Source organism: Argentina silus (genome assembly GCF_951799395.1).
Source record: "Argentina silus genome assembly, chromosome: 11".
NCBI classification, from domain to species: domain Eukaryota; kingdom Metazoa; phylum Chordata; class Actinopteri; order Argentiniformes; family Argentinidae; genus Argentina; species Argentina silus.
The window spans coordinates 11639589-11702088 of record NC_139665.1 but is presented as its reverse complement, the minus strand read 5'-3'; the positions used below and the strand labels follow the sequence as shown (position 1 = coordinate 11702088).

General features: G+C 41.8%; 6 protein-coding genes and 2 long non-coding RNA genes across 12 annotated transcripts; 7 read left to right on the top strand and 1 right to left on the bottom strand.

Moving 5' to 3' along the window:
* Positions 1-1661: 1661 nt before the first annotated feature.
* Positions 1662-10549, bottom strand: LOC310812417. Its single transcript, XR_014554521.1, has 3 exons — positions 9590-10549; positions 2080-2234; positions 1662-1962 (listed from the first exon to the last, which is right to left on the bottom strand). It is a non-coding gene; the product is annotated as an uncharacterized lncRNA (long non-coding RNA).
* LOC310812082 (motile sperm domain-containing protein 2-like) lies at positions 3652-6176 on the top strand. Its single transcript, XM_083680501.1, has 5 exons — positions 3652-4143; positions 4357-4450; positions 4728-4750; positions 4995-5097; positions 5550-6176. The coding sequence occupies exons 1-5, from the start codon at positions 3932-3934 to the stop codon at positions 5700-5702; spliced, it is 585 nt and encodes a 194-aa protein (XP_083536627.1). The 5' UTR covers positions 3652-3931; the 3' UTR covers positions 5703-6176.
* LOC310811873 lies at positions 7264-9559 on the top strand. Its single transcript, XR_014554488.1, has 4 exons — positions 7264-7396; positions 7696-8010; positions 8367-8484; positions 8948-9559. It is a non-coding gene; the product is annotated as an uncharacterized lncRNA (long non-coding RNA).
* A 1558-nt stretch (positions 10550-12107) lies between the features above and the next one.
* LOC310812174 (OX-2 membrane glycoprotein-like) lies at positions 12108-14487 on the top strand (the record flags this gene model as incomplete). Its single annotated transcript, XM_083680592.1, has 5 exons — positions 12108-12147; positions 12349-12705; positions 12972-13292; positions 13845-13937; positions 14155-14487. The coding sequence occupies 5 exons, from the start codon at positions 12108-12110 to the stop codon at positions 14217-14219; spliced, it is 876 nt and encodes a 291-aa protein (XP_083536718.1). The 3' UTR covers positions 14220-14487.
* A 3354-nt stretch (positions 14488-17841) lies between these two features.
* On the top strand, positions 17842-23953 carry LOC310812542 (nectin 1b-like). Of its 2 annotated transcripts, XM_083681161.1 has the most exons (9): positions 17842-17966; positions 20076-20414; positions 20570-20881; positions 21192-21294; positions 21421-21519; positions 21629-21661; positions 21784-21828; positions 21972-22010; positions 22315-23953. In XM_083681161.1, the coding sequence occupies exons 1-9, from the start codon at positions 17891-17893 to the stop codon at positions 22337-22339; spliced, it is 1071 nt and encodes a 356-aa protein (XP_083537287.1). In that variant the 5' UTR covers positions 17842-17890; the 3' UTR covers positions 22340-23953. The 2 variants fall into 2 exon arrangements, with proteins under 2 accessions (XP_083537287.1, XP_083537288.1); XM_083681162.1 differs by lacking the exon at positions 21972-22010.
* Positions 23954-27276: 3323 nt separating this feature from the next.
* Positions 27277-37074, top strand: LOC310812439 (poliovirus receptor-like). Of its 2 annotated transcripts, none has more exons than XM_083680993.1 (6): positions 27277-27390; positions 27591-27914; positions 28602-28931; positions 30418-30702; positions 31340-31441; positions 36761-37074. In XM_083680993.1, exons 1-6 carry the CDS (start codon positions 27321-27323, stop codon positions 36841-36843), a joined length of 1194 nt encoding a protein of 397 aa, XP_083537119.1. In that variant the 5' UTR covers positions 27277-27320; the 3' UTR covers positions 36844-37074. The 2 variants fall into 2 exon arrangements, with proteins under 2 accessions (XP_083537119.1, XP_083537120.1); XM_083680994.1 differs by lacking the exon at positions 36761-37074 and adding an exon at positions 35090-36344.
* A 5790-nt stretch (positions 37075-42864) lies between these two features.
* On the top strand, positions 42865-47694 carry LOC310811896 (splicing factor U2AF 35 kDa subunit-like). 3 transcript variants are annotated; one of them, XM_083680236.1, is made up of 8 exons: positions 42865-42922; positions 43273-43360; positions 45376-45442; positions 45697-45746; positions 46269-46367; positions 46511-46644; positions 47108-47200; positions 47348-47694. In XM_083680236.1, exons 1-8 carry the CDS (start codon positions 42879-42881, stop codon positions 47529-47531), a joined length of 759 nt encoding a protein of 252 aa, XP_083536362.1. In that variant the 5' UTR covers positions 42865-42878; the 3' UTR covers positions 47532-47694. The 3 variants fall into 3 exon arrangements, with proteins under 3 accessions (XP_083536362.1, XP_083536363.1, XP_083536364.1); XM_083680237.1 differs by lacking the exons at positions 42865-42922; positions 43273-43360 and adding an exon at positions 43392-44231; XM_083680238.1 differs by lacking the exons at positions 42865-42922; positions 43273-43360 and adding an exon at positions 44268-44752.
* Positions 47695-48439: 745 nt separating this feature from the next.
* cbsa (cystathionine beta-synthase a) lies at positions 48440-57469 on the top strand. The gene is made up of 15 exons (XM_083680991.1): positions 48440-48504; positions 50657-50926; positions 51001-51107; positions 51928-52062; positions 52196-52275; positions 52528-52732; positions 53054-53145; positions 53246-53371; positions 53534-53618; positions 53861-53966; positions 54361-54438; positions 54574-54708; positions 55082-55190; positions 55386-55470; positions 56067-57469. Exons 2-15 carry the CDS (start codon positions 50664-50666, stop codon positions 56195-56197), a joined length of 1737 nt encoding a protein of 578 aa, XP_083537117.1. The 5' UTR covers positions 48440-48504; positions 50657-50663; the 3' UTR covers positions 56198-57469.
* The last annotated feature ends 5031 nt before the right edge of the window (positions 57470-62500 follow it).

Here is a 62500-nt window from a genome sequence, read left to right as displayed (position 1 = left end):
CTCTCTCACAGCCTGAATGTTCAGGTCTGAGAAATGCTGACACGTCTGTATTCTCCTTACATTCCTCAGTACACAGGCTGCACAACAAGCCTGCTTCTGAATACCCTACGCTGTTACCCCACCATGCTTCTGAATACCCTAAGCCCGGTCTGGCCAACGTCGTAAGATGTTCACTTTTTTATTTATCTTTTGAAATGTATAACATGATGCCCATACATTTTATTCCTGTATACACAAGGTGTGATATGAATTCCTTTTTCAGTCCCTGAAACACCTGGACATGCAAATACAAATCATAATGTTGTGCAGAGGTATTCTGTCTCTTGACAGGCACCCACTGAGTTTATCTAGATACTTTGTTGTCCTTTTCAGATCAGCATTCCAAATCCAAGGCCCTCACTGAGAAAGTCCTTAACTTTTGTTCTATCATCCAAAGCATTAGTATCAATTTGCTAAGATAATATCCTGTGACTCAGTGTGGTTTTAGTTCATTAATGCTTGTCTTTCATTTCCTCTTGAACTGTTTTGAGAAGGCACACTAAGGTAAACTTTTACTTTCTTTGTGCATGTGTACGACTCAATTACTGTAAAGTACAACTACTGTTTTTGTGTATTCTTACAAGGCTAAAGAAAATCCCCCAAGACGCTCCATTTTGTTTTTAGCCAATGTCTTTCTCTATCCTACAAACATTGCTAGAAGCCTTAACCCTTTGGGGACCAGGGGTATTTTCTCGATTTTTACATACATTTTTTCTTTTTCAATTTGAAGGCACTTCCATACAAAATAATACCCAAGTGTTTCATATCAATATTTTCAGTACAAACTCAGCTTTCTTGGTTGTGATGGATGTTTACCCCAAGAGCACTGTGTGAAGAGGTAAGTAGGCCTAAACCTGAAAATTTCGAATCCGTTTTTCAAAAATGTTTCAAATCCCATGTGAAAACATACCTTTAGCCATGTGGATGAATTGTTTTGGTGCTTGAAATTCATTTATGAAGTCCTGAGCTACACAGAAATGGTATACAATATGAATAAAGTACTAGACAGAATATAAAAAAGGACTTCTAATGGATCCACGTAAACACATCTTCTCTGCTATCTGTCTCTGTCACAGAAATGTTTGTCAATACCGACAATGCCAACACGTGTAGCGAATAAGATGTACGTGCGAATCGACCAATCACCGACCCTAAAAGGCAGTGTCTGAGCGACTCAAGCTAGTCTGCTACCAAATTCACCAATTACGCAGGGAGGGCGTGTACCAAGCTGTTCCGAGGCTCATAGCTCCGTCTGTGAGTGAAAGGGCATGTCACAGGAGGGCGGAATCGAAAACTGAGTCTACCGATTCAGGGGATATTTAAACCATGTTTCTACGCCGTATTATCACGGAGATATTGATCAAAACATTTTGGAAACCCCTGAAAACGCGGCCGCGCGTTTGAGGTCCCGAAAGGGTTAAACCGCATTAAGACTGTTCTTAAATCAGCTGATGGCTGTGGGGAACCACATGACATGTTTCAGCACTCAGGCAGTACATGTAGGTCAAGGGTCAAGTTAGATCATCATAGATTCCTTGGAATTAGTGAACATAGTTTTTGGAGAGAGACTATATGTGTTACACAGAAAGTCTGAGGAACCAAACGACGTTACACAGAGCGGGTAGATGAAGCCCGAAGGCGTATTTAATGATGGTAGTAATGAACGGGGACAAGTGGAGAATCCGAAGAGAGTAGTCGAGGTTCGGTCGAGGGGTCGGCAGGAGAGCGGGCAGTCAAACAGGCAGGGGGGTCGGGCAGGTAGACTGCAGGCAGGCAGACGGGTAGTCGGACAGGCAGATGGTCGGGCAGGCAGACGGGTAGTCGGACAGGCAGATGGTCGGGAGGCAGGGAGGTCCGATAATAGGTAAGGGGGCTAGGTCCGTAGAAGGGTCGACGAGGGGAAAACCAGGGAGGACGAGGTATCTGGATGGGGGCACAAGAGAAACAAGTTGGGTTACGCGGAGTAAGACAAAACCCAAGGAATTTGCAGAATACACCGGAGGGCTGAAGCGTCTGTAGGTCTTGATTCACAAATGTTACCGTAGAATCACAGTACGTTCTGGCACTGGAGTGGAGTTCAGGCAGGGTCCTTATAGGGCGGTGATTGCAGATGGTTCGCAGGTGTGCTGAGGGGAGACAGGGAACAGGTGCGCTGTCGACTGGGAGCTGGACACTCCAGCGATGATCGCCGGGGCCTCAAGGTGGCGCCAGAGGGATGGTTAGGAGGGGGAACCGTAACAATATGAACATAATGATATAATGATATAATGATATGCAGGATGTATTGTGTATAAGTCAGACACATAGTTACAGTGCACTTTGAATAAAAAAGCATAAATGTGTAGTAAATTCCATCAATTCAGGAAGTGTTTTGAAACTCCAATTCAATTCTAAATTCCAAAGCTTTTTATTTTCAATTTACAGAAAAATGTAAAGAACACACACAGTTGAGTTGCTGCCTATTGGAACATGCACTATACACAGATACTCAGATTTGTTCAATGCATTAAAGAGTCATTGGAAAATAATTTGATTACCGAATTGGAATTCAATTCACTCCCGAAATGTATGGAATTGGCCCCAACCCTGGTAGTGTATGTGTACATTAATTCTATACTGTATACTTTAGTGTTCAATATGACAAGGGTAGTATGCTTGACCAGCTCTGATGTACTAGATACTGCATTTCATATGTATTCTGTTATTTTGCTCTATAATGTTTCTTAGAAGTATTCCAAGTCATACTGTAAGATTGAACAAAAAGAAGCAGTGTGTTTAGTACATTGAGACAAAGTATCCTCCATGACCCTATCTGGGTCATATCTTAGCTTGGGGCTCTAACTCTGGTCAGGGAAGATGTACAGCTGCAATATTACAAAACAAGTTCCCTCTCATTTGATGATGAACAATGAAAATCTCCCATCTCTAATACAGGACATGGATTTTGTATATGATTAATTGCTTCCAAGTGTATTGCCCAAAACTGATCTGTAAGTATCTACAGTAACTGTACTGTAATGTGTGTTCAGTTATTAACTGTTTATGCATTTCATGTGCTCCCTCAGAAAACAAGGTGGACATAATGAAACTGTAATGTAACTGTAATGTAATTACTAATCATCTACAGAGTACAGTATGATAAGTAATGATCAGTTTTGTCTCATTCAATTTAATTGCAGCTAAAATGATCATGTATGAGATGCCATGGATCATGAATGGTGAGTTCCCCAAAGTAGGTCATGCTGTGGTTGCACCTGCTGTGGTGACTGCGTCAGCACATCTCTGTAACTGCTTGTACTAGCACAAGCCTGTATCACAGCTATTATAACTATTGCACACCCCTTTAGTGGCATGGAAGATAGTTAAGACCTGGCTGGGTCCAGACGCCATCAGCAAGGTCAAGTGTGTCTCCAAGAGTGACGTCCAGACATACATCGACCAAGAGCATCTCCCACCTCACATGGGAGGAACTGTACGTACCACTCTGCCACCGTACCACCCACAAATGCACAGTATGGTAGAGTCGAACAGGTATAAGGTATTACCAAGTAAATCAGGTATTTTAGCTATATTGTTTTTTTGCAATAAGTTTGAGTCATGTTGAAAGTCCACTAAAAGGTATTACCGTATACTGGAGTATTTTGGAGGGAAGGTATACCGGTTTGAGAATTCTAATACCCAAAGCTACAGTATGGACCTGCAATCTTCCACTCCACAGTCACAAATCTGCAAATTCTAGAACATCTATTTATGCCCTTGGGCTGGCAACGTGCATGCACATGACAAACAGTATCGTAGGCCTTGATAAACATGATTATTTTATTTTTTTAACAGGACCCCTTCAAGTACAGCTTATTCCCATATCACAACCCTTAGATTTTGATACTGAAAAATGATTGTGCCCTCACATCTCATGAATGTAGTAATAATGATATCAACGACAGCTATAGAATTGTTATTCTCCAACTATCTGTATCCGTCCAACCAGTCTGTATGTATGTGGCAGGTCTACTTTGCAGAGAATGTGGCCACGGATGCAGCCGGCAGAGCCAAAGCAGCACAGAGGCCCACAACCACATTCAAAGGCACTTTACTCCATATCAGGTTAACTTTGGCCCAAGCTTTGTTTGGGGTGTTTTTCACGATAGATTAGGTGTATGTTCATGCTATCTGTGCCAAGTAAATGCTCATGGTGTCCATACTGTACCACAGTCACATGATTACCAACCACCAGCCCACCCACACTCTATTGGGGTTGGTTATGAGCCGGTGGTTATATCTGCAGTAGCTCTTCTTTTCTCACTTTCACTTTTACAGTCCTGCGGAGGAGTTTTGCTTTGGCTGCAGAGAGAGTGAAAAAAGATGGCTAATCATCCTCAACAATGTTACCAAAAACCAAGTGGCCTACAAGGTTGGTCCTGTACTTTGCATTTATATCATACATCCCTGCGTCTATGCATGTATGCTACTGAAACTATGTACAAGACTAGTTTGACAAAGATGGAAGGTAGCTGCACAGAATTGCCCCCCAGAAAAAAAAAACCTGCTGCATGATCAGATTGAATGAATCATTATGATTAGGAGTTAAAAAGCATTGCTGCCACTGGACCAGCATCTAGTAGCACATCGACCTACACTGGATTGCTGGATGTTCTTGTCTGAGAGCAACCTCATATCTGTGACCTCAGGTGCGGACCACAGCCCCAGATAGGTACAGGGTGAACAGATCTATCTCTGTTCTGGAAGGACATCCCAAAGGCTAAAGTAGTGGAGCACAGGTAAACAAATATCATCCACTGCATTATGATGGATGAAGAGTCATCAGGCATCCGTACACATGAACTGTAAACACAGAATGTAGATTAAAAAAAAACGTTTTCAGTTGCTCATTGTCAGTTTGGTTGAATGTCAATGATACCTTGAATTCATTTCGTGAATGTTTTATTTTCCTTCAGGTTGCGATGTCACATCTTGGAGGGCCTCAAGCCTGCCCTCAGTCCCATGATTAACAGCTCTTTCAGACTGGGGACCAACGGCCACCAAGACACGCACACCACAGTGAGTTCTAACCTCAGGCCGTTGCTGAATTGGGCTAAAGAGAGCAGCTCGCTATAAGTAGGCTTGAACTCATGTTTGCCCATCCTGTTTGGTTTGAGATGCTAGTGAAGGAAAAATAGAAAGGTTCAGATGGTTTAAATATTGTGGTTTCGAGCTCACAAGTTGAAGTGTGCACCATTTTCAGGAAGTGACACTATTGGTCTGCAATAGTTTGATGTTTTCATGGTGTCTTTCATGACAAACAGCATCACTAATATGTTAACTACGCTCGCTACAGTCAAAGATATGTTTTGAAAAGAACCTTTGAGAAAATGATTCAAAACTCAGAGGAAGATGTGTTCTTGATACAGCTCAACTACCAAGAGGACATTTCTTTTGCATATACAGTCTGAAGGCTGTGTTCAGTGTGAAAAGGGTCATTGGCTTCACCAGACATACTCTGTCTCCCTTAGCTTATGCAGGTGATGGCCAGCAGCTTCAGACTGGAACAGAAGTTGGACTGCTGCCTGTGGATCCAGAAGGTTCTGACTGCCCTGGTGACAGCACTCACAGCCTTGGGGTTCTCTGCCTTCTACATGGAGTACACTGAGGAGAGGCCACTGTGACTGAACACTCTACAATACTGAGGAGCCCAAGACAAACGAACCAACCATGGTGAAGTCAGGAATGATGCAGAAATATAAGAAACGAGTCAAAATCCACCCCATCCCTTTGGACACTGAAACTCTTCTCATTATATGTGTATACTTTGCAACTTGCACTGTTCTGTTCATCTGTGAATATAATGTTCTGAATTATGTTAAATGTTATCTATTAATTTGTGATTGAAAGACAATAAATGTCACTTCATAAATAGACACTAAATCATCCATGTCTGTCTGTCACAGCCATCATGCCATCTAAGTTTTTTTGTTGCTTGTGACCCTCAGCGCACACATGCAATGCCTATGTACCTATATATTCCTATATGCCTATGTATACAACACCTCGTTGTGACTATTTCTCTAGTTTCCACTTCTGACAGCTTTGTAACCGGCATTTGACTAAGTTACAAGCTACAGAGGAACACATAGTGAGGAGGTGCCATTTCCTCTAATGCAACTGGGGGAGCTGAGCTAACCACTTGATAACATGATGCTAGAAATACAGCACCCCTCAGTCTTGAGGTGGTGATTGAATTTAGCTAGTGCCTTCGGAAAGTGTCTTCGGAAAGTATTCAGACCCCTTCACTTTTTCCACATTTTGTTGTGTTATAGACTCGATTTAGGGGTCTGAATACTTTCCGAAGGCACTGTACCTATTGACGTGTGCTGGATGCTCTGCAAAGCCATCACAGAGTTCAAGTCAAAATTCAAGAGCCAGAGTTGAGATGTCATTGTGAAACAAAGCACAAGTAGGCGCTACATATTTATACTGGGCCATTTCCTCCTCTCAGCTCACATCAGTCCTAGATCTGTCAGAAAGTGTGTCAAACCTATAAAAACATCACTTGAGTATTTGATTCCTATACAAATTAGAGACCCTATAAAAACAAAGACATTAATTCCAAAATTACATGAACGATTATCCTTGCATTACGATGGACTCAATTCAACTTATTGAGTGATTTGTTGATGACATTTTTGCATTTTAGCTCATTTTAAGAGTGTCATAGCAAAGGGTCTGAATACTTATGTACATTAGGTATTTCTGTATTTCAATTTTAATAAATTTACAGAAATTTCAAAAAACTTGTTTTCACTTTGTCATTCTGGGGTATTGTGTGTGGATTGATGGCAAATTATTTTAATTTACTCCATTTTAAATTGAGTCTATAACACAACAAAAAGTGGAAAGGGTGAAGGGGTCTGAATACTTTCCGAAGGCACTGTACCTATTGACGTGTGCTGGATGCTCTGCAAAGCCATCACAGAGTTCAAGTCAAAATTCAAGAGTCAGAGTTGAGATGTCATTGTAAAACAAAGCACAAGTAGGCGCTACATATTTATACTGGGCCATTTCCTCCTCTCAGCTCACATCAGTCCTAGATCTGTCAGAAAGTGTGTCAAACCTATAAAAACATCACTTGAGCTTGTTTTGGTTTGGTAGGCAGGTCTGTAATCTCAGATATACAGTGGGTGTAACCAGGTCTGAGCCTCTACACTGAGCATAGAGCGTTGGATTAACGTCACATTCTGCTGTCGGCCTGTGCAGACAGTATTTGGTTAACTCTTGGTTCTGCAGTTGGTCAGTATGTGTGGAGATGCATTCAGTCTTGCTCTGCTTCTCCTTCTGTGGGGTATCTGCACAGCCACTGAAGGTAAGAGGGACAACTGTTGTCGTCTTAAACACAGAGAACAATGTAAAACTAAATGTTAACATTGGTAGCATAAGAATAAGCTTTATTCTTAAAACCTCTTGCTTTATAGTCGTATAGTCTGTATAGTTCTTGTGATTCATTTCCATTTCCTATGCATCAGTTGTCTAATGCATATTGCACTTCAGTTTAATGCACTTAGTCAATGGGAAAGAAAATGTCTTTTCACTTCACTCTACTCAATAACACCTCTCCCATGACACAAACACACTCACAACCTTTTTTTCCTTCTGTGTTTGTAGAATCTCAAGTGAAAACGTTGAGAACAGACCCAGATATCACACATGTCTGCCAAAATCACACACTTCACTCCATTCTGTCTGTAACTTGTCAGATTAATAGAGAGATGAGTGGTGGTGGTAAGTGTGAAGTAGGATATCGGTATGGCCAAAATGATACAGACAGCACTTGTGACTCCAGGGTCACACTACAGACAACGAATGCCAGCGTGTTTCTACACATCAGCCACATAAAACCGTCTGACGAGGGGAACTACACCTGTGAGTGTGCATTTAAGGAAGGATCATATACCTTGCATCTCCAAATGTTTGTCTACGGTAAGGGACCAGATGGGGCTGTACTTCATACAGTACAAATTACCACAATGAGTGGATATTGCATGACAATTCAAACGACACATTATTTTACACCCATTTGTCAGGCATACCTTAATGTAGTGTGAATGTCGCTGTCTTATTTTGTGATTTTTGCTCTTAACCCAAGTTAAGTGACCATTGATAAGTGTTCACAGCTGTCATAATTCAGTTAGGGGTCTATTTGGGATCTACATCTTAAAATTCTGCAGCTGTCAACAATGCAATGCTTTAATAATAGGATGATGTGGGGACGAGAGTAGAGTCATGTACAGGATCAGAGTGACCAAGACATTCATGATATTTTTTCTCTGTTCCAGAATCTCAGAATCTGCCACAGGACACAGAGAGCAGTGGTGTTGCGGTGATGATAGGCTTGGCAGCAACTGTGGCTGTCCTGGTCTCTGTTGGCATAATTCTGAGGAACTTTCATCACAGGTCAGAGATTTTCATCACCTTGGTAGTGAAAAAAAAAAAGATTATTTAATGAGTATTAGTCAGCTTTGCTATTCAAATAATTGCAAATACTTCTGGAAACATTGGAATTCTATAACTGCATTCAAAAGCAGCACTACAATTGATGTACTGAACCACTGTATGTAATTGAAATGTAATGCTCTATGTAGAGATGCAATTGGAAAGTCAACTATTAGTCAAGGTGAGTCGATCAGGTTGTTACAACTAGTGCCTAAAACTTTGTCCACTGAAAAAGAACACACACTCTCATGCATTGTCAGGCATACACACACACACACACACACACACACACACACACACACACACACACACACACACACACACACACACACACAGATATTCACAAACAATTTGCTCCACATAGTATGTACGTATGTAGTCTTTAAAACCATGTTTTATTTCTGTGAATCATTGTTTTGCACAGAACAACGCTAGAAGTGTGTGGCCCCTCCAAAGAGTCCATTGAGGTTGATCTTTTTTTATTCTTTTTTTTATTGCTTGTTTGCTTGTTGCATGTTTGTAAGAAAAAGTTGATTCTTCAGATATTGTAGTGGATTGATGGCAAATTATTCTAATTTTATTTAATTTCAATTTGAGTCTTTAAGACAATAAAATGTGGAAAAAGTGAAGGGGTCTGAATACTTTCCAAAAGCACTGTATGTTGAGTCTGTGTCACTTTACATTAAGTTGTCCTTTCACCTGTGTAGTGTTCCTACAGGTATTGGGACAACTAAATGTAAAGTCAGTTTGATGAGTCAGTTTGTTTATTTCTGTAGGAGCAACAAGATATTGAGCCCTACGGCATATTCTTAGAAAGAACCAATGGACTCTACTCAACTGTTCGACTGGACCGTCTTGACCCCTTGCCATGACCCCCTGGCACTGCTATGGCAGATGGTGATATGGAGTTACAGCGGCAGAGTGTACAGTTGTACAGCATACAGAAACTAGTGGTAGTTGGTTAAAATCCTTGAAAGCCTATTTTTGCTGCATTAAAAACCAGCTGAAACACAGGACAATGCCTTAATGTGGTTTCATTGACACAAACACAAATTCTTGAGGATACCTTGGTACAGAAATGCCTTGATATCATGTCTGCATCTCCACTAGATGTCACTGTACTGCATTCCAGAAGCAGTCTTCAGCAGTTTGTGTTCAATTGCTGGTGGATCCAACTCCCACCCATAAAAAAACAAACATTATTTGTAGAGATACGTATGTTGAATTGTGCTTGGTCCATTTTAGAAGCATTAATAACATTTTATTAATTTGGCGCATGTAAAGTGTAAACTTCCTATTTGGCATGCACCAAGCAGCTAGTGAGTGTTTGTGTGTGTGTGTGTGTGTGTGTGTGTGTGTGTGTGTGTGTGTAAGTGTACAGAAACATCTTGTCTGCTCAAGGATAAGCAAATGCCTCCGAATTCATTGGATGGCACTTCATCATACAGTAAATCATAATAATTGTTTGATTTCAAATCCAAACTTTTGGAGTATAGAGCCAAAATACTGAACCCCTTGATGGAACCCTTGTGGTATCATCTGGAACTGTCATGCCTGAGGTTGCTGTCTGGTGACTCTGGCGCCCTCCCCTGGCGGTATGGGGCCAGTGGCCTCTCAATCTACCTGTATTAATTTCACCTGTGTATTCTGTCCCCTGTTTGTTATATGTAGCCTGTGTTTCCCCATGTCTTTGTCGGAGATTCTGTCTGTCTGTCTGTCTGTCTGTCTGTCTGTCTGTCTGTCTGTCTGTCTGTCTGTCTGTCTGTCTGTCTGTCTGTGAGTACCCTGTCTGCCTGTCTGTTCCGCTATTCTAGTTGTTTACCCTGTTGTCGTAGTTCGAGCTTAGTGTTTCTTTAGTTCTAGTTATTCCACTTGTTAAGTGTGTACTTTTGTTAATGGAGCTGGTTTTCTCCACCTTTGTTTTACCCTTTTTCCCCAGTGTTTGTTTGTATGCCGTTCCCCAGTCGTATGATTAAAACATCCCTTGATTTGTACTTGATTGTCCCTTGATTTGTAGACGCTGTCGTCTAAGTATCTCTCCGCACTTGGGTCCACCGCACTATCACCTGCTAACAGGAACTAAATGGAATATAAACACAGTTCCATCAGCCCTGGGATTACAATTGTGCATTATACACTGGTACTAAAGATGTAAAGAAAAAAACTAATTTGTAACAACAATATGAACAGTACCTAGATATAATTACACTATAATTAAATGTAATGTTCCCCTGCCTTCTTACAAACAGTATATACTACTATTATCCATCTTCAATTTGTTTTAATTTATTTTTTTAAATCCTTCTTCATTGATTACTTCATCTTATGATGACTGATGGATAGATGATTCACTTACTACTTACTTACTAGTCGCCTTGGATAAAGGCGTCTACTAAATGCCATAAATGTAAATGTAATTATACTTCTACTATACTAGAGTAACATTCTGCTAATAATACAACTCTCTATTAAAATATCACCCACATTTTTCTCATGAAATCTATTTTTGCATGCAAATGTCTATTTCTATTTTGATATGAATTCTCATATCTTCATGGCAAACAATATTTTCATGTGAAATTCTGGAAAGTCCTTTGTTTTTTTTCCTTGTTTTCTTCTTAGTTGAACAGATGGGTGATTTCTAATGATCACGAGCACTGAGCCACTCCCATCATTCCTGTGTAAACTGCCTACTTACAGAACAAGGAAGTTGACTAATGTTGTTGACTAATGTTGACTAATACAAACTTCAAGTGAATGGTATTAAAATATTCTACACTCATTGTCACCACAGTAACCCAAGATTACAGTAACCGTCACCACAGTAACCTCAGAATGTAAGACAGGTACTTCCCAAGATACACGCGCGCGCGCACACACACACACGCACACACACACACACACACACAGTACTTAATATGCCAGTTGGAGCTATCGATGAAACATAAACAGAAATTATTTTATGATAAGTATCATTACGACAGCTCATCCAGTAAATAGACTCAGCAAAACTCCAACCACTGACTAAGGCTGGGAGTGACCATAGTACTGTGACCATAGTCCAGTTGAAGCTATCGCAGAAACATAGACCTAAATTATTTTACGATAAGTGTCATTACGACAGCTCATCCAGTAAATAGACTCAGCAAAACTCCAACTGACCAAGGCTGGACGTGACCATTGTACTGTATGACTCTCCAGCTGGTTTATCCTTCCGTAAACATATTACTGGAAGTCTAAATCTGATCCCTCTACTCACTATTGAACTTCACAGGGGAACCTCTTGCTCAATTATTCCCAGACTCGGACTTTATTGTGACACGTGACGTGAGAAGCCTGACGACAAAAAAGGTCACAGATCTGTGAGTGACAGAGAAAGAGTGGATGGCCTTGAAGGGAAACCCCGAAACTCGCTTATTGTCAAACTGACAAACAAAACACAAAATGTCCAAGTGAGTCAAACTACTGGAATAAATGTGGACGTAACTGCTTTCACTTTCTTTTATCTATAATACATACAACGTAACACTCCAGTATTAAAGCGATCAGCTGAGGCAAAGTAAACACTGTCTCCAAGGCTAACAATGAGGTGTCCTCTTCTTTTTCTATCCTTGCTGTCGAACGGTAAATTGTGCGAGTTCAGTGGACGGTTTATTTCTGACCAAGGAAGCTAATTATAATAATTGTTATAATGTTATAATAGCACAATATATTGGGTTACTAACACTTTCATCAAATTCTCTGTAGCTCATAACCTTTTATGATTAATCAAGATATCAGGTATGTGTCGACATATTTTTCTCATATGCTTGTATTTACCCGTAGGTTTCCTTGCGATAGTTTCCTCGGTCAAAGTCGTCGCCAATGGGGACACCAGTGTTGACTACAATGCCGACGCATCATATACCTGCACTCTCAAGGATCAGACAGGTGTTCTACAGGTCACTTGGCAGAGGTTGTTTAAAGACGACTCCGTGGAGAACCTGGCCACCTTCAGCAAGCGGTTTGGAAAGCAAATAATTGACCCGCATCAAGGCAAGGTGGTTTTCACGGAGGCATCTCTCAACTCAACTTCGATCACATTGAAGAATGTTACATGGGCGGACGAAGCGTGCTACATCTGCTCCTTCAATGTTTATCCCAGTGGATCAAGGCGCAAGCAGACCTGCCTCACTGTAGAAGGTAATGCATTAAAGATTTAGGAATGAACTCTTCGTTCACAAATGTATATCAATTACTCCAGATATTTCATATTATTTAATTTCTGTACCTGTCTCTATGCTACACTATCAAATGGCAAGGTAGCCCTTCCAATCAATACAATCCATTGAGAATTGACTAAGCCATTATACACAGTTACTCATTATGCACTGTACACTATGCTTTTGTTTTTAAAATGCAAAGAATGACATCACTATGAGCTAATGTTATGTTTCACAATTTCAAAGGTATAACTAATGTGAATACTACAATGCAACAAATTCCCAGCACTGGACCCGAAGCAGATGTTGTGGTCAACTGCTCAGCCACAGGTAAACCGGCCCCAGTGATCGGATGGAACACCTCAGCTACTTTGGAATCCCCCTCAATTGAGCCCAATGACTGGACTGTTTTAAATGAAGACCAAACTTTCACCACCACGAGCAGCCTGACCCTTCGACTTTCGCCTCATTTGGGGGAATACGTTTACTGTCTTGTGAATCAAGGGATGAGGGCACAGAGACAAGAGCGGATCCGGCTTCCAACTCTCTCTGGAGAGGTTGAAGAAGGTACATGTACTGCTCAGACCATGTGTTAGTTGAAACACAGGCTTGAAAACAACACTTGTACTTATCTGTTGCTTCTTAAATTAGATTTTCAAAGCTTAAGGAATTATTTCACCGGCAGAAGGCATTGAGAATGAAACACACAAACATGGAAATTATGAATTTGATCAAATTAGTCTACTGTAGATAAAGGGAACACACTTAAAGGGTTAGTTAAATATGTATATACATGTATTGGAAAATATTGAACTTACCCTTTAACCAGCATCATGTTGTAATGGTATTAGTGTGACGCTGTCATCTGATCTCACGAGGTTAGGTTTCATTTTTACCAAAGCCTCATGAGTCACTTCCCATTGGACAGGAGAGTTGCTGTGTTGAGTTCTAGGTAGTTTCCTGCCCCATTGAGTTAGATGGCTGATATAATACAGAGGAAACACAATATCAACATGTTATGCACACAGAGTACATGGAATGGAGGGGTTACATTTCGCACTTCCTCTTCTTGGGAAATGCAAACACATGCTTACTGGAATTCTATGTTTTACTTTCCAGTGAACAGACATTCCCCATCTGTGATTGCTATCACAGTCATTCTCATCATTTTTCTTGTCATCCTCATCGGCGTCATACTTCAAAAGAAAAAGGGTGAGTCACCGAGAGATAATCTACCAAAAGCATGCTGAACATACTGCATAGTTTACACATGGCCTGGGTGATAAGTACAGTATGGCTCATACAGTATGGAGTTGCATAAAGCATAAGCTGTGTGCAATACATGCCTGACCACAATAATGTTTATGGAGAAATAAGATATATTTTTATGCCTACCTACAATAACCCATACTCATATTCTACCTGACAGGTACCAGACAAGCAACATTGGCAACCACAGCAGAGGAGCAGGATGCTTTTGAGGTCAGCGTGTAAAGGTCTTACTTACTGCGCTAATGCATGAACCTGTACTGTATTTTTTATGTTGAGCATTGCAGTTACTTACAGTATGTTGCAGAGGTAGTTTGGTGAAATATGCACATGTGCATGGGTAACCTACCCAAAGACCCATGTTAGCTCCTGGAGCTACGGCCAACCTTTACCTCACCAGACTCACATTGTCTTGAGGCATGTAGACAGCTCAGGATTCATTCCTAATTCATCCCATGACCGGGATGACACAGTTAAGGGGGAGGATATCAAAGGAGGGTGAAATGTATTGCATGTGGTTCGGTGAACTTTTGTCATGTGATGAATAACCTTGTCTAAGACCTGAAGACTCGTGTCAGCTCTCAGAGCTAAATCCCAGGCTTTAGCTCAGTGAGCTAACATGGTCTAGATGTGCGCAAATGACCTGGGTTTGATATGGGTAGAATGTCAATAGACAGGTCATAATTTAGTACAAATGGGCAGTCAGCAGGTGTACATAGAGGGAAACAGGGCTACAGCTGTGAAATGCAAACTTTGATAACATTTGACGTGAATGTTGCTCTACCTATTTAGGAACGCTGTGATTACTCTAGTAACATTGTGTTAATGTGTCCTGTTGATGCTTAGTAATTTGGCAACTTAATGTCAAGTGTGACCCAATATACTTTAAAGTCACACTCTGTCTGCATCCCTATAAAGAGTGAGCTACTGTACCAACAAAAACATAAACAATGGATCAAATCTACATGCAAATAGCACTTTAATAACATATCTGAAGTAACAGCTGAGGGATGGGGCTGAATAAATGTAACCACTCTCAAATTCGTAGATAGATGGATACAAGATTTACCATCCATGAGATGGTATTGAGATGGTAGAATATATTCTGATTGTTTTGGTTATGATAAGGTAAGATCATTATTTTTTCATGGAATTTAGAAGTTATATTTTATATAATTAGTTGTTTTTTTTCCAGTTGTATAAGCTAATTAGCACCATTGCACATTTGTTATGACGTTCTTAAAAGGCCATATCCAGGATCCAACGCATCTTAAACCAAGCTGGCCTTGTTTTGCCCAAGGTGTGTCTTTGCGAAAATCAGTCAGCAATGCCCAGAGCACGCAGGACCCCCTACGAGCGAACGATGAATTGAAAACTTGAAAGAGTCATGATTCTACAAGCCTTTCTTTCGCCATAGGGGCATACAGGTTTATTACTTCAGGGCCATCATTTGTGACTGAGACTTATAAAAGTGTGCTTTAAACACTTTTCATTAGTAATTGCAAGCCATACAAGTACATTACGATTATTTCTTGATACCTTTGAAACAAGGTCTTGTTGCGGACTAGATTGTGAATTACTTTTGGTGGACCTATGGTAAATTTAAAGACAATATAAGGGTTTGTAATCCCACACCTAGGGAAGAGATCACAAGCAAACAGGTCCTAGAATATTTGGAGAATGCAGTCAAGAGGGGTGAGGTCAGATTGAGGGGTTTGCTATAGGTGAAGAGAACAAAGGATCAAAGCTGGAGAAACCAGGATAGAGTAATTAAAAGTTAGCGTAATTAAGTAATAAACAAAGGTATAAACAGCCAGAACAAAAGGCTTTTGAAATCAGCCTGGGCGTCAGCAAGGTCTGACCAGACTAACTGACGCCAGCCAGGTAGGCGGCGCACACCTTGATGATGAAATATAGATCTTGAATGTTATTGGTGCATGTAGACAGGAAACAGAAATATGTTGAATAGAAGGGGTTAACCTGTGCGAAGGCAGGTGACTGAAGCGATAACAGGGTCAACTTTGCAAACCTGAACGGCTAAATATTCTCAGTGAATAAAGTCTTTGAATGAACAGCTCTGGTTAACGGTATTTTATTTCAAAGTATTATAACTTAAATTCTACGAAAGACCAAACTCAAATAGCCTAAGCTTATGCACTATTCCAGAAAATGACGAACGGAACTCAGATCATTAAGTGGTGATGAATTGTTGTAACTGGGTGGCTTTTTGAGTTGCAGGGATCCAGAAGTTGGCCTTTAAAATAGAATGAAATAGAAATGTATTGAAATTGCACTTAATTTTTAGATGTGTTTGCTTTATGATAGTCACAAAAATAGATAGCAATCATAAAGTATTTGTATGCAACAGAAAATCCTTTTCATATATATTGCTCCTCAGTTAATGTCTAAGTGATAGCACTTGTTGCACTTTTGATAGTAATGTCCTATGATTTCATTTAAAAAATATATGATAATACAGACAGAAAGTTTCCTCATCTGTTATGTCAATACTATTGATGCACGTATTTGCACCCTCAAAATATCTGTTTGATACCTCTTGTACTCTAATTTGCATGTGTTCCGTATCATATTTGTATTTATTTATTGATGTATTTATTTGTATCCAATTCATGCTGCCTATTGTGTTTGGTCTGCTGATCACTGGTTTGATACAGTTTATCAAATTACTTTGCTGCCTGGTCTGTCTAATTTTCTGATTGTCAAAGATTGTAAGACTACTTCAACTTAACCGGTACTTACTGCTTTATTATTGATTGAAATAAAACTACACTGTATTGAAAAACGATGCATCTCCTTGATACACTCAGTTAATTGAGCTGCTGTGGGTGCATTTTTCAAATCTAGACTCAGCACAGTTCAGAGGGCAGCCTTATCTTGTTAGAATCAAGGTTACTGTTCAAGAGAGGAGGAGCTCCCAACACAAAGCTCTGGTTGGATCAAACAGTCATGTGCTCACTCAAAGTAAAGAATTGTCATTTGAATACTGATTATTCTGCCATGCCTCCCCTTCTAACAACTGATGGCAGAGCTTCTCAAAATGTGGAACATTCAACAGGTTGCTAATTGGGAAACCACTATACTTTAGTGTGTTTTTCTTTCTGGTTTATGACACAATACCAGAGTAGTATTCACATCAAGGTCTGGATCAACATACCTTTTTAAAGGTATATACAGAGAATTGAAGGACTGATGTATCCAAACATTGGTTTCTAAAGGCTATTAGATTAATCTATGAGAGTAATTTAATCAAAAAGAGTATTGAGAAAACATTTTCTCTATAACGACCTATCCAGAGGGTGCAGTGAGAAGCTGCTGACAATAGAAAGTCCAAAGTCTAAACGTGTATTTTAAGTGTGGAAGCTTAGCAGCAGAGAGAAACGTAACATACAGTGTCTGTATATGCTGCTGAGAACTGCAACTGTGGTAGTGCAACACACACAACGACTGAGTAAAATGCAAACAAGACAGATTTATTATTAATACATACAACAAACAACCAGACAACACGGGGAAAACATAGAGAGGGAACTAAGGGGAGGACGCCTGACGGCGCCAAATAAATGAAAACAAAAATAACCCCAAAGCTAATATTCTAATCCTATCTGTTCTAAATACGAAAAATCTGCTATCTAACTAAATCTTGCCCGCCGACCCTAAACCCAAAATACAAGAGGTGGCGCCTCAGTGCGCGGGAGTTTTAAACGGAGACGGACGATGGTCTAATAGGTTGATGGATGAACCCATTGGTCGAAGATGAACCAATGCCTGGGAGAGAGGGAAAAACAAACTGACAAACTACACCACACGCACAAATGTGTGGACTTAACAAGGAGCAACCGGTTTGAAAAAAATAAAACCCCGCCTTTCCTCAACATATGCGATACATTTCAAACGATACCATGTCTCCTGCACAATATTACCTGTTAATTCTGCTGGTAATCTTTCAAAGAGGTAAGATAATTCAGTTTTTATTCACAATATACTGCTAGTGCCAGCTATTATTTCAAATTGACACAACATTGTTGGTACTAGCCTGTTATTTACAGATCTAAACACACATACTGGTGTTTCATTGGTGTTTGAATGTCAACCCAATGCAAGTGTCAAGTGTGTGTAACCATCAGGATTTTAACCTGGGTCTCCTGGGTGTCATAAGACGGCTTTAGGCCAGTAAGCAACAGTTTAGGCATTAGCCTTGGGAGCTAATGCAAGTCAAGTGTTAACATCTCAGGCGAGGTTACTTATCACATAACCACTGTTTGACTGCACCTCCCTATTCCCTGCACCTCCTCTCAATACACAATACAATATATTTAAAACAAAACAAAACACGATAGCCTACAAAACAAATAAAAAGATCGGGTAGGGTTTGCATGTGTTTACAAAACAGATATAAAAGGATTCCGAAAAGAGACGGCTTGTCTCCTACTTTGGACTTCCAATATTGAATATAGGGTGTATGGTACATTTCTATAGAAAATAAAGATTCCTAATTCCACAAAGGAAAGGTAGAGAGAGAATTAAGACCAGGATGGCCAGTGGTTGATTTGTGAGGGGAGAGTAGTGGAGATGTTTTAAAGGTTACGAGGAGGGAGAAAAGGTCTGTGTATGTATATGAAATTGTGTGTGTGTGTGTGGGGGGGGGGGGTTCCTTATAAACTGAAATAAATCACTCTGAGCTTAGGGCCAGGAACCACCGTCCAAAATGATGATTTTGCTTCTATCTGTCAATTTTCAGATTTCAAGTTATTTTGCAACTATTATTACCATACTTTCATAAAATGTGCAAAACAATCTTGAATAATATATATAAACATTATTATTTGTCTATTTTATACCAAGTCCGTCAACTGCAGATCGCGTAAATTTCATCTTTGTTAGCATTTTCCATGTTAAAGTTTGACCGCTCTAAAAACTCTCCATATTGAATCATATATCGTTTGAAAGCTTGTTTTCTAGAGCACAGTGTTAGCTATTGGTCATTTCCTCTGTACACGTAATGATTTGTGACGAAACATAAGTCAGTTCCTGAAATCCGATTGGTTACTGGCGTTTAAAGCCCATTTCAGGTAACGTGATTGGTTAGATCGCATCATGTGACACGCAAATACTTCCTTGTTTGAAATTATCCCCGGCGAAAGCAAAGCAAATAAATTACATTGGCAAAACAGTTCAACACCACACACAATGACAAAATTCCGTCAGAACTCGAGCAGGAAAAGGCTCTCTCAATTAGTGAATGCTAGAAAAGTTTTACAGACCTGATCTGCCGATCGAAGTTGAAGAGGTAGCAAGTTGCAGCGCGTCAAGACACAAGCTTCTGCAAACAAAGATGACAGCCAGCAGCGCCAGTGAAGAACCAGACAGCAGACAGCCAGCTAGCCAGCAGTGGCTTTTATTTCACTTGATAAAAATAAATGAATTTATAAATAATCTAATCTGTTCTCAGTGTCTGAGTACTGGGTTAAAGATTATTATAGACCCCGCCAACCAGGGATTCTGAAGTTCTGTCATGATAGAGTGTACACACTGTGAACGTGAGGCATTTAGGAGAAGTCTATACACTTCCACAAGGCTGAACGAGTGCTCCAAGGGAAATGTGGCGTTTGACATCAATGTGAGGATGGATAGGATAGCTAGGACTAGGTTATGCTGCCCTGAAAACAAAAAATCAGCAAAGTCCTAGGGATTCCTTCCTTGCACCTCAGCTCTTATCAGAAACATGACAAAAGAGTGACAGGTATGTAAAAATGGAGGGTAATAATAAATAGTGATAGGTAAACTAATCAAAAGTGTTTAGAAAAGAAAGGCTACTGTAATGTTGACATTTACTCTCACAGTTATGACTGATATGAAAGGAAACATAATTTGCACGTTTTTTCTACTGTAGTTGCAAAGATTCAGAGAGGGCTTCAGTCACTGGAGAGTGCAGCAGAGCAGATCAGGAGAGCATACTCAGATGTAGACCCAGATGTGGGCTCAAAACCTGGTCAGTGACAAGAGGGTAGTTCTAAAGCATCTCTGATACATGTCTATATCTTTGCCATTGCCTTCATGCAGGGCTCTCAGAACTGGTTAGAACACGCCGAGATGTTACCGCGAACCTGGGAGATGATGTGGTCTTAAGCTGCAAGCTCCTGCAACATAAAGATGTGCTCCAAGTCACATGGCAGAAAGTAACAACTGAGGCTATCAAGAATATGGCCACCTACAACGAGCGCTTCGGTTCGACAGTCAATTCACCTTTTCAGGGGCACATGGAGTTTAAGAATACAGGCCTGCAGGACAGCTCCATCATCATCAGGAGCGTGTCAAGAGGCGATGAATCCTGCTACAGGTGTCTGTTTAGCGCCTACCCAGGTGGAGCCATCCCTGGCAACACTTGCCTCAAAGTCTATGGTAAAATCTGTTTTCACTGTAAATGAATAGGGTTTAAGAGGAGTACTGTTACTCTAAGACTCCGTCCATCTATTTGACTAAACTTAATTTAAGTGTTCATGATCGGATGCACTGTGGTGTCTCATAATTGTGATTTGTGTCTTATTATGTCATAGAGCTGCATGATCCCACAATCCACATAACAAAAACAAACAGTCAAGCTGCCTTCACAAATGTGTCCTGCTCTGCTACTGGGCAACCTGCTCCAATAGTAGTCCTGAATGTCAAGGAGCATCTTCCTCTGGAGAACTCCATCACGGTCAGTGTCTCCCATCCCAACGGAACTGTCACTGTCACCACTACTGCCACGGTGTCCAGTCTACCTGACAAACACACAACGGTTTTCTGTGTGGTGTCGCTGTCCTCTTCTGATGCAACCAAGAATGTATCTGGGGAGGTTCCAGCTAGTGAACCAGCCCCATTGGCCGGTGAGAAAGGGTTATGGTTTATATACAGTCATGCATAAATTCAAAGACACATTAACATTTAGAGGCGGTAAGAAATTCAGAGAAATTAGTAATGTCCGCAACTAATGAGATGTGCTCCCACTGTGATTTACTGAGAAACAAACAGACCACCTTTTGATCCCACTGGTATCTTCATCAGGTCCGATCTTGATCAGAACGTTGTCTGTGTGTATATCTCACTGAATCACAGTGGGAGCATAACAGTGTTGCAGACATTACTAATATTCATGTGAATTTGATCATCTGTTTTTGGCATTTCTCCCACTGACAGTGATTGCAGTGGTTCCAGTGTGTCTCATTGCTTTATTCTGTGGAATGGCACTGCTGTTGGCACTACTAGTGTGGCAGCTAAAGAAGAGAGGTGCTAACTGCAGGTAAAGCTTTTCTAAAAGCAAAGCATTACCTTGATTGTAAAACTGAACAAGTATTTTGTCTACATGTACAGTGTACAGTGTTTACTGTCAGGTGACTTTACCAGTTGATCTCTATTTCATACCCAGAGAACTCTCAGCACAGGATGACCCTGAAGGCTCAGCAAAGACTCCAAAAAAGATGCCACTAATGGACATGGAAGGAACTCACTCATCCTGTAGCAGATGGTTGGTTATGACTCAGGATCTGTCATTCTTTCTGACAAGTATACGATATGTAAACTGTTATAACAGACGTTGCTCTGTCACTCAATTATAACATTTTTATTCCTTTCAGTGTCATGCCAAGCTCCAGGCATTTGAAAACCATGTGAGTATTTATTTTACAGTTTGTAATTAAACAAAGTGATAAAGAGCTTACAGAGCTGACAGGGCATATAAAAAGAAGAGTTTTGAAAAGAGATGAGAATTAAGAGTAATTCTTTTTTCCAGGGTAAACACCCCAGGCTCAGTAGTCAGAGAAAGGATACCTCCAAAGTAAGTCTGTCCTCATTCTGTCTTTAACTGATAACTGCTTTGTCTGTTATCGAAGGATTGTTTATTCACAAACTAGTATAGATAAAACCATACTTTTATACATACATGTATACATATGCATACAATTATATTATTTCATACAGAAACTCCCCTGAAAGACCAGATGGCCTGTCCTGTAAAAGGTGAGATCAAATCATTTATATAATAATATAAAGGTGAATTTAGAGGTCTTCAGAGGCTTTATTCATGGTTTGGGTTAACATGAGACTATCCTTGTAGTTTATATTAAAGTATTGCTTATAGTGAAAGCATTCATACACTTTATTACGTTATGTGAATTTCCACAACATTTGCTGCAGTGTGACCAATAACATATTGGAATTTGAAATTCTTCTAAGCATTTTAATGCATCAAAGTTGTTGCTGGAAATTGCAAATTTTAGTCAAATATGAACATTTTGTTTTGTCCGTCTTTGGTCTTTCTCAGAAAACTTGAAATGAACTGGAGCTGAATAACTCTGATGGTGGAGTCACACAGACTGATCCTGTAACCTCTCATCTGGTGATTTTTCCTTGTGATAAGTCTTCCTGTTTTTTGTTTGTTTGTTTTTAGAATTTGCCTTTATGCCTACCACCTTCCTGGATTGACTGCCTTTTTTTGTCTCTGAGTTTGAGTTTGTGTCTGAGGTGCATTTGAGTCCTTTGTCTGAGTACTCCAGTCATTACAGATCCATAGTTGCAATTGCCCAAGTGTTGTACAATATTTGCCTTTTGTAAAATGTGTTCATATTTTGCATATATATACAGTACCAGTCAAAAGTTTGGACGCACCTTCTCATTCAATGGTTTTTCTTTATTTTTTATTATTTTCTACATTGTAGATTAATACTGAAGACATCAAAACTATGAAGGAACACATATGGAATTATGTAGTAAACAAAAAAGTGTTAAACAAATCAGAATAGTTTTATATTTTAGATTCTTCAAAGTAGCCACCTTTTGCTTTGATGACCGCTTTGCACACTCTTGGCAAGTTTGTGTCCAAACAAATATGTGTATATATATTGTGTATATGGTGGGTGTGTTTGTGTCAACAACAAAAAAATCTTGACTTTATATGGTACATTGTGGATGTGCCTGTATGTTATTTTTTCTGTGTTATATATAACATATTATATATATATATATATATATATATATATATATATATATATATACACAATAAAGTAACGACTATATATAAAAATATAAAACAGAAAAAATAACATACATAAATGTATATGTATATATAATGCAAATATGTACCGAATGTCCTGCCTATAGCTCTTATGGAACAGGAGATAGGTGCGCAACTAATGTAAATGTATTTATGTGCTTTGTTCAACTGTTCTCTTTTTCTTTTCTTTTTATTTCCTTTATGCACTTCCTGCATGGTGAATGTATGGCTTTTGTTGTTATTGTATTTTATGATTTTGTTGTTACTGCTTTGATTGATCCCCAAAAAAGAAAATGCATAATTAAAAGAAAAGAAAGCCACTAGAGGTCGCTGTAATGCCATTTCGGAGAGAGCCGGTATGTCGAGAATCTTTTGATGGATTCCCAGCAGACACTCAACAGAGCGCTCAGCCCACGATGTTGCGTCGTACATTTTTTTTACGGCATTCATATAGAGGCACACACATCATACCCGGCTGATACAACCGTTTAGGAACATGGATTTGATAGAGTTGCAGGTTATATTTTGGATTGTAGACTTACTGAGGATATAAATAATTCAATGATTTACAAAACTACATCCACAACAGGTAAGTTATATGGCTACTTTGAAAAACCGATATTGCATTATTATCTAATGGTTGAAGAAGCAATTAAACAAGCAATCAAGATATTCATGTTTTACTTGTGAAATGAAACATGAATTTATACTGTATACAACAAAATCGATTAAAGAAGGTATGAAGTGTTTTTTTTTTTTGTAATTTCAAAAAATGAAATACTAACTAAGATTGTGATTAATTACTCCTTAATACATTTGTGAAAGTAAAACAGAACAATTGTTTTACCTCAGTTAACTTCTACTGTATTGGCTATGTTTTTGCTGACCTAGGATATTTTGTCAGCAAATGATGCACTATAGCTTGAAATCATGTTTTGAAAAAGTAATGCTGCTCTTATGGGATGTAATTCCTTGGGCACAACAGAAAGGTAATCTAGTGCTATTTGCATGTTAAAATACATCCCCAACATTTTGTTGGTGACCATGCATGCAGAAATCACTGATAGTTGCTTTAAATTCATTGATTGGACTTTAGTGAGACTAAACATGCCTGTTTCTGAGGACAAAGCCAACAGTCGTTAAATATGTTATTGCACACAGCTGCACTTAGATTTGCTGTTGAGGATCTAAGTGGCCCATTTCCCCCTGTTTGTGATCATTTCTTTGTGTGGTGTTAGGTTTGTGAATGGCCAGGTTTACTGATGTGTTTGTAGGTTTATTGGCTGTGCCATGCAACCCTCTGTGATAGGAATTAAACATGAGCAGCCCATAATAATTCCTGTGCTCTGATCAGTGAAACTAGAGTCTCCAGAAGTTTGATTGATGAATAGAGATTCTGTGAGGTAGATTAATTGAGAGGGGATTTCATTCAATATGTGACACCATATCTTATACAGACAGTAGGCTAATACCATGTGTTCTGTTTACTATAAGACGTCTGAAAGTCTTTTTTGTTTTACTTGTGTAGTGAGGAAAGAGAGGAACTATTTAAAGTTTAAACCAACAGACGGCACTTTTTAATCCAGATGAGGTTAAGGTCTGGTTGGGCGTGTGGCTGATATCAGTTTCTGTTTCTGAATGTAAGTTGGGGCTCTGAAGCACTGATCTAAGGTCAGTTTAGCTTTTTTACATCCACTGCTGAGGGGATCAGGGATTAGGATAAACGAGGATGTCAACTGATCCCAGAGCGTCTCCTGGGAGCAACATCTGCCTAGAAGCCAGTTTCTTCTTGCAGGGTCATAACCTCCCACTGGCTCTCTTAAACAAGTGGATTTCCCGGCAAGGCAGACACAGGAGCTCACCACACGTGTTTTTTATAGCCACTGAACCGCTGGGCTTGGTTGGCATCATTCTTAGCCCGCTCTTCAAACTGTGATGACAGTAGTCTTTATCTCCTAATGGCATGCATCCAATGCTCTATGATGGCTAGTTATTATGGTTATGATTACTAGTCCCTTTTTGTCATTTGACTTTTTCTCTGTTAGTGTTTTTTATCTCTTTGCTTCTGGTTTGATTGCACATAAAAGTAGCTTTTGTGTGTAAACCGGGGGATATTGCTGTCTAGACATCAAAGCAGCAGGCCTTATGCTTGCCAGCTCATTAAGGTCTCAGTATACAGTATATATGTGTGTGTGTGTGGAGGGAGGGGGGGGGGGGGCATGATAACGTGGCAGACCCTAGCTGGGACATAAATAAGCAGCTTTTGTTGTTGTTAAATTGGAATCCCATGGCAACAGGCTCTAGCACCAACAGCACTTTTTATGTCAGAGGGTCATGTCACTTAGCAACGCAGACCTGCATTGCTACTGAACTGTGGCTCCCATTCATACATGCTACACTACTGTAGCATTCTCTAGTTTCGTTCTTAGCCACTGAGTAGAAGGTAGTAATGTCAAGTTAAGGCTTATAATGCGGAATAGAGGTTCACACAGTGCTGAGAGTTGTGTCACTGATGTGTCACCTTCTGGCATCTGGGATCAGCTCCAGGTGACTGTCTGACAGTAGGATGAGGCCACCACAACACTGACCTTGAACAAGACAACAAGTCTCAGACACTGTATAACTGACAGGGTAAGTAAGTAAGTAACTGACTGCAGGTCATTCCCTATTCTAAACTATTGGGTTGGCACAGTAAGTATTTCATTGGATGATTTCCTTGACCCTCACCAATCCAGCTTTAAGGCTGGGCACTCTACTGAGACTGCTCTCCTCTCTGTCACGGAGGCCCTCCATTCTGCTCGAGCTTCCTCCCTCTCCTCTGTTCTCATTCTTCTGGACCTGTCTGCTGCATTTGACACAGTAAAGCACCCGATCCTTCTCTACACCCTCTCAGAATTGGGCATTTCTGGCTCTGCACTCTCCTGGTTTGCATCCTACCTGGCTGATCCCTCTTACCAGGTGATGTGGAGAGGATAGGTGTCCGCTCCCCGAGCCCTCACCACTGGGGCCCCCAGGGCTCTGTCCTAGGGCCCTTACTCTTCTTCCTCTTTACCAAGTCTGTTGGCTCTGTAATTTCCTCACATGGTATCTCCTCCTACTGCTATGTAGATGATACTCAACTCTTTCCCCCCTTCTGACTCACAGGTGGCAACACTCTCTGTGTCTCTGCGTGTCTTGCCGACATTTCCATTTGGATGTCAGCCCACCACCTCAAGCTCAACCTTAACAAGACTGAGCTGCTCTTCCTCCTGGGGAAAACCTGCCCTCTCTAAGACTTTTCCATCACAGTAGAGAACTCTTCTATGACCTCCTCCCAGACAGCCAAGAACCTTGGGGTGATCCTTGACAACCACTTATCCTGTGTGGCAAACATCACAGCGACAGCATGCTCCTGTAGATTCTTCCTCTACAACATCAGAAGGATACGTCCATTCCTCACCAGGGAAGCAGCAGAACTTTTGGTCCAAACACTTGTGATCTCTCACCATGACTACTGCAACGCACTCTTGGCCGGGCTCCCCGCCTCCGCCATCAGGCTTCTGCAGCTCATCCAGAATACTGCCGCCCGTCTGGTGTTCAATCTCCCCAAATTCTCCCATGTCACCCCCCTCCTTCGCACCCTTCACTGGCTCCACCCTGGTGCTTGCCTACCGGGCGGTAAAGGGAACAGCCCCTCCCTACTTGCAAACAATGGTCAGCCCCCAAAACCCTGCCCGATCACTCCGCTTTTCCACCTCGGCTGGCCGCCTGGCACCGCCGCCTCTACGTGGATGTAGCAGCCGCGCTACTCGGTCACGGCTTTTCACTGTCCTGGCGTCCTGCTGGTGGAATGAGCTTCCCACTGCTGTCATGACTGCAGAGTCACTACCTATCTTCCACCATAGATTGAAGACCCATCTCTTCAGGCTACATCTTAACTGTCCCTCCTAAAGACCTCTTCATCCCCACTACCCCCTGTACAAGTTTCTCTCCTGTAAATGAATTAAACCAACAAAAAAAATCTTCCTTCTTCTAGCATTGTGACTGCCAATAGCCCCTGGTCTTAGCATAGATTACTTTTTGTTATGATGACTGATGGATAGATGATTAATTTACTTAAACAAATGTATTTGCTTAAGTCGCTTTGGATAAAGGCTTCTGCTAAATGCCATAATTGTAAATGTAAATGTAATTTCTAACAACATACTCTGGTATATTCTGACAGTGTTCATGTTTTCTTATAGCAGGCTGGATGCAATTCCCCAGAGTGAGACTTGGTGACACTCCTGCAGACTAAGATGTGTGGATCTGTCCTGCCTTTGTGCCTACACCTCTGGGTATTCGTGATTGTGGTATCCAGGATAAAAGGTAGCCTACCCTCAGCATGCTTCACTACAAAGACTGACAAGTTTTAGTAGTCAAGTAGAAAAAACATTCCTACTGTGAAAGAGCAGTTCCTATGCAGTTGACCACATAAATTGGTCATGTTTTGTGTTCTGATGAGTTTGCTGAGTTTGTGTTGAGTTTCAAGAAAAAACATATTGGTTGACGTGTTTGTCATGTGTCAGGTGAAGTCATCGCTCCCTCCAGTCTGAACGCCATCGCAGGCCTCCCCTTCACGTTGAGCTGTAATGTAACCACGGAGAGGGGCGACACAGTGAAGCAGGTCCGCTGGCTGAACAAAAACGACCAGGTCCTCCTGGCATACGAACCGGGCGAGCCGGTCAAAGTCACCTCCCGCCGCGATGATGTAGAGCTGACCGCCTCCCACAATGACATCAGTGCTGTCACCATCAAGAGGGCAAAGGGAAATGATGAAGGCTGCTACCGCTGTATCTTCGATGTTTACCCCAGCGGAGCACAGGAGGGGATGACTTGCCTCAGCATCACAGGTGAGTCTAGCCCTAGCAAGGACTTCCAGCTATAGGGCTCAGGGCTATGGCCCAACTCTTTTGAATGGCATCTTCTCTACATGACTGCTTATCTGAATACAAAGCTCTCTCCCCAACACCAGGTTGCCTTTCTCATAGACTAAAACCTCAGTTCCACTACACATATCTCAACCTTTTTCTTTCTTTTTTTCTTGAAAACAAAAGAGAAAAAAAAGCTAATGTGTTTATTTATAAGTCCAGTTCCAGAGTTTTCTTCAACACAGTTTATGTCACTGCTGATTGTGCAATGTGTACAGTTATAAGGATCAAAGTGCTAATTTGGCCCCTCCAGTCCCACGATGCTTCAGTGGTGTGGAAACAGGAAGTGGGCTGAGGTCAGATTCCAAGGGCAGAGAGGTGAAGCCAACTCCCACCCAGCCCTCTCTGAAAAATCCTCTTACTGCCAGAACAAGAATAGCCCTGTACCCCACTGTGGTAGAACTGCTTCAACACATCCAGCAACCTTACTTTACAAGGATACTATTTGTAATTGCCTTGCTGACATTAAAGCCTGCATACAAATGGGCTTTCTAGGACCATGTCCACCCATTTGATAGCGTGCTTACAGAGCTCCACTTTCAGTTTGAATGCAACTCTTGCCATGTCATGCAAACCCCCCTCATGTTGTGTCTCTCTATGTTATGCCAGTGAAAGTGGGCCTCGATGGGAACAAGACTGCGGTGAGCGGGAAGCTAGCCACCCTGTCCTGCTGGTACGGCCTCCCAGAGAGGGTACGGCAGGTCATGTGGATGAAGACAGCGGAACAGGGGGACACTACCAGTGTGGCCTCCTATGCCAAGCGAGGCCACCCCTCCGTGGAGGAGTCTTTCCGGGGCCGCGTGAGCCTGAGCCACTCCCTGGGTGACACCCAGCTATCCATCCAGCCGGTGAGGACGGATGACGAAGGCTGCTACACCTGCGAGTTCCACACTTACCCAGAGGGCACCAAAAGCGCCACAGCCTGCCTCTCTGTGTATGGTAGGTGAGGGATTGTGGGCCTTTTGGATGGTTAGTACCACCATTGAAGTGAAATTACAGCTTTGGTAGTGTATTTGGTGAGTCATGATGGCAAATCTCAATCCTCATTCTGAAGGGTGTGGCCCAAAATTATAAGGTGCTACTAATACCAGCATGTCACTTCCCAACCATTGCAGCCTAAAAAAAAAGGGGGGCATGTGCTCCAGGGAATGTGCTCACTGAGGGACAAACATAGACTGAGAGGGATATTGGTATATATTCATGACTTGCACTAGATGTCATAGACAGTGGACGCTGCCACGCTGAGTACCGATTTTTAGCAGTGCCGTTTGTGTTAATGGGAGAAAATGTGTGTGTGTCTGTGTGTGATATCGTACAGGAAGGAGAAGAGCTTTATGTAAACAAACCTCATGTCCCTGTGGCCAATAAGGGGGGCCAGAGAAGGTCAGAATGCTGCTGTTTTTAGGCCAGCTATGGAGACAGTCCTTTGTGCAGTTCCTTAACCCTTGTCTCTTTTAGAACATAAAGCCATCCTTTAGTGTACTGTCAGTACACCTCACCCTCTGAACTGCAATGTGTTCGCAAATTGCAGTATTGCATATTATTATTATTATATTTTATCATTCAACCTTTACTTATGCAGGATTGGAGACAACATTCTGAGACAATAGGGTTGGAGACAATATTTATGTCATTTGAACGTCACAACATTTGTACTTTATCTCTCTCCAGTTTAAAAAAATGCTCTTTGGTGCTGTGTTACTGGCAATGTTTTTTCCAGTGTGAGTGTTGGGAGTGATAAAGTTGACAGAGCGAGGGCTGGCTGTAGAGAGGAAAGAGGTGATTAATTTGGGCTGGGGGATGAGTGGGTCACTGTTTCCCCAGACACAGGGCCTCTGTGTGTGTGTGTCTGTGTGTGTCTCCCTCTGCTCCCATCTCAGCCTAACAGCCCTGCTTTTGTCCACTCTGAAAACAGCGGTGGCTCAGGCACCAAAGCCCACTACAACACACACTACATAAAAGTTATTTTTCCTCTGCCTCCCTGTCTGTTGCTGGGTCTTGTTTCCATGTTGGGTCGTCTGAGGATGGGGGATGTGTCATAGTGTCCAACAGTGACGGAGGGTTTAGATGCTATGCTGTCTCTCTGTGTCAGTCATGCCATGAAGACAGAGGAACAAACACGTTGTCTGTTGTCTGGGATCATAGGGGTCAGTCAATGCCAACCAACACAGTCTCAGACACAATAAAACAACAGACAACACCAAACAAAATCTGATGGTAGCACAGGACATAAAATAATAGTAGGCCGCATATTAATAGTCAAATTCAGCACCCGGAACTTAGTAGTGCCTATTGTGATTTCTGTCATTCTTAACAAAAATGGCCTCACTGTATATAGCATTGCACTACACAGTATAATACTGTACTACACAGGTCTAATCTAACAATTATCGTCTCTTGCCCATGGTCTATTTCTCTCCCTTAGTGCTGCCCAAACCAGAGGTGAGCTACGTGATGACCTCTCTGGGGGTCATCGAGGCCAATTGCACGGCCCAGTCCCGCCCGCCAGCAGAGATGGTGTGGAGCGTGGAGGGGGACAACCGTACACTGGGGCCGCCTGTGACCTCGTCTTACGAGCTAGGCGACGGCACCACATTGGTCACCAGCACCCTGCTCCTCCAATCAGGGCTACTCCATGACCTGTCTGTCAAATGCATGGTGCACCACCGAGGCCTGGAGACGCCCATCTCAGTGTCCATGAACACCAACGGTGAGGGGCTCAGACATTCCCATACAGATGTATTGTCCTTATGAGGAAGAATCCACCGCAACAACTCTTGCAATGTAGTTCAGCACTGTTGTGTGTTGAAACCCTGAATTGTAATACTCTCTCAAACACACTGTCGTTATTGTGTCCATGTGGTGTTGGATCAATGTGGTATCGGTGTTGGATCTCCACCCAGTGGATTCTGCACTATTTTAGTGACATGCAATTATGGCTGGTCTGAAGGCAGATTAATTGTAACAACCCTGGTTGTTTCCTGGAACTTAAATACCAAAACATGAAGAAATACATCACACTTGAAATCACACAGGACCCATTTTCCAGATGCCACATATATTTTGCTCTGTTGTTTTAAGGCTTGTGTCAGTTATATGGTCATTATGAAGCACTATCATTAAAGCCTGTAACATTTGATTACTCTAAACCCTGCACCTCTGCACTAAACTCAACTGTGTGTGTGTGTGTGTGTGTGTGTGTGTGTGTGTGTGTGTGTGTGTGTGTGTGTGTGTGTGTGTGTGTGTGTGTGTGTGTGTGTGTGTGTGTGTGTGTGTGTGTGTGTGTGTGTGTGTGTGTGGGTGGGTGTGTGTGTGTGGGTGGGTGGGTGGGTGGGTGTGGGTTGCAGTTGGACCAGCCCTCTCTATTCTCATCTCAGTATCCTGTGTGGCCACGCTGCTCCTCCTGTGTCTGTGTGTGTGCCTCTGCAAGTGTTTCCTGTGTCGCGACGGTGAGTGCTACTTTTGTGTCATCTACACATCACTATGGATTGTTGTTTTGCTATGGATGATGTTCAGGCTATAAATATCACTGTCCCTTAGAGTCATGGGAACAGGCCTCTTCATAGCAGATGCTGTAGCTACTAAGAGCCATAACGTGACCTGGCATTGGCCAAGTTATGAGTGCTTGTCATAGCACTGATCATCACCAACTGTTGTTGTTCCAAGTTGTCCAGAGAGACATTTTGGATATATAAACAGATAATGGAACGCTCAGCCCTAAGGTTTTACGGTAACTCTCACTCACCATATAGTATATTCCCACTGTTAATCATGTGAAGAGTAGTTCGGGTCAATCACTTGAACTGTAAGGGGAAACTGTTTAGGAAAGTATAATTATCATATCTTGGTCTGTGTGTATGTAAGACCTTGTGGACTCAGGATCTATTTCACGATTCTTAAGAACAAGGTGTGGTGGTTGTGTTGTGTCCACACAGTTTAGCGGTGCACTATTTTAAGTTACAAAAGCACATCCGGAGCCGACACTTCTGTCCATCCCGTGTCATCACCCCCCATTACTCTGTTAACACCTTTCCCCATGGCCTTCACACGACGGTCAGCATCAGAGGCAACCGTGAAGGGGAAACAGTCTGGTGACAGTATGCTATGACATGTGGAACTCTGCCCATACAGTGTCACTCCCAAATAACACTCATCAGTCCCCAGGAAGATATGAGGAAACAAAACAAATCATGCTAGTGACAGCAGGTGTTGTCAATGCTTGCTTTTTAGTTTGCCAAAGAAGAAAACACTGAGGTTGTTCTGTAGAACTTGTCAGGATTGTGAAATCCTGTGGTCGGTTTCCTCCTTAGAAACCCTGACACTCATCACAGAGTAATTAGGACACATGGATGTGAGATCAATCTGGATTAATTTTATTGCTTTAGTTGCATATTAAATGGTGGTAGTGATGGACGGTGGGAGGAGTATTTCAACCCCATATTCTGAAGGAGGTGTTGTGTTCAAACACGACCAGACAAGTTTGAAGAGGTATGCTGATTTTCCAGGAAATGCTTTGCAGATGAGCTTGTGCAGATGAACGATTGTAGTTTGTGGGTTTTGGTTACATTGACTCATGTCCACCTCAGAAAGGTGTAGTGTGTTGAAGTATGGAGGGTTAGAAATTTACTCATTAAAGGGGCAATCTGGGATTGGTACATCCAAGTTATAATGAATCGTGAGGACTTGGTCCAATACCTGAAGTCGATGACTCTACGATGTCTCTGTTGTTAACGAGACAAACAAAGCAACGTCTCGTGCTTGTTTCTTTAGCTGAATAAAAGTAGCCAACTCAATAGCTCTGACCTTCTGGTTAATCAGGACTTCCAGACCTGTGTTATTTTTCATTGTTGCTGTTTTCTCTAGGACAGAAGAGGAATACCTCACCTCTGCCAGTTTGGGTGGAGGTGTTGAGGATGGAGTTCATTGGCACTCTCCTACTCAAAACTGGTGAAAACTCAGCTTTTCCCATCTCTGCTTTTCTTTGACAATGATGCACAGGCCTCCTAAAGCAATGTCCAGGACAGTAGACACTATAATGTTATTATTTGCCTGTTCTCTAAATCATGATGTAGATTCAAGACCTCTCATTTTTGTTTGTCTCATGTCCCATAAATATGATGGCAAACTTGGATGGTTCGAACACCACTTTCGGTGGTTGAGCTATCGTGGTACAATGGTCTAATAGTTTGTCAAGAGTTACTGCCTTAATTCTCTGTGGGTTGTGTACTTTGCAGTTGTTTTACTTGAAATTACTTTGAGAAACATTTAGATTCATAAATAGAAAATATTTAAGGAATGTGAACCACTGTGACTCAATGTGTGTGCACAGCAAGAGCTATTGCCCTTAAAGTCTAGCCTAGTCTGTCATTGTTATTTTTTAAATCTCCTCTCCTCTCCTCTCCTCCTCTCCTCTCCTCTCCTGTCCTCTCTTCTCTTCTCCTCTCCTCTTCGTCTCCTCTCCTGTCCTCTCTGTAGAATAATAAATGATTGTGCTAGTTGTCCAGTGCAGTGCTAGCTCTCAATAGAAAGGGCCTTCTCTAATCCTGTACTTGGAGCCAGATTCACACAAGGGGCCAGAATGAGGGGGAGAGAACCCCATAACAACGTGTCTTTCAGACTGTAGTCTGACCCTTACACATCACTGCCCAGGCTGACGTTGTGCAGAGTGGCAGTACTAATCATTTTTTGGGGTCAAAAGATGGTTTTGACATTAATGTGAGGTTGATTTGTATTTGGGGGGGCAGCTGTGGTTCTGATTTGATTCATTTTCATGTGAAATGCTGTTCGTGGCTGAAATGACATACTGTATATGCTTGCAAATGGAATGAGCAAAATGAACTGCTTCGGTCATTTATCTTGTGTACAGAATGATTTCATTAGTTATAACTGACTATTGGACTATCCCTTTTCATTCCTTTGTTTGCACACTCTCAAATCCATAGCAGAAAATAAGATTTAAACTCTACCTTTAGACTGGTCAAGTAAACATCGGAAAGCACTTTTATTAACGCACCCTCTATCACTGGAATTTGTCATAATGAGTCATTGTCATAATGTTAGAGATTATTTAACAGGGATAAGAGCCTTGGCCGGGTACAGGAAGTGTGGCTCAGATAAGAACTTTGAGTTTTGATGAAAGGATAGTTCTGCAGGGGAACTCTTAATCTGTGGCATCGCAGGAAGTGTGGGGAGTAACTATATCCTGTCCGGCACACAAACATGCTCGACCCTTACAGGGTCCTTGTACCTCACCGTGAGGGCAGCACTGTAATTGTTTGAAAGAGGGCCAGAGATGTAGAGAAAGTGTTTAAGAAAGGAAGGGAAACCGTTGTTTAGCTACAATATGTCAAATTAACTTGCTGGTAGCTAAGAGTACATCATTCATTGTTGGGTTTTTTTCCAAACCTGTGATAGTAGGACAACACTGATTCCCCTTTATTGGTCCTCTAGAGTCCTCAAGAAAGCCACCAACGAATATTTCACACTGTACACACAGTCTTTCAGTTCTGGGTGTGTGCTTGTGGTTCTCCCTGTGTTACTGGAACAGTGTTGAATTATGTGTGTTTTGTGTGTGTGTGTGAGAGAGAGAGAGACCCGATCTCGATTGAGTGACAGGGTCAGTATCCTTTAATGTTATTTTTGCTAGAAACATAGGATGTTATTACTTACACAAAGAATAATAAGACAATGCTTGGTCATGCCCACCCTTAAGAAAAGTAAAGAAACTGCGAATGTGGCAATGATGTCATCTTATTTTAGAGGCAAAGGTTTAGATATTTCGCCCAGTGGCAGATTCAGATCTGTCTCCACTTGATGCTCGGAATCAGTTTGTTTGTTTGACAATGATGAAATCTTTTGGCGTCAGGAAAAGGGTGTGATACTGGTCGGGGATGTGGCTTTGTGTTTGGGTGTGCGGTTGGCAGGATGAATAAAGTGGCATGCTAGGCTGCATGGAAAATCTAATCATGAGTGGTGACCCTTGAACAGCTCTCCACTGTGGATTACTGTCTATGCCACCTGTCTGACGCTCTCTGTCTGTCTCGCTCTCTCTCTCTTTCTTTCTGTCTCTATCTCTCCCTCTCTGCCTGTCCATTCAGATTGATCTTTGACCTGGATGGTGGAAATGGTGGAAATCTCCCTTGATGCAAGGCCAGAGTTCCAGCCTGACCTAGCTGCTCACCACCATGCGCTCCAAGTCTTTGAAGAGGAACAGAATGTCTCCCTGTGTCCCAAGTCCCAATGGGTGATCCGGACATGAACCTCCATCCTACAACATAAATAAGACTAAAGCAATGTTTCTATTAACAATAGATATGACACTTTTCAAAATATGGCTATTTCTAGGATGTATGGCCATATCATTAAACATTTTATAAGTGTGTTTGTATAGTATAACTTCACAAAACCTTTACAAAGCACCCACTGTGTAATATGAAATGGCCTTTAACAGTTAAGTGGAATCAGAGAACAGGCTGGTATGAGTGGAGTGGGATTGTTATTTTGATTATGTTATGCTGCTGTGTGGATTGTGGTACACCAAGGGGCTGGCAGAGTGCTGGGATGCTATTACGAATCCTTTGTGTGGGGCTACTCTTTACAAATCTCTTCTATGGTGCCACCTCTGCTCTAAACTCAACTGTGTGTGTGTGTGTGTGTGTGTGTGTGTGTGTGTGTGTGTGTGTGTGTGTGTGTGTGTGTGTGTGTGTGTGTGTGTGTGTGTGTGTGTGTGTGTGTGTGTGTGTGTGTGCGCATGCACGTGCTAGAGTAGAGAGAGCGGATGTTGATCGATGTTGTGTAAGTGTCTGTATTGCATGACTCAAAAATCATACATGTTGACCTGGTGGTCACAGATATGTGAAATACTCAGATTGTAACACATAATTGTTCATGTTCCATACAGTATAACATTCCATACAGTAATTAATTACAGTATGTTTGCCTAATCCTAGATCAGCATACTCTGGTCTAGACTAGGCAATGGCATTGTGTTAATTAGATGTTTCTGTTTATTTGAGTATCTTATTTCCTTCTGACACGTGTAATCCTCTCTACTTCAATGTTAGCAGTAGCACTAGGGCCACAGTTAGGTCCTAGTGGTCCTCTGTGGCTCAGTTGGTAGAGCATGGCGCTAACAACGCTTAGGTTGTGGGTTTGTTTCCTGCTGGGACCATATATACTGAAATGTATGCACTCACTGCAATGTAAGTCACTTTGGATAAAAGCGTCAGCTAAATGGCATATATTATTGTTATATAGTTAGCTGTAAAGTATCAAGAGATGGTGCTTGATTCAGGATTACTGATGAATAGTATATGTTCTGGTTTATCACATGAGCTGTCTGTAAAATAAAACCTGGCCTTTATTTTCTGGCAGTGTTTGTTTTTCATATTGATTATTGCCTATTAGATATGATATACTTGATTTTTAATCAAATTGATGTGTGTTTATGATGTATGTCATAATGTGTTTATGTGTACTTTATCATTATTGACCCTCCCATCTTTGCACCATGATCTGTTAGGACCTAACTGCAGAAGTATTTATTTTTCCCATACGTCCTACAGACCATATGTGTACAGTAGACCTTCCAGACCTTCAGACCAGACCTTCTTTCATTGGGTGCCAGATACAATATCGGAAATGTGCTTTTTGAAGTGTGTGTGCTTGTGTGAATGTTTGCGTCTGCATGTGTGTTTTTCTTCAAGATTGATTTCCTGAAGATTTATATCCTGAAGATTTATTAATTATTTTTCTTGATTTTTCTTCAGGATATAACCACAGGAGTCCCAGATGGAAACAGATGGTGAGGATAAAAGTGAGAATGGGAGCTGAATTTCCCAATACAGCATAGAGTGCCCCACTTAAGCTGCCCTTCCTGTACCCAGTCTGGACCCAGTACTGTTAGTTCTCTTGGACCGCCTGAATAGCACAGGTTTATTGATGTGCGTACCCTCAAATATTCTATGACTAACATTCTTTCCAGACTATTTTGCCACACTGAAATAACTCAAAACAAACACACACCCAGTCTCACACGTAGGTTTCAGGTGCTTGAATCAGACATGAGTCAGGGGAAACCGTGCCCTTACCACTTACCACTGATACGGCCTTCGGTTCTGAGTTAGCTCTCTAAACCAGAGGATGCTCAGTATGCTGCTCTTGGTCAAGTCTGTTTCCTTGAACACCTAAATACTGTACAGTGTATAGCATGTGGCCTAATCTCAGCTGTACTGGCCCATAGGAATGTCTGATATTTTTGTGAAGGCTTCATTGGCCCAACTCTGTGTGTTATCTCTTATCTGACACATTCACTATTTTTGTATTCTTCAATGTTATTATGTCGAACGGCAATCACAATGACTGTAAAGTAGGAAAAAAAACGTCTTCCTTATAAACTCCTTTTTCTCTCGTAGAATTATTATAAGAATGGTTATGAATGTTTTTAATGTTAGAAAAACAAATAGAATTAAGACCTGCTGCTTATCTAGCGGAAACCCTCTGTTGCTCATGGCTGCACCACATAATTCTACTTTCTACTGGACCAAAAACAGAGTTTTTTTAGTCATTACCCCCATGTCTCTTGGCCTGAGACAGATTGTTGATCTTGGATCAGCAGGGTAATTGTCTCATGCATGAGAATAGAGGACTATGTTTGGAATGGGCCCATCCATAACACACAATATTATATTATATATAATGTTATGCAGTTAATATTAGACCAAAACAAGATAACAACTAAGGAAATGTGCCTCATGACATTGGAATCTGCATGGCGTGTGGATCTGTCTCCACTAGATGACACTGTAGCTGTAAATGAAATCATCATCTGTAAATGAACTCTTCATGTCTCCTGTGGCTGTTTCGGTTAGTGATGGTTGTAATGTAGCAGATAGCCTTACAATAATTACCTTACAATAATGAATGTGCCAAAAGAACACTATTGTTCTCTTTTTGTTCTGAAAAAGTTGATTGTTGATTGATTCTCTTACACTAACATGACTACCATACAGTGGATACAACACCACACTAAATAGCCTGCTCAGTGCAGTTCTTGACAAAAGAAAAACTGACTTTTCAGAAGACTAAAAGCTGAAAAGGTATCTTGATATTTTAGCTTGCTGCTATGAAACCAAAGTCCAAATGTGGTGGTCTGTGTTTCTGAACTGAAACATCTGATTTCCTGGATTCAGGAGAGAGCATGGAGTTGGTGAGGAACTGAAATGGGATATAATGCTTCCCTGTCTGGTAAACACGTGGTCATTGGTTTCATTGTTTGTAAGAGAACCTGCAGTATATTCTGATTGCTTTCAGGTTACAGTTGTAATGCAGTTAAATAAAATACAACCAGGTTTGTTAAATAGGTTGTCTTAAAGCACATTCAGTGAGAGCACAAGGCACAGCAGTATCAGCACCATGAAAGGGTTAAGGATGCCATGGTCTCAGATTGAAAAAGAGATTAGAGAGCATCATTGAAACAAATAGAGAACCAAGGATACAGGTCAAGGCTACAACTTTGAGAAGATTTTGCTTGTACTGTAAACACCAGTCATCTGAGGTGTTTGGTTTTACAATCATCCTGTCAGGTAGCCAGTGGACTAGTGAGCCTGTGGTTATATTAACATTCCTATATACATTCATATGTAAATTCATATGTGGCTATCTGCAACATATTACTGTAAAATAGTCCTTGTAATAGATAGAAGATAATATCATATTCAAAAGTCAGTGAGATGTACTGTACGCATGCATATACATACTGTACACACTGTTTACGCTCACAACATATAACACACATACAGAAACAGCAGGCTTACATACTGTATAGTAGTCAACATGCATACATCTGGGCAAAATCTCTACACACACACACACACAACACACATACACACACACACACACACACACTTAAATTAACTTCTCTCAGTTTCACACAGGACCACATGTGGGTTTTTGGTTTGTGCCCCACAAGAAACACTCCTAATTACATCCCGGCACAAGAGACGAAACAGCATAACAGTATCTGTATAACATTAACACCTCAACTCAACCAGGGGGATTTTCATTAGTCAGAGGGAGTTCTGGGGTAAACAGGTTGATCGATTTACAATAAAACGTACTGGATAATGGAATTAATGCTGTGAAATATGACATTAAAGTAAAAGCCATTCAAACATATTGGTTAAATATACATAATCACAGCCAAATTTACACAATCACAATTAAAGACACAAAATCACAGTAACATTCACAGTGAACTGATTCTCGCAACGGTTACACACTTTTACAGAAAAAAAACATTTGTGGAAACATTATAAAAGAAAGACATTATTTCAGTCAAATGAACCACAAACAGATGAAGGTGGTTAAAAGCAGCCATATTATGCCCTGAATTTGTTCGTCATTAACAAGCTGTTTTAGGGTTGCACAAGGTACTGGTCTCACTCTTGTCTTTTATCAAAGATAGATATAGACCTGGGACAACATGTGTATACACTCTTTGGCTAATAGTGACATCAATCAATTAAGTGTCAAGGAGAAACAAATATCCCTTGTACTGGCGCACGCAAGGACCGGAGTTTTGCCTGACTGGTTCCAAGGCTCAGGACACACGGATGGCTGCATACTCTGAACACTCCTCCTGAGGTCGCGAGCGGTGGACAGAGGCTGCAGGCAGGACCTGGTGGTTGAGTGCAGCATACAGGAGAGGACTCTCTTCCTCTTTTTCCTTCCTGTTGCTGTAGACATGGTCACCGTCGGCTGGGACAGCTACCTGATTGGCTGCAGCTTGGATGGTAACTGGATATTTGCGGGGTGGTCTCCGGGCAAGTGCGTTGTCATAGATACTCTCTGGCCCAGGAGTGGGCAGGGATTGATGGGAGTGGATGCTCACTCTAGGCTGGGGTTGGAGGTTGGGTGTGGGCGATCTTTGTTGTGACATTGGTATAGCCATGCGCTGTTAACACATGAAAGACCAAGAATCAGAATCTTCAGAGTATTTAGTTATTTAGTTCAGAAATGTTTGCGGAAACATGAACACGGAAATTAGCCAGCCAGCAGAGACACTCACATTTGCTAAAATTTGGTTTCAAACAAATCCTCTCATTCCCTAAACAAAACTCAGACAAGGCTGTAATGTCAAACAGGACGTTTACTCGGAAAACATCATTACAAACTTTTCATTGCACATGAAGGCACTGAGAAATGCTTGCAGCTTCCAAGCAGTAGGTAGCCAATGACCCACACACATATGTTGCAGGTTACACGCCCACAGCAAGGTTTTGGCACTGTCACAAACTGCCAATGCATCATCAGTAATGATTCTGCATGGTTATTTCCTGAAATTTTCAAGGGGAAAAAGCTACATATTGCACCTTTTAAGGGAAAATATATAATTGTAAATGGTTATAAGTCATATGAGAAGAAATGCCTTGAACAATTTGGCTGCATAAATCAATGAGAGGATATGCCTCAAATGTTTAGTAGAAACCTGTGATAAGGTGTTTCAGTCTGATGACTAAATGACTGACAGGTGACTGAATTTCCCTTTGGTATCAGTGAAGTAATACCAAGAAAAGGGGGATTACACACATAGAGAGACTGAGAGCATGCACGTTTCACCTCCTGAAGAAGTGTGATTACAATTTCCATGAGGCCCACCTGCCCTGCAGCATCCTATCTTAACTACACTTTATATCAAACTAAGGTATTAGTTGAAGTTCTACAACCATTAATGTTTACTTGAACAGATAATTAAGGGATCTTACTGATCTTACTGAAAATAAGATCTTACTGCAATTAAGGTATAATTAAAGGCAAACTCACTGTAACCCTTAATCTGTACTTAAATTAATAAAGAAGGTGTCTGACAAGCAAATTAAATTAAGGGGTCTTCTTTGGGCTTTCAAAATTAAGTGGAAGTGAAACTCACATCACATGATCCCTTCTTATACAACAAATGGGGAACTTTGAAAACTTTCATATTTAAAATCACAAAAGGAGCTGAAATACCAATGGTCTGATGGTGGGCAACTGTCCGAAGCATGATATCTGACCAGTAATATTACTGATACAGTAGGTAAGGGGTTTTACAGACATTCCATAAAATATACCATATGATATTATGCCCTGACCACACAGGAAAGCCACAGGGTTATTTAAGAGACCTTTTCTATGTAAAAGGTGCTCTGACACATTGTATGATTGACAGGCCCAATATAAAGCCACTATCACTGATTGGCAGTGAGTGGCAAAAACAAGACACTCTCATGAAGTCTATAATCCTATGTTAACTATTTCAGTGGGGCAAAAGTAAGCCAAAAATACTATCCTTCAGTGGAACCATATTGACAGGCAGAAGTAATTTGTAAAAAGGAAACTAAATATTCTAAGTAAGAAAAGCAGAACATAAAAAAGTTGGAAACAACAAATTTTCCTCCCCATGCTATTATTTTTAGCCCCTTTATCTTTTCCTAACATAGTACCGTATCTCATATTTTCCACTATCAACAGACCAATATCCACATTTTCTTATTTACGATATTCAAGATCTTTAATTACTGAAGCGGAGACATGCCAGCGTGAGCAAAAATGACTGAACTGCAACGTGTAGAGTGTATGGCTGATGTTGTGAATAGTCAGGTGAAACAAAGAGACATGTTTTCACCGCTAGATGTGCTTTGCCTTGCAAGAAACAAGACACTGCACTTGTAGTTATGCACATTTCTGGAGTTTCAATCACTTTTACAGACTATTTTCTGTAAGACAACAATATCACAATATCACGATATATCTGCCAAACTCTACTATACACACACACACACACACACACACACACACACACACACACACACACACACACACAGTGACAGTTGAAAATGAACCATAAAACTGTCACTGATGTCAATAACAATTGCTCTTTAAGTAAAAACTCAATGGCATGTAATTGTGCACTGCTCTGTGACATTACTAAAGGCAAAAGTAGTGTTTTTTTCCCTGAGACTACCGTCTGACTCACCACGGACGTCCCAAGGGAGGAGAAGCATGACCAGGATGGAGAGAGGCAGGTTGGTCCAATAGTCATTGGGCCTCATGGTAGCTCCCAGCCCATGGGTACACTTCCATCAACAGTTGAGAGCAGGAGTATGTGTGTGTGTGTGTGTGTGTGTGTGTGTGTGTGTGTGTGTGTGTGTGTGTGTGTGTGTGTGTGTGTGTGTGTGTGTGTGTGTGAGTGAGTGAGTGAAACACACAGCCAATAGAAGCTCTGTACCGTATCACTGTTCGTCCTATGTCTCTGAAATGTCTTTCACATCTGAGTCTAACTTTCTCCACACCCAACAAATGAATGCATCACTGTCACCTCAAAGTGGCTCTGGTTATCAATAAAACACGATTCTCCTCCTTGGGTTACGCAGAGATGGTCAGATTCCTTGCAGTTTACAATTTACAATTACGCATCTTCCTCTGGGACAAGGGTAATGTGATCAAATGCAAAAAGAATACAATAAAATAAAAAATCACTACCATACATAGTTAGTAAAATTCATTAATCTTTCCCCTCCAAAAGTCCCTATCATGCTGAGCTGATGAAAAGGCTACAATAGGCTACTTGTACAATGGATCTTGCATTGATGAGATTTTGGCCAGTGTTAGCAGTGTTACCTCAAAATACTCAATAAGTCCCGTCTCTTGGATGCAGCAAGTATACTACTATTTCTGGTTGTACACTCTTAGGTCAATACCACATTCTTTGTTAAATATCATCTCATGGTATTGGTGCAACAGCGCCACCGTGAGCAAATCGAATCTATGACGAAGAACACCTCTTCTCGAAAAGCGACACGTGACATGAGTCTATGACGGTGAGCACAATTTGTTGACGAACCGAAAATGGCGGAGTATCTGGCATCCATTTTCGGCACAGAGAAAGACAAGTAAGTTTTACTTTGTATTTCATGGGATTTTCATTCAGTAGTTAAATTAACAGAACATTTATGTGAAAACGTTCATGTCCCGAGTCAACTCGTTATCATTTTTGCCAAATACGACCACACCATCAATGGCTTTCCTTGGAGACTTTGTTGTGCTAGCTCGCGCTTGCTTGGCTGTAGCTTGATTCCCGCTACCGCTTGAATGGGGAAGTGGTTTGGTTTAAAAATGTGGCATGTGGCGGGCCAAGCGTACATTTCTTTCCAATTCTTCCTACTAGCTCCAGCTCTACTATCGGTATATAGGTTTTATTGAGAGCCTGCTAATTACTCTCTCTACCATATTTTTCTTACAGGGTCAATTGTTCATTCTACTTTAAAATTGGAGCGTGCAGACATGGAGACCGTTGCTCAAGGTTGCACAATAAACCAACTTTCAGCCAGGTACGTGTACTCACAATTGATGCATAGGTATAGCCTGTTTTTAATGCATAAATGACTTCACAGTTACTCTACTCCCTGTGCGTAATTAGATCATCTTTAACGTTTGCTTATACGACACTAGGCTAATCCATGTTCCATGCGAACTTCAGTATGGCACAATTTAATGTGAACGAATATTGGCCTATGTAGAATTAGAAACGATGCATGTTAGCAAAAATGTTTGCTCTACACTAACAACCCTGTGTATGTTTTGCATTTCAGATTACAAGTTTGGCTGATACGATTTGATAACCATGTGTTCTGTTCCATTTCAGAGAAGTTGCATTTTTATGTAATGAATATAGGGTTGGGCTGTTTAGTTCAGTGGTTTGTGTATAGAATGCAGTTGAATCCCAAGTCTTTTCCAAGTAGGACATACAGGCACATTCACAATATGCACCAAACTCCTCCCTTATTTAGTGTGTTAAGTTGCCTGGCTCTTGCTCTTCGAAAAACATGCTGGGATCTTAATTTCCCTCTCTTTGTTACATTGAACTGCTTACTCAATCTGGAGTGTTTAGGGAGGGTAGATACAATTGAGCTTGACCTATGGTGAACCATATGAAGCCACAGACCCTACACGCTTACATCTGATTGGATGCCCACCCTCTCCCCGTACTGAAAAGCATTTAGGCCTAATTGGTCCTGGAGACATTGCACTTCCATAGTGTCGTATCATAAGGCATAGAGACCTTCGATGATCAGTGAACTAAATTCTTAGGGAATTTTATTTGATCATTTATCTTTTTATTCTTCCCTCTGCAGACCATCTTGATTCAAAACATCTACCGTAACCCCCAAAACAGTGCACAGACGGCCGACGCCTCTCACTGTAAGTCTAAAGATCTGTTAGCCTCAGGGGTTTAGAAATCCCTCCTCCCCCCCATTATTTAAAAAATATATAGGTCACGTAGCAGCCAAGCTGTGAGGAACTGCCTCAGCACTGTTAGCAGGGAGCCCAACATTACAGTACCTCTTTTATACTTGCCATAACTGCTCCTCCCCAACCAAATTGTCCAAGGAATACTACCAATCCCCATCAAAATACCCTTACCATTCTCTTACAACCAAGAGCATATTGTGATGTTCCTGTGTCCCCTACCTGTAGAACACTTACTTCTCAGCCCTCAAATATGACTTCTCAGTCACTCATCCTATCATTGCCCATGATCAAAACACACGCACCCTTTATTAAACAGATGAATCACTATTGTTACAGGTAACTGACCTAAATGGGTAATGCCTGTCTGAGGTGTTTGTTTTCAGACTTTAGTGTAATCCTCCCTGTGTGGGCTGAGCAGTACCAAGTGTTGAGCCCTGTCTAGCAGAGCTGACGCATAGCCTCTCACACAGGTAGGTATGTGTGGCTGTGGACTCAGTCGGAACTGTGGCACGATGCTGACTCTTACTTCTGTTTCCAAACAAGGATCTCCGAACTAGCCAAAATCCTCCCTACATATTCCAGAGATGACCATGAGAGTATGTAGAGAAATAAATGGCTTTTGTCCACTGACCAAATTTACAAACTAATAGTATTTCATTGGGTAAAATGATTGGATTTGATTGAACCAGATGCCAGTCCCAAAGATGTTAATGGCACTGTTGGTGCTTCTGTACTCTCTAGTAGCTTAATGTTGACTAGTTCTGAGAACCTTGTGCTTGCAGCTTCCTGTGACGCCCTGGAGGAGACTGTTACCTTCTGTTTCAGCTTTGTGTGCGTCTCTTGGTTTAGAATCACACAATCAATGCACTATTTCTGTTGGCTTGAGTTTCGTAGTTCAGGTCGTGGAGGGAGTGAATGCTGCAGAACAGCTTGCAGCTCACCAAAGACGCTCACTGCACCTAAATGTGTGCCCCTCAGGACCTGTAGTGAGGAACATGATTGTGAAGTCAAACTGGTTATCTAATTTTACCTTTTTCCCCTCCCTCTGTTTCTGCTTGATTTGTATCATAAAAATGTACGTTTTGTATTTCAGACCATTGCCCTCTTGAACATTTACCGTAACCCTCAAAACAGTGCCCAGTCTGCCGATGGTTTACGCTGTAAGTTCCCCCTCACATGCAGGACCCTGCGTCATCAACTGTTAATATTGTACTGTATCTGGCGTACCTACATTTACCAACGTTGCAACAACAATGTCCGCCCCTAGGAAAGTTCAGAAAGTGCCCCAGACTCTAATTATAAGCATGGTGTAGCTTTATGTAGGCTAGGTTTTATATCCCCTTCACTGCACAATGCTTAGTAAATCAGGCCATACCCATCTAGCAGTGTTCTCACTTGTTGCTCCTGTTTTTAGGTGCTGTCAGTGATGTGGAGATGCAAGAGCACTATGATGAGTTCTTTGAGGTAAGTAACCTTGGGTTCTGCCACTTCTGCTAAATGCCGTAAATGTAACGTAAATGACAAATCCCAAAAACCGTCTATACCCACCTTGCTACCATGTTACCACCATGCTATCGCTCCGCCAAATATGCCATTTGTTCTCATTGACTTCGTCTCTGGAAGAGATGGCAAGGTCACATTTTCACAACAGGGACAATTTTTCAGTGCCAATGTTGACCCAGGTTCACTGATGTAAAAGCTCAGGATTTGTACAATGGATACTATTAAGTTAAGAGCTGGATAATGGAAAAGGCTGTTGTGTCTTCATGGTTGGGCTTGTGAAAGTCATTCGTGTGCATTAGGTTATTAATTTCACCCGTCAACCCAAGACATAACGGACTGATTTGTGCGCCTCGTTGCCAAGGTTAGAAGAAAGTAATTTGTTGCTGCTAAGTAGTCATGCCTTTGGGGCATTGTACAGTACAGAATTACAGTATAAGAGCAAAGCTATCCTCCAATTTCCTCTTTCCCTTTTCCTTCCAACAGGAGGTCTTCGCAGAGATGGAGGAGAAGTACGGCGAGGTGGAGGAGATGAACGTCTGTGATAACTTGGGTGACCACTTGGTTGGGAACGTCTACGTGAAGGCAAGTATCGAGTCCCCAAATATCAGCCTGTTGAATTCTCAAGAGACGACGTTGGTTCTCAGAGAATAGTTTTGTGACCGATGTTAATCTTGTAAGTAAATGTCAGCCGAAAAACCTGGTCTCTCTCTCCTCTCTGTGTGCAGTTCCGTCGGGAAGAGGACGCAGAAAAAGCGGTCATGGACCTGAACAACCGCTGGTTCAACGGTCAGCCCATCCATGCAGAGCTCTCCCCTGTCACTGACTTCAGGGAAGCCTGCTGTCGCCAGTATGAGATGGGGTCAGTGTAGCTTTCTTGTCTTTGCTACCCTCTCCTCTCACCCATATTCCCTGTCAGTTTGAAAGTGTGTGTAGTCAATGCACCTGTATTGTTTAATCACTGTATTCCACTACTGTATTCATCATATATGCACCAGGCCCAGGGTTTGCCACCTTTTGTTGAGTGGGGAGAACAGTCTTGCCTTTCTCCAGCATGCATCTCACTCAGTGATTTGTGTGCATGTTTTCTATCTCACGCTTTCGTGTGTAGAAGTTCCTCTCTCGTGCTGTCACGGACTTCATCAGTGCCAGCAGAGTTATTATACATTTTGGATCAACGGTGGCCATAATTGCAGCTCACAACTGATTTGAAGCATAGTATTCCCAAACCATTGTTGGCTACCTGCCAAAGTAGCTGGATAGATTTGCCTGGTCGCAGGTGTTCAATTTTTGCCCTGAACCCCATACATTCCTTCTTTCTACAGAGAGTGCACTCGAGGTGGCTTCTGCAACTTCATGCACCTGAAACCCATATCCCGGGAACTCCGTAGGGAGCTGTATGGACGTCGCAGGAAAGGGTAAGGAATTTTCAGGGATCCCTTTTTTATTTTTTTATTCTACGAGCACCTTGTTAAAAAAATTCATTAAAGAAAAGTATGTTTTTGTACTAGTCAAACATTTTGCTGGTGCTACATGTTTAGTCAATTGTCCATTTCCCTTTTCAGAAGGCACCGCTCTCGTTCGCGATCCAGGGAACGTCGCTCTCGTTCCCGAGACCGTGGCCGTGGTGGTGGTGGTGGCGGCGGTGGCGGCGGCGGTGGTGGTGGTGGTGGTGGTGGAGGGGGTGGGGGTGGACGAGACCGCGAGAGACGAAGGTCAAGGGACCGGGAACGTTCTGGAAGATTTTAAACTGAGCCAAGACTGACCCTTCCCTCCTCTCCCCTCTCCCAATGAAGACAGACAAATGTGTGTGAAATGTTTCTCTCGTTAATTTTTTTTCATTTATTCCATTTTTTTTAAAAACACAAGTACAAGCTTCCGTTGATTTCTCAATAAAACAACTTTGTAGTGATTCTGTACTAGATCCTCTTTCATTGCTGTGGCTGGTCAGTGTCAAACTGATTGAAAGGAAAGAAACTGTTGATGGAATTTCCAGCAGGGGTTAACAAGATCAAAACTATAGTTCAGTCAGCAACAATTACGTCTTAGATTAACCATTTATTGAATATAAAATGCTTATACAGTTAGGCTTGGTGTATTTGCATGACTGCTCTTTTTAGAGATCCCTGTCTGGGAGTTATAAACGACTACAACACATGGTACATGGCAGAGAGCCAATACAGCCATCAACCCCTGATCGACAGACAGATAGACAGAGCAGAACCGAAGCCGGTGGAGGCAGTGGCTGGGGGTGGTGGATGGAAACAAATGACACGCGGAGCACTGTCACGACCAATAGTACCAGCAACAATATTGTAGGCTACAGAGAGGTGTGTAGACTGACCACTTAAATAGGCCTTCACAATGAATCTGTGATCATATATAATGAGTTGCATATATCAAGTTAATGCACATCCGGTAAGTAAAGGGACATAGTATGAAATGCTGTAATTACACTTATGCATGTTATTCACTATTACAAGTCACATTTGGTAGACGTACGGTTTTCATTTTCCTGTTTTTACAACTTGACTTGGACTGCTCGCTTTCTCTGGTTGGATGAGGTGAACAAATAAACGCCCTCACTGCAGCCAATCGGAGCGCGCACAAAACATGGCTACTCCTCGCGAGTCCCCGGAGATCGAGGACTCCAGTATCTCACTTTCGTCTGACGGCGACTTTGCAGTTAGTGGTCCGCGATCCCCTATCATTGCACATCAAGGTAAGTGGAAGTTGATTGAATGATATTATGTTACCCTGAAAAAAAAGCTTACTGTAGTCTTAGAAGTAATTGTGCAACCATTTGATCAATCACTCTTCCACAGTGCAGGGAAATGGTGTATTGTGGGGATTTCAAAGTATTTGGTTATTGTTTATTCAGTGTTTGAAAATGATAATTCTCTATTTTATGATCTCAGAAAAGTATTTGTTAGACTACGTCTTATCTTTTACTTTTCTGATTTTTAATCACACGCCTGCCTTAATGAAGAGTCACAGCTTAACAGGAGATGGACTAGTACTTCATGGGGTGAAGAGAGTTGTTTTAGTAGCACATGGTTCATAATTGCCCCTCTCTTCCCTGCTATTGTCATAGTTGCCCACTAAAGGAGTGCATTAAAAGGAATGCATTACAAAAAAAGGAGTGCATTACAACTTGTTTGCAAAAATATATTTTTTAAATTAAGAATGACAAATTATTATTCATCACTAGGTGGACTTCTTGTTTTCTATGTATCCCTCTAAGAGCAGACCGAAGCATTGTCAGTGCACATTGTAAATTGCAGCATTCCTGCAGTTTACCCCCATTTGCATGGGTGAGCGCACTCATGCCTGGCCATCAGACTTTTTTTTTAATATGGTTCACATACTATATGAGGCATTTTCACTGCACTAGGGCTGTTTGTTGGCCTTTCTTTCCATGATAATTGTTTATCATGTAGTAATATCTTAAACAATTTCATATAGTCTATGCTGGTCTTAGCTTGACACAGTTTTCACTGTATTAGAGATGTGTGGGAAATGGATAAGAAACAAAAATTGTTTCTCAACAGTCTGTTGGTTTCTCAATACTCTTGTAGAGCAAGAGTTCAGGATTGAATGTTTGTTTGGTGTACAGACCCAAGGCCAGGAGTGACGCAAGGCAATCCACTCCACTCCTCCAAGCATTTTAACTCCATAACTCCAGAGTCCCCAATAGTACCCTCCCATTAAGTAATGGGCCAATTGCATCTGAGTGTGTCAGTGTTAAAGAAGATCAGATTGCAAACCTTAACCCACCAATGGTCAGGCTATTCCACCCTCATATTTGCCATAGCAGCAGTAGAAAAACTCTAACATTAGCAGTAATTACAGTTGTATTAGTGCCATTAAGAAATGCAGTTGCTCATAAGGGAAAGGTTCCATTGGCCTTTCCCACCTCTCCCACCCCACTGTTTTTCTAAGGAGACAAAGGAGCTCCACTAGGTTTATTGTGCTGTGTTCATATATTCAAGCCAGCCAGGCGAGATTTGTCTCTTCTGCAGAGTTTATAATAGGCTCATTTGAACAGCTGCTTGGGAGTGTACTGTATATTAGTTAGGGTTCAGCTCATGCCAGCTCAAGTGTAAGAGGGCCAACAAATGCACATGTTGCTGTAGAGGAAGTCAAACAAGAGCGGCGTTTTGAGTTGGTCATCTATTAATGGAGGTTCCAGCACATTTCTAGATGTTTCACCTTTCCAGCACATTTCACAAGCTTCTTATTTTCCAGACTATGGGAAAACACTTAGACATGTTCAGGAAACAATAATGTTTTTTTTCTAAGGTTAAGTCTTAGACATCTGGTTCAGTATCAAGGCTCCACATTGACATTTTTTTTTAAAGGGAAGGAATCTTAGAACATGAGGGACTGCTTGGTTGGTTGAATGACTAACACACTCACCTGCATCAATATTGGCTTGACCCAGACCACCGCTCTAAGATGCTGAAATCTGCTGTGATGAGGGTGCATCCACACTTTTGTCCAGATATTTCCTGATAAGTAACCTTGTTGAGACCAGGCTAGTTCGGAAAGCCTGGGAAAATCCTTTGCAGAAAGTAGCTACAAAGGTGTCGAAACCTGTTTGATATGAGTGAGGCTTTGCGACATGTCAAACCAATAAATACCTTCGTTGGGCGGAGCTCCAAATACTCTGAATTCAGTTTTTGCTTCAGGTTTTCTTCCATTCTCTTCAATATTGCAAGCTAGCATAGGCAACAATTTTCTGCCAAAAATATTCCTACCCGGTCGGATAAGACGACCAACATAACAACAAGCAATGATTCTACAGGCAAATAAACCTCTTTGACGAGGCTATCATTTTGTGCTGAGGACTCTTAACATTTTGTCCTGCCCAGGTGAGCCATGCCTGCTGTTCCCTCCACCAAAGAAAGCCCTGTTCTGGGCTCAGTGTGCCCCCATGCTGCCAGGCTGCGTGCCCACACTAATGGCGACTCCAATGGCAAGATCCGGGAGAGACCAGAGGTGGAGGACTTAGATGGACCCATCCAACTGAGCACTGGGGAGACGCCTGGGGAGAGGAAGTGGATCCGTCCTGACTTGCCAAGCAGATGCACCTGGAGGCTGGGGCTCTCGCATGACGCCTCCCCCCATACCCACCCCAAAAAGTAAGACTTCATACTGAATCTATCATGCTAATTTTCCCTTTTAGTCGAAGATAACAACCCCCACTTCTTGACAGGACGAAGGCTCCAAACATCCTCCCGAACATCCTCCAGAGGATCGGTGAGACCCCACTGGTGCGCATTAACAAGATCACCACGACCTTTGGCCTCAAGTGCGAAATCTGTGAGTTCCCCATGATTATCTCTAAAATACACAAACAAGTCCATAGAATATACAACACAGTTTTAACAAGTGTTTAGTGTGTGATGTTGAAGAAAGGAAGGACTTGTAACACGAAATGTAACGCTGGTCAGATGTCACATCCCTATTTTTGGCGCAGAGATGGGGGAAATTCTAGGAAGCGTCTGTCTGTTCTCAGGATGTGCATGAGATGAATGTAGAGACATTGACTTGCTACATGGGTGGAAATGTTTCCCACACAACGTTTTGTGCTGTAGCAGTCTATGCCAGCGTGGTAAAACCTAGCCTTGAGGGTTTTCATGGTCTGCCAAGAAATGTAATCCACAGAAATCTTGTTGAAAGAGTCGAGAGGCCAGAAGGCCAGGGTTCCCCTCAATGTGTTCCCCTTTATGCTGAGTCATACTGTATTATTCAGGTGCGTCAAGCCCAGATTTATACAGTCTTCAAACTTCTAAGAATTCATTTGAATTGGATTTTCTCTTGGCATCTCATCTAGATCTCTGTGCGTGTGCGTGTGTGTGTGTGTGTGTGTGTGTGTGTATGTGTGTGTGTGTGTGTGTGTGTGAGAATGAGAGAATTCTTAAATGTATCGTTGTAGTTTAGTTCTATTGTTGTCAAAGCTGACATCTCAGTATATCCCACTATTTCACAGGCTTTAGCTTATACGTCTTTTGATGAGGACAAATTACACACATGTGACTTCAGTCAGGGATAATATGGTGGCAGTGAACATTGCATTCAGAACAGAATAAATGTGCACGTGGATGGTAATAACGTTTGTTTACTCTGTCTGTCTGTGCAGTGGCTAAGTGTGAATACTTTAATGCGGGGGGCAGTGTGAAGGACAGGATCAGTCTGCGCATGGTGGAGGATGCAGAGAGAGCCGGGCACCTCAAACCAGGGGATACCATCATCGAGCCCACCTCCGGGAATACAGGTGGGTGTGGGTGTGGGCCTGGGCCTGGGCCTGGGCCTGGGCCTGGGCCTGGGCCTGGTCCTGGGCCTGGGCCTGGGCCTGGGCCTCAGTGAGTGCCAACAGATTCACTGAGCAATACCCATGTGTGTGACAGGTATTGGTCTGGCCCTGGCTGCAGCTGTGAAAGGTTACCGCTGCATCATCGTCATGCCAGAGAAGATGAGCATGGAGAAGGTGAGTCCTGCCTCACTACACAGACACAATCCACAAAGCCTTAGTTAATCCCGGATCCACTACTGTACATAAAGGGCTGTTTCCCCTGACCCAGATTAGCCTTATTCCAGGACTAAATAACATTTTCAATAGAAAATCCCCATTTAATATGCATTTTAGTCTAGGATTAGGCTTAATCTGTGTCTGGGTAACCAGCCAATTGAGATGTAGACATACTGTATTCAACTAGTTCATTTGTGCGTGTGTGTACAGGTGGACGTTTTGAGAGCCCTCGGTGCCGAGATCGTCCGGACACCCACCAGCGCTCGCTTCGACTCGCCCGAGTCTCATGTGGGCGTGGCCTGGAGGCTGAAGAACGAGATCCCAAACTCTCACATCCTAGACCAGTACCGCAATCCCAGCAACCCCCTGGCCCACTATGACACCACAGCCGAGGAGATACTGGAGCAGTGCAATGGTGAGACTGAGCTCTGTTCTCTGTTGCCTCTCTCTCTACCTATCTCTCTGTGGCCCTCTCTCTCTACCTGTCTCTCTGTGGCCCTCTCTCTCTACCTCTCTACCTCTCTCTCTCGTCTTACTCATATCCCTGTCTTTCAAATTGTTGTTTTTTCTCTCTCTCTGGTGTCTGGATTAAACAGGATTAAACCACACAATCATTTTCCATTTTGTTAGTGGACAGACTAACTATCTGAAACAGTTTTGAGAGTCTTGTGGTCTTCAATGGCACACAGCAAATAACAACTCGTAATCCTCTGGCATCTACGATGTGACCTCACAGGTAAAATCGACATGCTGGTGGCAGGAGCTGGCACAGGCGGTACCATCACTGGCATTGCCCGCAAACTGAAGGAGAGGTGCCCAAACATCAAGGTGATTAAACCCCCTCTGAATTCCTCTGAAGGATGACGAACCCACCCCTGGCTCTGACCAGCGGCTATGGCTGTCTCTGCTGTGTTGGATTTGTTGACAGATTATCGGTGTGGATCCCGAGGGCTCCATCCTGGCTGAGCCTGAACATCTGAACAAGACAGACAAGACTCAGTATGAGGTGGAAGGCATTGGCTACGACTTCATCCCCACTGTCCTGGACAGATCTGTGAGTGTCGGCACACACAGACACACATGTACACACACGTACACAAGCAAGCAGTTAGACATGGACTTAGACATAGGAACGTACACACACACACACACACACACACACACACACACACCACACACACATTTGAGCTCATCATTTGTGTGTGTTTCCCCTCAGGTGGTGGATGGCTGGTACAAATCCAACGATGAGGACTCCTTCAACATGTCCCGTATGCTTATCAGGGACGAGGGGCTCCTGTGTGGTACGTTCAAGTTTGTCACCTGTCACTGTCCTCTGTCCATCTTACCTCTTCCACCTGTTTGTCATTGATTGGTCACCTCTGTATTGTCTACTGGTCACCTGTGGTAACCCATAATAGTGTTTTTCACTGTCTGTGAAAGACAATGGGATAGAATATCTGTGGTAAAGGATATGAGCATGTTTGGGTGGGAGTTGACTTGATCATCAGTGTGACTAATCTCTCTCTCTCTCTCTCCCCGCCAGGTGGCAGCTCAGGCACGGCCATGGCAGCGGCAGTGAGGGTGGCCAAGGAGCTGAAGGAGGGCCAGCGCTGTGTGGTCATCCTGCCTGACTCCATCCGCAACTACATGTGAGGAAGCAGGGGTGGAGAGGACTAGAGCAGTGTAGCAGGGGTGGATAGGACTAGAGCAGTGTATCAGGGGTGGCGGGGTGCTGAAGGAGTGTTTCCTCATGGTACTGTAGATGTGGGGTATTATTGGCACAGATACTATAAGGGTTAGATAGTCTGGGGAAGGGGGAGGATTTCAAGATCTAGCTAGAAACCTCAGCAGGACATGGTTGTGTTTCTCTGCTGAAGATTGTGTAACTTGTCTATTATATTGGCAGTTGTATTGGGAATATGATGATCTAGCAGTGGTTAGTGTAGCCTGCCCCCCTCTGGCCATGTCTGATATTACATCTGTTGGTACCATTCACTGTTGGTATCATCATCCTTATCCTAACCTCTGGTCTTCCTTCTGCAGGTCCAAATTCCTGAGTGACAAGTGGATGTTCCAGAAGGGCTTCCTTAGGGAGGAGGATATCATGGTGTCCAAACCCTGGTGTGTGTGTGTGCGTGTGTGTGCGTGTGTGTGTGTGTGTCTGTGTCTGTGTCTGTCTCTCTCTTAAAAACAAACAAAAGATATGTTTATTAATGTGTGGATTTCCATTGTTGTGTGTGTGTGTGTGTGTACCAGGTGGTGGAACCTAAAGCTACAGGGCTTGAACCTGTCTGCCCCTCTGACCGTCCTGCCCACGGTCACCTGCCAGAAGACCATCAAGATCCTGAAGGAGAAGGCCTTTGACCAGGCGCCCGTGGTCTCAGAGTCGGGGTGGGTATCTCTTATACCCTGTTTCTCCAGTCTCCTGTGCTAAACCTGTGCTTCCGCCGTAGACTGAAGACCCCATCTCTTCAGGCTACATCTTGACTGTCCCTCCTAAAGACCTCTTCATCCCCACTACCTCCCTGTACAGTTTCTCTACTGTAAATAAATAATAAATAAAAAAAATGCTTCTAGCCTTGTGACTGCCAATAGCCTCTGGTCCAAGCACAGATTTAGTTTTTCTTATGATGACAGAGGGATAGATGATTCACTTACTTAGACATATCTATTTGTTACATACAATTCCTCAGTGATAAAAACACGTTTGTTTGTTTTACCTTTGGACCCCTTTACCTGTCTGATTTTTGTTATCTGATTTCAGGTTGATCCTGGGGATGGTCACTCTCGGGAACATGTTGGCCTCTGTTTTGGCTGGGAAAGTCAAACCCTCAGACACCGTCAGCAAGGTGCTCTATAAGCAGTTCAAACAGGTCAGTCACGCACACGCAGACACACACAGGCATACTCACGTACTCTTAACAGCCAATGCTGGCTCTGTTATTTATTTTTTTACAGTATTGAAACGGTCCTGTTAAAACCCTATAGGCACTGTATGTATACCTACTGTATACACAACAGATAATTGACTTTAACATCCCCCTCCTCCTGTCTCATCCTGGTCTCAGATCCGTCTCAATGATAACCTGGGGAAGCTCTCCCGGATCCTGGAGACGGACCACTTCGCCCTGGTGGTGCACGAGCAGATCCAGTGTAAGTCCTCCTCTTCCTATCCCTCCAACATTTGCCTATTTGACTCTATTACTATTTATTCTGACTTCCTTCTCTCCCTCTCTGATCTTGTATCCTGTGTATTTAACATGTTTATAGTACTTCACCCGTCACAAAGTCCTTTAGTTTTAGGCTCCAAACAGAGAGGTAATTGATTTGGGCTTGCAGCCATTACACACCCTCCTCTGGTCCAATCCGTGAGGCTGCTTATGCCACATCCAGTACACACCCACATCCTCCTCTTATCTGTATTGGCTCACACCAGCACGAGTAAACATTACGTAAGATCTTACCATTATTTCAGTTACTACAATTACATTACAATTATTTTATTCCACAAAATTATTTTATGTAAGCTCATTTTGAGATGGGTGCCTTTGGTAATGTCAGTTGTTCTTCTCTGGCAGATGGTCAATTTTCCTTTTTGTTACTCCTGGTCAAATATAGTATTACCAATGTTTGAACTGCCCTATCTTGCTGTTTGTAAATGTTCTGCCTCCATCACTCTGACTTCTATCAGTTACTCTCTCCATGTGTTCCGCTCTCACGGTCTCTCTCCTTCTTTCTGCCTCTTGCAGACTTGACGGACGGCTCTCCCAGTCTGAAGCAGATGGTGTTTGGCGTGGTGACGGCCATCGACCTGCTCAATTTTGTCACGGCCAGGGAGAAGAGAGAGAGGTTCATTTCGGAGTACGCAGACGATATGTGACTGTTTCCTGCGTGACAGCTTCCTGTTCGCCAGAGGCATACTCAACTTACTCACTCACACACACACACATACACACACATATAACCTTCATGCACACCCTCTTGCATACACACCCGCTGAGTTGTGCTATAATGACAATACTAAGAACAGGTCTTATGAACTTGTTTGGTGGAAAAAAAATTATATTGCTTTGTCCTTCATTTACCAATGCTTCTTAGAGAAAATGAGTGATTTCACTCTCTGTTTTATTAAGGTGTTTCTGGGAATATCAAATGATCAGAATCATCTCATATTGCCAGGGGAATAGATGAGAAGACTGTAATTTCCTCAGTTAATCCTTAGTTCCTCACTTATAACAATATAATTGATAATATACAATAGGATTGTTTACTCTTAATAAGGATAATTTTAGTCTTAAGTTATTTTGCATATTTGTGCTATGACAAGTAGGGCTGTATAGATTAATCAAACAGATTAATCAACTAATGCTTTAGTTGACAACATTTTTTACTCGCCCACTCATTGTTTTTGAACCCCTTCTAGCTTTCTTGTCTAGAAATGTTGATGAAAAAAAAAAAAAAAACATAATGCAAAAAAAAGTTAAAAAAAGATGAATTAGTAGATTAATCAACTAATCGGAACAAATGTTTTTAATCGACTGACAGCCCTAATTACAAGGCTTTACTGTGTAGCCCGTAGACTTTAACACTTGAGAAATTGCTTCGCTGCTCTTAAATCATCAATTTCTCATCTTTTTTTACTGAAGCAATGTTTCCATTTTGGAAAACATTGCAATCAGTGCATTTTGATCATAGTGAAACCAGTCATCTTAAAAAAGGGTTTTAGAAAGAGACCTGTGTATAAATGTATATTTTAACTTTCTCATGTTGCTCTCCTTGTGACACTTTACTGTATGATGCCATGCTTAAACCAACTTGCTACTTAATTTGCTAACTTAGAAACTAGCATACACTTCATACTGTAGATAGAAGCCTACTCTTCAACATCATTCTCATTGTACAAGCTGTGATTTTGTTCTTGAATGGGCACACATTTCAGTCTACCAAAACAGCCTCTTTGAAGAAATGATGTTCAATGAAGGATTATGATCAATGACAAAAATGTTACAGATGATTTGGTGTGCTAACTATACATTTGTGAAGTTGTTTACGCTTTTTAAGTTTACTATACTGTACCAGAGGAAAAAGTTATATCATGATTTACTGTCAAATAATTTCTGCTTTTGAATCTTAAGATAAAATAAAGGGTGGTGAGGACAGAGAAAGATTTCAAGGTCCATGGAGAGAGTCTCTCTTTTAAGTGTTAAAACTGAATTTTGTCTTTTCTATCCATTGTATTCAATCATCAAAGGATCTATATTAAAATTCAGAGGAGCTGTCAACAGGCTGTAAACATTGATGTCAGTCCTATTCGTGGCCAGAGGGCTGCCTGTAGGTAATTTCAGTCACCTCAGGAATACTCTTGAGAGGCCATCTTCGCCAAATGAATATGACCAGAAAGGTGTACTCGGTTTGAAATTCATATCTTTTCAAAGCCCTTCACATTTCAAATAGTTGTTCTAGAACTGTGCTACATTATTGCTGTGTTGTTGCTTCTCTGTTTAGTGACTCAGCAGTTTTTTTAGGCTCGGTCAGCAAACTGGCAGAGCAGTATCTGTTCATCCATCATCGATCATCTCTAGTGAAGGTGTTCTCCTCCCATAACCACAGAATCATCAAATGTCTCAGCCAATAAACCCAAATTATGTCAAATGGGAAGCAGCAAAAAGCCAAATAAAATCCACTCATTCAAGAATGTTGGCAAACTTGTTAGAATTGGTCATGTAATGGATTGTATTACTGATAGGTCATGTCTTAGATGCTTACGTGCAACGGAAGAGAATGCACAGTTGTGAAATATTTGACATGACTGTATTCCCAGCAACAAATATTTGCAAATGATTCAATTTTCAACAGAATCAATCAATAGGTAAAGTCACAGAAACATGGCTGGATATTATGGCGTAGTGCTTAGTCATGCATGAATGATCACAACACACATTTCAGACTATTTGTCATCCCTTGACATTTTTCAGAGGTTGAGGGAAAACAATGTATTAAATATGCACAGGTGCTTTGTGCATTTGATTGCAATTTCAACTTTAATCAATACCCATTTCAACAGTGGAATCTTAATTACCAATTACCCCCCATGACTGCCAATAACCAAAGCTCTCCACGGTGATAAATACATTGATGATGAAAACATTGAAGGCAGGAGCCCAGTGTTTGAACCACGCAAGTCTTGGGAGTGTGGTGCTTCAATTACATTACACAGTGGCAGTTAATTGCTGGACCATGGGTTTATATAATGACTTTTTGTGAGAGTGAATTAACATGCAAGGCCTCGCCAAGTGAGATTGACCAATACCAATGTACTTGGAGGGCTTTTGGGAATAGAGATGATTGGAAACTCAACTATTAGACTGTTCCAGATAAGCTTGTTTTGCTCCCTTTTTTATCTAAAAAGGAAAAAAAGAAAAATCCCTTTAAATAGAGGGTTCCATGCACTGCACAGTCTAATGAAGAAAGAACCCATTGGTAATGGCTCTCTTTTCTAATGAAACAGACCCATATCGATACCACCTATGGCCTCAGACCCCCATAACAGAAATACCACCTATTTCCAGTATTATCACTGTTGAAGTTGTAACAGCATAGTTAGTTAGCACTACAACTGCATTTCAGGTAACTTTGAGGATGTTTTGGCATGCCATCTAGAGCCTGCTTACTTTACCGCTACCACTCGCCAACAAACAAGTGGGTTATTGAATCATACAATTAACCTTCCACTGTAGATTGAAGACCCATCTCTCTTCAGGCTACATCTTAACGGTCCCTCCTAAAGACCTCTTCACCCCCACTACCCCCCTGTACAAGTTTCTCTCCTGTTAAAAAAAAAGGAAATGTTTCCTTCTTCTAGCATTGTGATTGCCAATAGCCCCTGGTCCGAGCATTGATTAGTGTTTCTTATGATGACTGATGGATAGATGATTCACTTACTTAAACAAATGTATTTGTTGTAAGTCGCTTTGGATAAAGGCGTCTGCTAAATGTCATAAATGTAAATGTATGTGTAGTGATCTACAAGTACAACATTTAATCAGTCTTCATCGCGATGATGATATCTTGATTGGAAATGGATGAGACACATCACACTCATCTCAAATCAAATCAAATCAAATGTTATTGGTCATGCATAATGCATACAGCCGTAAGTGATATAGTGAAATGCTTTTTGAATCTAGCTCCTCGTACAACAACAATCAATAAATCAACAATACAATATAATAAGTAGTAATAAGCAATAAAGCAACTGACTTTACTATTTCAGATTCCTCCACCTCTGAATTCAGGTGTATCATTTACAGTGATAAGGCAGGTAGCTGTATGTAGCATATGAGATGGGTCCTGTCTTCACTAGTCCCCTCTGCAGGCAAAGGTGGGATGTATCATAGGGAGTACACTTTATCCTCACTGACAGACCCCAGTCCAACTTCACCGTTCCTCCCCACATCTCATGAATACTCTGCAGGTGGTGAGGCAGATAATCATCTCCCCTATCTCAGTTGAGCTTAATGGCCATCTGCCTGCAGGTGCTGAACCCTAGGAACGCCCAAGCCCCATCTATTATTAAACATTCCACTCAGCAGAGCAGCGCCTCCTGCTTTGTATTTCATGGACCGAGCGCAGGTGCAAATGAATTCCAGATGAGGAGCAGGGGCAGTGACTTAACTTGTATGAATAATTGAGACTCATACATTTATTTTATTTTGTCCCTTCTCAGAGGAAATCACAGGATCGTACACTTTGCCAACACGTGGCTGGCTCAGGATGGGGAATAGTCCATACCAGTCATGCTATATACAGGCCAGTCACTTATAGGACACATGGTCTGCACAAGTGTGTGTGCATGCACGTATCAGGCAATAGCAACTGGCAGAGGGCTACAAAATAAAGATTGCTTTGCTAGGTGGTAGGTCGTGAGTAGGGGAGGGTGTATAACCAAGACTTGCAACCTGAACGTTGTGTGTTCAAGCTGGCTTTGGGGCAATTTTGACAAAAAATGCTTTGCGCTTTTTTGTTTGGTAATAATTGTTGCTAATGCATTCCCTGACAACCTACCCTTACCCTAACCACTCAAAGTTAATTCGTAACCTTAACCCTAACCACTTGAAGTTAATGCCGAACCCTAACCCTTACCATAACCTCTTGAAATAATGCCTTATATTGCCAAACCACCACCTTTAGCAGTGCTTTGTGAAAGCATGGCGATTTCACGCTAACAGGCAGATGAGCATCTTATGGTGGTCTTGTGCTATTGTTTCTGCATGCACGTTTTAAACAACTGAAACTTCACTCAGGGTTTTGGACTCTTTATTTATTCTTTTTATTTATTTATATGTTTTTAGGGCATTTCTGCTTTTTATTGGGATTGAGACAGTAGAGATTGACAGGATGGATGGGAGAGAGAGAGGAGGGATGACATGCAAGATGGTCGAGGGTCGGAATCAAACCAGGAACCTTGCGATTACGTGGTAAGCGCATTAGTGTGCTACGCCACTAAGCATCCCCCTCTTTATTTATTCTTTAACATTCTCAAGCTCTCCACCGTGTTACTGGCCCTCAGTCACTGTTATCTGTCCCTACAGGGATTTCATGCCCTGGTCATGTCGGACAACACGTCCACAGCTGTCAGCTGCCAAGGACAGCTGCCTGTTCTCAACAGCACTTGGCCTTGCTACAGTTGTTGGCCTTGCCTGACGAGGGGTGTTAGTCTCTAGATTCAGAAAACCAATCATTAGAGGCTAGGGGTGGATCAGGAAGTCAAAAGTGTTACAACATGAACCATGAACTTGAGCTCTGTAACCTTACAATTCATCTTCTGTTAAACATTTTCTCAATTGTTAGGAACACGACTCCTTGTGTTTTCTCCATCCTGCTAAAAACGCATTGGAGGAGAATATCTAGGTCCCCCCCCCCTTTACAAATTCTCCTCTACTGCTTTCTGAGGACAAAGCGAGTGGAAAACAGAAGAGAGGACGGGAGGAGTCGTGTTCCTAACGATTGAGAAAAGGCTATAGGCATGAACCAATTGACGGCCATTTAAAATGACATACAGATGAGATGGATTTCAGTGTCAATGTGAACAGAGGAAGTTAGTCCTTAATGTTGGACACTAGGCCTATGTTAACAAGGGAATGTCATCATCTACCTCTGGCTTTTTCCCATTTGTAACTATTATGAAAACAGTCATAAAAAAATTGATATGCATGTCCTTAACTTATTTACCAGTGCTGGGCCAACAAAGAGTGATCAAATAATGAAGAAGAAAAAGCCTGCATAGAGAATTTGCTGCTCTCAAGTGCTTTATTCCATCACAAAACAATGTTTCGACAAACAGGTAGCCTTGTTTTGTGGTGGAATAAACCATATCTTCATAACCTTTATCCGCAGATGTATCCGTACAGTTGTAGTCCTATACATTATGGTTATCATCATTATCAACACAAAATAGGAGTCCAGCAGCAGTGTCCGTCAACCCATCACCACAAGAGGGTGATAACATACCATAGATACGGTCTTCTTGGTGACAATTATTAGGACTAAACCACTGATCTATATGTCCAAATCTAAATGTCAACTGTCATGCATAACTGTCACTAAGCACATCTTGAAAACTTTGCACATTCCTTGGCCACTAGGCTACTGTAAAAACGAACTTCTGGTCTGTCCCTATGAGTGCTGTCCCTAAGTTATTAGTTGTGTTGCCAATTTTATCAACCTTACTCCGCAGAAAGCAATGGCTCTGGTCACGTCAGACTTCTTTCTTCCTTCCTTCCTTTTTTCCTCTTGCATTCCTCTGCTAGTTTGGGAAACTAGGCAGGATTTGTCTTGGTCGATCCTTTTTTTTTTTTACCTTGATTGATCCAAGTTAGTTTAATTGAGACCCGGTCCAAGACAGCAGTAGAGGGAACATGATTCCTAGAAGATCAAAGTTAGCCTTTTACTCAATAAAGAGTCCAAAACCCTGAGTGAAGTTTCAGTTGTTTAATCCCAAAATGCACTGACTACACACAGAATGAGTGTCGCAGCACTCCTAATGTACCATGAAAACACAACCTGAGCCCCAAGACATGACACTTGTACAAGGAAAGGTACAATGTAGTGAACACAACACAGTTTATTTGTCTGTGAGGGTGAAGTCATATGCCAGAACATCAGTAAAGCTGTACTATCCAAT

Excerpts from the sequence above, each read along its gene's own strand:
- LOC310812082 (XM_083680501.1), top strand. The coding sequence starts at position 3,932 with ATGATTGTGCCCTCACATCTCATGAATGTAGTAATAATGATATCAACG. Across the intron at positions 4,144-4,356 it reads GGCACTTTACTCCATATCAG|TCCTGCGGAGGAGTTTTGCT; the intron begins GTTAACTTTGGC and ends TCACTTTTACAG. Across the intron at positions 5,098-5,549 it reads ACCAAGACACGCACACCACA|CTTATGCAGGTGATGGCCAG; the intron begins GTGAGTTCTAAC and ends TGTCTCCCTTAG.
- LOC310812542 (XM_083681161.1), top strand. The coding sequence starts at position 17,891 with ATGCGATACATTTCAAACGATACCATGTCTCCTGCACAATATTACCTG. Across the intron at positions 20,882-21,191 it reads TGAACCAGCCCCATTGGCCG|TGATTGCAGTGGTTCCAGTG; the intron begins GTGAGAAAGGGT and ends TCCCACTGACAG. Across the intron at positions 22,011-22,314 it reads GATGGCCTGTCCTGTAAAAG|AAAACTTGAAATGAACTGGA; the intron begins GTGAGATCAAAT and ends GGTCTTTCTCAG.
- LOC310812439 (XM_083680993.1), top strand. The coding sequence starts at position 27,321 with ATGTGTGGATCTGTCCTGCCTTTGTGCCTACACCTCTGGGTATTCGTG. Across the intron at positions 28,932-30,417 it reads AGCCTGCCTCTCTGTGTATG|TGCTGCCCAAACCAGAGGTG; the intron begins GTAGGTGAGGGA and ends TCTCTCCCTTAG. Across the intron at positions 31,442-36,760 it reads GTGTTTCCTGTGTCGCGACG|GATATAACCACAGGAGTCCC; the intron begins GTGAGTGCTACT and ends ATTTTTCTTCAG.
- LOC310811896 (XM_083680236.1), top strand. The coding sequence starts at position 42,879 with ATGGCGGAGTATCTGGCATCCATTTTCGGCACAGAGAAAGACAA. Across the intron at positions 42,923-43,272 it reads TTCGGCACAGAGAAAGACAA|GGTCAATTGTTCATTCTACT; the intron begins GTAAGTTTTACT and ends TTTTTCTTACAG. Across the intron at positions 46,368-46,510 it reads TTGGGAACGTCTACGTGAAG|TTCCGTCGGGAAGAGGACGC; the intron begins GCAAGTATCGAG and ends CTCTGTGTGCAG.
- cbsa (XM_083680991.1), top strand. The coding sequence starts at position 50,664 with ATGCCTGCTGTTCCCTCCACCAAAGAAAGCCCTGTTCTGGGCTCAGTG. Across the intron at positions 51,108-51,927 it reads TGGCCTCAAGTGCGAAATCT|TGGCTAAGTGTGAATACTTT; the intron begins GTGAGTTCCCCA and ends CTGTCTGTGCAG. Across the intron at positions 53,146-53,245 it reads AGAGGTGCCCAAACATCAAG|ATTATCGGTGTGGATCCCGA; the intron begins GTGATTAAACCC and ends ATTTGTTGACAG.